General features: G+C 40.5%; 4 protein-coding genes and 1 non-coding gene across 12 annotated transcripts; 1 reads left to right on the forward strand and 4 right to left on the reverse strand.

Annotated features, from left to right (window-relative positions):
• Nucleotides 1–3,841: 3,841 nt before the first annotated feature.
• Nucleotides 3,842–13,407, reverse strand: fem1c (fem-1 homolog c). The gene is made up of 6 exons (XM_040155898.1): nt 11,986–13,407; nt 8,025–8,194; nt 7,701–7,889; nt 6,734–7,245; nt 6,182–6,358; nt 3,842–5,900 (listed from the first exon to the last, which is right to left on the reverse strand). Exons 1-6 carry the CDS (start codon nt 12,527–12,529, stop codon nt 5,636–5,638), a joined length of 1,857 nt encoding a protein of 618 aa, XP_040011832.1. The 5' UTR covers nt 12,530–13,407; the 3' UTR covers nt 3,842–5,635.
• A 932-nt stretch (nt 13,408–14,339) lies between these two features.
• tmed7 (transmembrane p24 trafficking protein 7) lies at nt 14,340–18,586 on the reverse strand. Of its 3 annotated transcripts, none has more exons than XM_040156227.1 (4): nt 18,506–18,586; nt 17,989–18,195; nt 16,948–17,193; nt 14,340–16,057 (listed from the first exon to the last, which is right to left on the reverse strand). In XM_040156227.1, exons 2-4 carry the CDS (start codon nt 18,145–18,147, stop codon nt 15,821–15,823), a joined length of 642 nt encoding a protein of 213 aa, XP_040012161.1. In that variant the 5' UTR covers nt 18,148–18,195; nt 18,506–18,586; the 3' UTR covers nt 14,340–15,820. The 3 variants fall into 3 exon arrangements, with proteins under 3 accessions (XP_040012161.1, XP_040012162.1, XP_040012160.1); XM_040156228.1 differs by lacking the exon at nt 18,506–18,586 and adding an exon at nt 18,408–18,502; XM_040156226.1 differs by lacking the exon at nt 18,506–18,586 and adding an exon at nt 18,408–18,500 and having other exon boundaries at nt 17,989–18,155.
• A 1,980-nt stretch (nt 18,587–20,566) lies between these two features.
• On the forward strand, nt 20,567–30,622 carry LOC120805596 (RNA-binding protein MEX3B-like). Its single transcript, XM_040155968.1, has 5 exons — nt 20,567–21,438; nt 22,634–22,872; nt 23,056–23,101; nt 27,585–28,318; nt 28,749–30,622. Exons 1-5 carry the CDS (start codon nt 20,775–20,777, stop codon nt 29,160–29,162), a joined length of 2,097 nt encoding a protein of 698 aa, XP_040011902.1. The 5' UTR covers nt 20,567–20,774; the 3' UTR covers nt 29,163–30,622.
• A 4,271-nt stretch (nt 30,623–34,893) lies between these two features.
• LOC120805209 (mothers against decapentaplegic homolog 4) lies at nt 34,894–46,808 on the reverse strand. Of its 6 annotated transcripts, none has more exons than XM_040155211.1 (10): nt 46,707–46,808; nt 43,612–44,022; nt 42,569–42,743; nt 41,856–42,110; nt 41,435–41,542; nt 41,262–41,312; nt 40,484–40,667; nt 39,751–39,919; nt 39,198–39,336; nt 34,894–38,418 (listed from the first exon to the last, which is right to left on the reverse strand). In XM_040155211.1, exons 2-10 carry the CDS (start codon nt 43,849–43,851, stop codon nt 38,207–38,209), a joined length of 1,533 nt encoding a protein of 510 aa, XP_040011145.1. In that variant the 5' UTR covers nt 43,852–44,022; nt 46,707–46,808; the 3' UTR covers nt 34,894–38,206. The 6 variants fall into 6 exon arrangements, with proteins under 6 accessions (XP_040011145.1, XP_040011148.1, XP_040011143.1 ...); XM_040155214.1 differs by having other exon boundaries at nt 46,714–46,753; XM_040155209.1 differs by having other exon boundaries at nt 46,532–46,750.
• An 8,314-nt stretch (nt 46,809–55,122) lies between these two features.
• Nucleotides 55,123–55,194, reverse strand: trnad-guc. The gene has a single exon. It is a non-coding gene; the product is annotated as a tRNA-Asp (tRNA).
• Between the last annotated feature and the right edge of the window lie 15,906 nt (nt 55,195–71,100).

Below are 71,100 nucleotides of genomic sequence, written 5' to 3' on the forward strand. Positions count from 1 at the left end.
CTACTTTGTCACTTCTCTTGGGAATGTGCTCCAGCTTTATTCGATCTGTCATGTTAGTAAAACCTCACTGGAGGGGACTGAAAGTGACAAATAGAGAGGCACGGGGAAAGGAGAGGCGTCTGGTGTCTGAGGTGAGTTCACCTGTAGGTATTCAGAGAAGGAGGAGCTCGCTTAATGTAGGGCATCTTTCCAACAGGGCATTATTCAGCCCTAAATATAGACAGCCCAGAAGTAGGCTAGGCCGACAGCACTGCCAAAAGGCCACAAAAATAAGCCATGATGTGAAGCCCTGTGTACAGTGAGTCAAGGCTGTGTCAAACACGTTTTCATATTTTCTAGTGACTCAGGTTTAAGGTGTTCACTCAGAATTGTAACACTCATGTTTTGCTGAATTTACCTGTTCAATTTTTATGCATATAACCATTTATCCTCTAAGTATTTTTTTCTTTTTCTGACCTTATTAAAACCCAATATGTAGAAAAGGCACTGAAGTGGTAAGTCTTCCTTTTGCCACAAATTGAGCTTGCACACACAAAAAAGACCATGAAACATTGCTATTGCACCAAATAAATAAATATTTCATATAGTATATGCACAAACAAATATACAGGCTATCCCTTTTGGCATTCACAGACAAAAGGGATGTTCTGTATGTCATCCCACACAGTGACTTTACTCATGTTTGGACCTCAGAGAGGTCTAAACTCCCTATACAAAAAAAGTTATAAAAGCCAAACACGTTTATTTGGGATTTGGGGATGGTACTGCTGCTTTAAAAGTACTATCAACACAAATCACAGATATATAAAGGGTATGAAAAATGCACTGTATTTAACCATGTGTTACAGCTAGAGTCTCTGAGAAACAACGTGTTACTTTCTGTAGTGGACTCTCGAAATATGTCATCTGCTCAAAACCCTTTTTAGTCTGTATCTCGCTCAAAGACATCTCATTGGACTTCATGACTCGAACTTCATGGGCAACCCTCTGACTCACAAATTCCTCACACAAGGAATTTGTGTTTGTAGGAAGACAAACCCCCCTCATTTCCGCTATACTCCTTTCTCTCTCTGCAATCCTTTTAATCTCTCCCCCCGTTATGTCAACGTCTAGTTCGACACAGAGCAGACGGCACCGTGAACCTCCTGTGCCAGTTGAAGTGGAGCTGCGCCACAAAAAATGCTCACATTTTACACTGTGCTGTGACAAGCCTCGGCTTGTTCCAGGTACTGAGACCCAGAAACGCCTATGCTATAAACTTCCCAATTACCATCATTGAGATGTTAACATTCCTGCTAGAGGAGATGTAGGTTCACTCTAGGATGGGTTAATCTTACAGTAACACATCTGAGATATTAATGTTTTAAGAAAGAAGAGCTATAGAGATTTGGCTGAAGTCAGATTCATTTTCCGAATGATGTAGTTCCCAGTGGTATGTCAGTCCTCACACTAGGTAAAAATCAATAACCTCTTTCACTTCATCATATCTGTGCTATTTTTGACAGGTAATCCTGGGTGTAGTTATGGTAAAACAAAACAGCACCGTTCAATGACACTCCTCAGAGTGACCCTGCCAGTAAACCACATGAAGTTCCCTCTTGTGAAAAACACACCCAAAAGCATCATGTTTACACCTCTATCTCTTTCCAACCAAGTCCCCAGAGCTAGCAAACTAATTTATAGATCACAAAATGGACTGTGGATTGTTCTGTTACGACACACAGATGGTGAAAAATCTCTACCAAAACCTGCTCTGTCCTGCCGCTGCGGCCCGCTCCGCGCACGCCTACCTACAGTGATCGTGACTCATTAAGAGTTTTCCATACTCTGCTTTGTCAGAGAAGATTCAGGACAGGTTTGACAATCCTGGGACTGCTGCTGTACATGTGGACGAAACACGTAGCAAGATTCTCACTGTGAGAGAGGAAGGGGGAGGAAAAATGCGAAGTCATCTTTGCATTTGAATTTGTTGATGATCAACACATATTTCCATTGGGAGTTTAATATAATGTAATAAATCTGTAATCAAGACACCGCTGTGCTTCTTAATTCTTTGCATAAGAGAAGCTCCATCATCGAGTTAATAGATGACATTTATTTTATGTCATCCTTTCACAATTTAAAACTGAAATACCAAATGAGTTCACTGCAAACGCTGACAATGAACCAATAGAAATGTTTCTAATTCAACTTTGTCACTAAAAGCCAAAAGCATCAACCTGCAAGTGGCGCTAGAGGAAAAGTCAGGGGTTCACCAAAGGCAGTAGGGTTCATCCTCTGGGCACCATGCATGTTTGTACATAATTTCATCACAATCTGTCAAATAGTTGTTGAGATATTTCAGTCTGGACCAAAGAGGTGGACTCACCGACCGACAGACCATCATTGCTGTCCCTAGAGCTATGTTGCTAGCATGGTCAAAAACCAATGATGTGTTAGTCCATCTCTAAATATTTGCCAACCTCCCTACCCTGTCTGTGACTCCCAGCCCCAAGACCATTTGTTCCTACTAAAAAGGGAAATCTTTAGAAATAGGTCACAGATATATTGTTTCATAGACCATTTCTTGGGGACTATTTTTTGTCATGGATTAATACACATTTGATACACTAGTCAGCATTAGATGTAAATGGGAATCAAAAATAAAATACGTGTTTATGGTTTTGAAGGAACCTGTCACCAGGCGCAGCAGCAGGGCTTGCTGATGTGTTTTAAAAGTTTTTTGGACAACAATGGAGCTCAGTGGCAAGGAGGAATAAGCCACTGTTATCAGGCTTTAAATACACAGACAATATTAGTCGGTAGGTTCAACTCATTGCTGGTTTTGGTCTTTTAATGGGATTTGTTGACAAAGAAAATTACGGAATATCCCCAGCCTTATCCATGAACCATTCTATCTCAATGTGTGAAAAAACCAGATATAACAAGAACATATCGATTATGTATCAGCTACTGTACCATATAGAAACAGTTCATGTGATTTCTGTGCTCAAAGCTGGGCTATCTTTTTCATTTCTTGTAAGATGGCCAAAAGCAAACACATTTGGTTGGTTCCTATGAATGGGTAAATAATGTCAATTCAACTGTCATCAAGGCACAGCAGTCGAAGTTCTCTGCAGGGCACCCAGTCGGCCACTGTTGTTTTTTTGTTTTTTTTAAATTGCTTTAGGCAACAATTATTGAACTCTTTTATTGAAGCTCTGAATCAGCAGTCTTTAATTTGGGGGCAGTTCTCAGAAGCAACTGGATGCACAACATGAGCAAGGCCCCCTGCAATGTCAAAGGTTTCTCTGGAGACATTCCAGTCCGGAGGGGGTCCTCAGTGCACCCACTCCCAGTTCAAGTATCTGGAATGAGTCCAGCACTCAGTGACTTTGCATTAAAAGTAGCAGGAGCATGGACTTCAGAGAAGCAGCAAAACCAACTCATTGAAAGTTAACATGTGGTAGTAATTGCATTTTTCACCTAAATCTGACAGGACAAAACAACTCACAAATTGACTATATCACCACACTGTTTAACAACTATATTGGCAATGTTCTTTCATAATGCATAACTATTTCTTAATTTCTTCCTACACACTGGTCATTTGGGGGGAAAATCTAATTTTTGGGTCCTTTAAAATTAATTTTAGTCAGGACTGAAAGCAGCCTTTTCCCTCTGAAGATGGGAAGGATACATGTAGTTTGACTGTCTTCCACCCTAATTAGGCCATGTGAAAATAGCACCAATTAAAACTGAAATGTAGACACTTACACAATTTTAAAAGACCTTATATGAAATTCCCAACAGCAAAAGCCCCACAAATAGACAGAATAAGGAAAAACATTTGGACAAGGAGACAAGTGCAACATGGGTTTATTGTCAAACTGGTTATTAAGACATGAACTTGATTAATGCCATATCAAATCTTAAACTCCGCTATAGTAAAGTGCAGATTCAAATCAAGTTGCCCTGGAGTCCTCATACATTTTCTATGTCTGGTTTTGAACTGTCAGGTTAAATAGACTGCAATATGAAATCCTACAAATTCTGATAAGCCCTTTATTCAACCCACACATCTAAAGCTAATGTGCAAACAAGATAATTCACAAAGCTTTACTATTCTGTACGCTGAAACGTCCTCCCACTCATTTGTGTCTTCAGTTCTCATACAATTGGACGACAGTTGTACAAAATGAGCAGAACTATCCTAGTTTTAGTCTGGTTTGGATTCTAGGAGTTCTCATGAAAGGTTTTCTGCAGTGATCGGTTGGTCGATATGCTGCTGCTGCACATGCACAGTGGGCCAATGTCGGTGACCTACCCAGACTTTTCTTTTTGATCGAAGGTTATTAAAGAGTGATGGCATTTAAAAGGTCAGCCATGTATGAACGTTAAGAGGTTACTTCTGTGTACAAGCCTGCACACTCCAGCGGTTGCAGACAGTTAGTTTGGCCACTGTGGTTTCTAGTGGCATTCATGTGCATTATGGAATCTCCATGAGTGCCACTTCACCAAACTCTTGTCCTCAATAATTTGTGTAAGCTCAAAAACACTCTGCATACAAGAAACACATCGTGTGGCACTCACAATCACTTTCACACATACAGACACACAGTCACTCAAATTCATTCACTCTTTTACAACAATTAGTAAAATGGTTTTGTCCCTCTCCCTCCCCCTTCCTTGAGTAGAGTAGGGGGATGCTGAAGGAAACGGCAGCAATGAGGTAAACACAAAAACTCATGAGAGATATTGCACAGACAAGTGCCGGCACAGAATACAACAGTCTCTTTCCAACAGCCTAGCCTGTGCATAGGAAGAATAAAGCACTTATGGTGTTCACACACACATTAAACCCTTCTCGTAAAGCTTTGTTATACACTCAAGTGGGGACGACAAATGAGTACAGAATCCACACCACTTGGCGGATATCTAGATTTGCATGACAATAACTAAATGTATTGTAAAAGTACAAAAAAAAAAAAAAAAAATTTTAACCTAATGTTGACTGAGGAAGGGTCCATGACTGTTGGCAACAGTGATGGGACAAACATAAAAATAACCTGAAGTCCCAGCATATGTAGAAATGCCTCAATCCTTGCTTTGACAAGAGAGAAGCAGGCAAAGTTGAGGCTGGGTTGGAGCCAGCATGGAGAAAAATCTCTCAAGTTTCATTCAATAAATAGCATTGTGAAATATGCAAAAAAAAAATCCATGTTTTCTAAAGCAAAAATACGTAAACCCTTTGCTCAGTTCATCCAGGGATACAACTGTGCTTGTCCATGTTGCAGTCCACTCCTAATACATCCCCCACAGATCAGGCTGTGACCAGCCAGAGCTGTTGCTCCATGAAATAGCAAACAGAGGAAGAAAATGGTCACTCATTCCTCCCTTTACTCCAATCCTTTTTCAGCACATCCTAGTTGAATGAGGACATTTTTGTGCACACAGATCTTCAAGTTCATGCTCTCCAAATAGTTTGTATTTGCAAACCTAACCCACAAAATAGTGTCTTTCAGCTCCTCAAACACCTTGCGGGTCAGGCGCCGATCCGTAATGCTTCTCTAGTCTGTCCATTCCACTCGATGTAATCACACCCCCCCCCACCCCTCTTTTCATCCATCCATTCCCCTGTACTCCTTCACGATCATTATCTGTGGAGCAGGACGAAGGCCTCTAGTTTCTCAGGGATGTTTCCCCGGTAGTCGAGGCCGTGCTTGATGATAGCCCTGGCGGCTAGGCACTGCAGCGTGGTGTGGTTTATGGGCTGGATGACATTCCTGGCCAACTCCTTCTCATCCAGGAGGTCACAGGCCGTTTGTTGGAAGGCGTTGGTGCTGTCAAAGTGAGTCCCGCAAGAAATCAGCAGGTTCATGATGTCAGGGTGACCATTGGATGCAGCTATGTGGAGGGGGCTGGAGGGGGCAGAAATAATAGATGCTTATACTGCACAGCATATCCTGTATATGTCATCATAGACTGGTCTGGTCTGGCCTGACATTTTCATTATGCAGGCATCTTATTTTTATTTACCTTTTCAGTATACAGACAGGACAAATATAATGATTATTCAACCACTTTCTCCTATGTTGTGTCTTTATTATTTATGATTAATGCAGTTAAAAACTAAAACCCGGACAGTGAAAGGAACAGTGTGCAGGTGAAAAATGAGCAGGATAAAACAAAACCAACAGACCTGTTGTCATCCTCATCTCGGCTGTTTACATCTGCACCACACTCAAGAAGGATGGACGCGACTATGAGGGAGGGGAACTTGCAGACAGGATAGCGGCCCACACAGGTGGTGTTGCGGTCGACTGCCAGGTGTAGTGGACTGTAGCCGTTCTTGCCGCACGGCTGGAGCTTCAGGAACCTGAAGATGTGAAAAAATGTCAACTTTTCAGTAAAGAAATAGCAACAAGGTGACAATAAATGACAAAAATCATGGTAACAGTTCAGTGAGTACAAGGCAGTTTCCCAACAGACACTGAGGACTTTAGGTTTGATTGAACTATGACACTGTATATGAGACAGTTGTCTTTATGTACAGGATTAAATCAACAAATTCACAAAAGGCCTGTGGCAGAGTTGGAATGTACTGTTTAATTCAACTGACACCCTCTTCTTTGCTGAAAAGAGGGTTGTAAATGTAAGACCCTGACTGGTACAAGTTCAAATTTTACCAAAGCAAACACCACTTACTGAAGACAAACTGTTGGCAATATAAGTACTTTACACAGAAACCCACCTATAGATGGTTTCCTTCTTAAAGTGGTCCTGTTCTGCAGTACACGGCACCTTCTCTAAAAGACAAATGAGGTGCAGGATGATTGACAGGGCCTTGCTGAGCTGGGCAGGGTCAGGAGGCATCGGCCCATTTTGTTTCACCGCCCGCTCAATCTCCAACACGCTCTTGGACAGGATCCCCATCAAGTCCTCAAATGACACTGATGTCCCCAGGAGCCCCTTGGCCCGGTCCTGCAGCATGAAGGAGAAGAGCTCAGCGAACGACAGCAGGCTGGAGGCTGTCATAGGGCTGAGGGGGTCCAGGTTGCTCTGCTGCATGTCCAGTGCATACTTCCACAGATTGATGCAGCGCTCAAAGTTCCCAGAGTCAGCATAAACAGCACCGCGGTAACGGATGTAGTAAGATGTATCTGGATGTTGTGGGCCGAGGATTCTCTCACGGATGAGCAAAGCCTGCATGCGCATCTCATCTGGGTCAGATATCAGCCCATCCAGCTCTTCTCCATTTGTTACCTAGTAATGAGATTAAAGGGTGGAGATGTTGGGGGAGATTTTCCACATACATGCAATGAAGTAATTTTTCAGAAGCCAACAACACAAAGATATGAACTGGGGCTGCTGCAGTGACCGCTCTGTGTATCATGCTCAATTTTCATCGGTCAGTTTTTTCTTTTTCCTCAGTGCCTGAAAAACATTTTTGCAAAGCAAACGTGGTCCTAAATTCACAGTTTTCTTTGTTCTCTCTCTTCACAGCAAATGCACAAAATTGCAGACTGTGTCTCCGATATTCAATAGTGCACCTTCCAAAGTCTTTCCTGCAAAGTGAATTTAGACACAGTCACCTTGCTAAAGTCTGTGCTTCCTTTACCGAATCTGACCATGTCAGCAATAATAAAACCTGTTTCACGTGCATTAAAATACAGGGCGGAACCACTTCCGGATGGTGCTAGATGAAAAGACAGACTCACCTCCCTGGCGTAGTCGTATGCCATGATAAGCTGCTTGGGTTCAGGTTTATGGACAATGTTGTTACTGTCCATGTACCTGAGGTCCATGGCTCTCTTCCAGTATTTTAAAGCTCCAAGCAGATCCCTCTTTTTGTCCACAAACGTGGCTCCCAAGAGCTCAAGGGCATCGATGCGTTCCATGTGGCTTGTCTGCAGAGTAAAGATCATTATTTTTTCATATTTCTCCGAGATAAACATTCATTAGATTCAAAACAATGTCGCCATAGCTTCACACACATCTATTAAGAAAAAAAAGTCTCATTTGTATGTGACAGATAGCCTGACCTGCTGGTGCGTTGTCAGGTAGTCTACAATGTTAGTGTGGCCTGTGACGCTGGCAGAAAGAAGGGGTGTCATGCCGTAGCCATCCTGCTCCATGGAAGCTCCATACTGAAGCAACATCCGCATGATCTCCAGACTGCCCGACTCTGCACAGTCATGAAGCGCCGTGTTGCCTGCGAACAGAGAGAAAAACACATCTTATAATAAAAATAATAGTAATAATAATAGTTTAAAAAAAAAAAAAAAAGGTACAGATTATATTATTTTTATTTCATGAGAAAGCAGACAAAAGCAGAGTTTCCACCCAGATGTTTCACCAGAATTCAGCGGCAGGTGTATTCATACGATGCTACGGTTTGTCTATCTTTGATATTATTTTGATGAAATTTACTTTAAGTTAATATAAGTAAACTCTTGACAATTTTTGGCAGCCTTTGTGCTACAAGTGTAGCCAGCAGAAACAAGTAGAGATGTGTAAAGAAGACCCTGAGAGACCCGCAGATAAATTTAATTAACATTTGTATATCCACGTTGCCAGAGAAAGAGGTTGTTGTGGACTTTACTGTTATACAACCACTGGAAAACCCCAGCTGAGCCACAGCAATTTTTTGATAAAGTGGAAGTTGTTTTTTGTTTTTGTTTTTTTAAATAGATGTACTGGCTGGTGTGCAGGTGCATTGACGGATTCTCCACACAAAACTTGTCAGTGTAATTAGAAGATACTGTTTTGAGTTTTTAAAATATTAACCAACGTTTCTTAATTTTTTCTAAATAGAGCTGTAGGCAGAGTTACACAAGAGCAACAAGTGCAACTATTCACCCTGCACACTGCCCTCTTACTTTGATCAATTTCAAAATGCAGATCAGCTGACACCAGGATTACTGTGGATGCTGCCACTGAGCCACTTGTCTGTTGGTCTCTTTCCCACCCAATGATTAGCCATTCGGGTGAGATGCGGCATGGTCACAGTATGCGCATGTATTTCCCAACACCACTCTCATTCAGACAGAAAATGTTAGGTCATGCTGCCTATAGCTCTATCATAACTTTATGTGTAAACCTGCTGAAAAGGGGCTCTCCAGTGGGAGATGTCAGATCAACTACTGCTAACCGGGACCCATGTATGTGAAAAAAGCTTTAGATTAATGATATATAAATTGAAAAATCTGTTTCCTTCCCACACAGTCTGTGAATTGTTTGCTTTCACTTCGTGGGTGAGTCACATCAGAAGTGATACCTGGCGAGGCTGTGATTTAAGACAACGTGCTAATCTTAAGGAGCACATTTTATATTGAAAATTGTATTCGTGTTCTAATAATTCCTGACTGAGAATGCATAAAATGCCAATTTAAATTTCTATATTTCCACTTAGTTCTGATGATGAATGCAATCCTTGTCTGAGTGGAAAGACTTAAGGAATATTTTTTCGGGGAGCCAATATTCAGTATTACTGTATTTTCCCAAGAGGGAAACTGTCTAAATCTGGTAAGTTTTTTTTTTTTAATTTACATTTAAATACAGCAACTTTAAACTTAATTCAAAACGCTAGATTCCTGTAATAGTGTTCCTTTCACTGTGTGCACACGTGTTGCCGACTGACATCTTTTCAGAGTTAAAGCAGCAAGACCTTAAGCATCCAGACAAAGCACTGTGAATAAAACTTAAGTATATGGTTTTATGACAAGTAGCTGAAGGACATATGGAACTGTAAAGTATGTTGTATATCATTTGTTAAATGAATGCAAAACTCTGTAGGTAAAATACTTTTAAGGCAAAGCTTGTCTTGCCTATTCTTGTCCTGCAAACTTCTCTTTCAAATAGGTCACCCAACCCTGGAAGCCGGGGTCAATTATCAACAAAAGCACTGTTAAAAAGTTCCCACAGCTAGTTCTTCCTGAGTTAAACATGGGTAGACAGTGTTCTGGGAGAGCACTTACTGACTCCATCAAATTAAAAAAAAAAAAACATTAAAAAACATTTATATGCCTTCATGTATATCAATTCAACACGTAATAACACACATTCATAATACTTCATGTCCACCCTTACCCACCTATCTTTTCAATGTAACGCTTCAGTGTGACGCTGCTTTGCATTCGCTTCCCGCTAGTCTGACAATTCATTGTACATGGATGCTAATCCACATTCAAGCAGACTAGACCAAACAGGGTCAGGGATGAACTATTATTTATAATCATTCTCTCTAAAAAGAATCTACTAGTTCATCACCACGTTGCAATTAATTAGCCGTGGTTCCTCTTTTGGGCATTCCTCAAAACGAGTTGCCATCAGACTTGAAAATTTTACTGGGAGGTGGTGGGGGGGGTCCAGATTAATAGTTTTGCGTGGTGTAGTAAGTGTGTTTACCTTGGATAGTTGGATGATAACTCCACTAACAAAAATAAAAAAAAGTTAATCCAGGAATTTAGAAATCCTTTCCAGAACCAGGGATTAGTCTAAATACTCATTATGTGCCTCGAAACAGAATTTAGGCTACCTTAAACTCAAGAGAGGAAGGCACCTCACTAGTAGGTATCGTACTGAAGGAATTTACTAAACTGACAAGTGCTGGTTCGTCTGGCGAGGGGGAGAGCGGACCCCAGCTTTTTTTAAACTGTTCAATCAGCTGTGATTGTGGAGTCCAGACTTGTTTGCCTTCCTCCATCAAAACGATGTACCTTGTTTTTGGAAATTTGCCATTTCATATCTAATATTACACATCCACTCCTTCCTGTTGGTTCAGCGGTTATGCGAAAGGCAGTAGTTTAAAGAATTGGCTGGAAAAAAGTGCTTTTCCCCTAAATTATGACACATTATGCTGCCAAGCTTGCTCGCGGGCGCATGCATTGGTTTGTGCACAATAGCACATCTGCCTCCTGCTCCTCTACTGCTCAGGAGAACTAAGTGTCTCGACTTTAGTGTTTTGGATGTTGATGAAGTGAATGAATTTAGTCTAAGGTCGGTTCAAATGTGTGCAAACCAATACACATGCCTGCTTGCAATTTTGACAGAGTCATGCATGAAGATTAACGTAAAAGCCATGTATATAGCCATGTTTTCAGTGTATTATCATTGTAACACACTGTACATACAGATAGTCAGAGAAGAAGTGGACTCAGGTGCAGGAGTGATTTGAGACATTTCTCATAGGAGATTTGGATAATTTTTTCCTACCATGAAAACTGGTCATTTTTGAATCCATTGTATCAAACATGAATTGAAGTTAACCAAAACTGCTGCTGTCCACGAAAGAAGGAACAAAACAAATGTTCCAGCCTTCTTACACATCCACAGTGTTCAACTGTTTGATACAGAAAAATATTGATTTGCAGGATGTGACTTAAAAGCATTTCTTTTCAAGCAATTCTGTGGTCTGGCAAGAAAAAACCCTAAAAAACTAATGGACACTATGGACACTGCTTTTAATGTATTTATAAAATACCATTTAAGGAGAAAGAGTGATCTTTCAAACACACCCACAGACATATCCAACTTGACATAGTTCAGCTTCACAGCTTTCCATTGTGAAACCAGAGGTTCAAGTTATTCTGATGAGTCATTTCAGATGGAAATATGCTATTGATTGAGTCATTATTTCATAATGGAGTTCCCTTCTTGTTAAAGCCAAGTGTACATTTAGATCTCCATATGGAAATCGCCTGTGATATATGAAGGTAGTTTAACTGTTTACAATATAATCCTCATTTATTCTTTGATTTTCCCAAAAAAAAAAAAATTGCTGCTATGGGATCTATTGAATACCTTTATGATCTATTCACATATCATTTGTCTCACAACACTACTATGTTAATGTAGAACGGGGAATTCAAACCATATTAAAAAACTTTGAAATGTACAAATCTACAGAATCATTCATCTCATGGTCAGACATCATGTGAATAAAAGAGGCCACTGGGTGACATATGGTTGTTGCTGATAGCTGCGAGTATGCTACCCACTCACCTTTTACACTTTTCCTGTTGACATCTGCACCTTTCTCCAACAAGTACTGCGCTATCTCCTTGTGTCCCTTGTAGCAGGAAATCATGAGACACGTGTGGCCGTGTCTGTTGGCCACCTCCAGATCAGCTTTGTGCTCCACCAGGTATTTCACAATGTCCAAGTGACCGTCAAAGCAGGCGGCCCTCAGAGGTGTTGAGTTGGTCAGGGTCGTGCTGTTGACAGAAGCTCCGTGGCCCAGCAAAGACTGGACCACCTTCAGGTGACCCGCCGCCGAGGCGGCCCACAGAGGGGGCGCTCCCTCGATGGTCTCTCCGTCAAAATTCACTGATCCACCGACCTCGACAGGAGCACTGCAGCACTCCAGCAGATACTCTACCAGGTCCAGGTGGCCGTACCGGGAGGCCATCAGGAGCGGCGTGGCCCCGTTTGTCTTCTCGCCCATCAACTTGGTCACCTCGTGTCCATCTTTGTTCTCCAACAGTTTCTGAAGCAGCCGTAGCTTACCGTCCCTGGCTGCGTTAAATACCGCCGTCTTTAAATCCATTTCTGGGAGTTTGTTTCACTGAAATAAAAGGGCAGCGATGTCCGTGAAACAATCGGTGAACGATAATTCGAGGTGTAACGTTGCCGTGGACAGGTGGAGCTCAGGACCCTTTGTTTACAATAAGCTCCGACTTTCTAGCTAAAAGGTAGCGTTTTGGGTAAGAGCCCACGGCAATACACGACTTTCTAAATTTCAGCTTTCAAAAAAAAAAAAAAAAAGGCATCACCAGCCTGTTGTGTCAATATCGCACTCTTAATAATTCAGGCATTTGAGACGACCCTTGGTCCAGTAATACATTAGTCGCCGAGCTAGCAAGGTGGCTAGTCAACTTCCTTGATCAATTTAGCTAACCGACTAGCTCTGCTTATCTTACCCACTTTACACCTCTTTATTGCCCTTTCAACCGATACTCATCCATCGACATTTCTTCCCCTCCAATAAGCTCTCCTCCATTACACCTGCTTCCTGCGCCTGTCATTGTTCAACAACATACTCCCGAGACGTTATTTATATTCGCTTTCCGAGGGCCGAAATGTAGAAATCCACCCCCACCCGTTGCGCCGTGCTGCTGCTAGCTTAGCCTAGGAAAACGACGGTCGGTCTCTCGTTCAGGGGATATCCCCGATATTCAGGGTTTTTTTTTTCCTTCACACACACGTCAAGAAACATACGACAGACGTTACCCCCGAACACAACGAATAAAAGTCGTCCATGTAGCCACTCAGCGAGCTGGCACGACAATAATCTCAGCGAAGGGGAAGGTAAATAGGGAAGGCTATCCACCCACGGTTCGACCGGATGATCACGACTCAGTTTCTGTCAAATAACAAGAGAACATAGTCTTTTTTTTCTTGGCCGTAGCAAATGATTGACGTGTGAACGACCAATCACAGAGCTGGTAGACTATTGCGTAGCCAATTGAACAACAGAAACATGTAACAGGTCTTGCTCAAGCGCCTGGGACTTTTCTTTATGGAAAAATGACCTACCGTGGAAAGAGATACCCACGACACAAGCAAGCTTGTAATTTCCGCCCTCTGCATCAGACGGATTAACATTTATCTGAAATAATGTATAGCTACAGAGCTGACTGCGGTGGCCTTGATTATATCACTCCCTACAGGTTAAAAGGTGGAAAAGCATGACCAGAGGATGTATCCATAAATTTCATCCCTCACTGAAAACAAAGTGTTTATTAATGATGGTTAAATAAATGCATACCCCGACATTTTAACATAAAGTTTATTCAGCTATTCCATCGACTGAGAAAGTTCCCAGAATGCCCCGGAGCTGAATTTGCTTCCAAACATGACCCCCCCCCCCCCCAAAAAAAGTGCACAAACATAAAGGGAAAAGCCAACACTGCACCAGCCACCAAAACTGTCAATGAACATGTAACAACATGCGGGGGTAAACAAGGGAAGCGAAGCCAAACCAGAAATGATAAATGGAAAAAAAATAATAAAAATTTGAGTTGTTTTTAAATTACTTAACACAGTCTCTTACACAGCGCAACAGGACTGCACTATAAAAACAAACAAAGTATTGAGTTTTTGGTATCTTTCACTGGATTAGGGGTATAAGCCTGTCAGCTATATTTATGACAAAAATCTCACATTACAACAGTGACATATCTAGCTTTGCCAGGAGGTTATCGGATCTAATTTACATTCATTAATTTGGTGTACTGTGAAAATACTAAAGGTGAACTTCAAAATAGCTACATTAAACTCATGTTTCAGTCATGCCTGTGTCTAACACCTAAATATCAGCGAATTGTCAGACAGAATGATACCACCAGGCTGAACTAAGTTTGCAACTACCACATGTTGCCCTTCCTGCAGGCTTAAATGTTTAATGAAAATCTTAAGAAACTTGAAACATGCATCTTCAGAATTTTTCTAATATTGCTAATTGAATCAGATGAAAAACTAACAAATAACAGTGTTAATAATTACATTTACTCTGTTCAAGTCTTTCTCCCCGTTTCTTTTTGGAAAAGAATTGTGTAGTTGGTGAGGGGAAATTATTTCTGATTAAAACTACAACTCAAAATTACTACAATTATATTATATTTAAGAAGTATTTTTCAAAATAAGATGAATTTTACAACAGTACTTTATAAAATGAAGAGGAAGATATCAGCCCGCAAGATAAATAAGTTGTTGCACTTAAAACAGCAAAGACAGCACTAGATATAACATTGTGAGGGAACCGGTGGAAGACAAAGTTTTTATAACAGGTTGGTGCACTTAAACCTGTTGGTGTTGCCACTTAACACACAAAATGTAATGTAATTTCCAAACAAGAATAATATTAGGGTTTCCCCCCACAGTGAGTCACATAGAATTTAATAAAGAAATTCCTACCAGTAATTATAACATGTTTAGGTATTCACCTAGGTGTGGTCAAACTGAAGCATTACTTTAGACTGATGTGTAAAAAAATTGTTTTTTAAGAGTTGGGGACCGCAGTCACTAAAGGGAGACCATCAATCGCTCAACCCAAATACAAACTTTTGTTCGACTGTTTCAAGCTGATATTAAATTAAAGGATGGCTTACTTTATGTACAGCATGTCCCTTCAAATAGCTCATCTAAAATAAAAAAGCTGATAAAAGCAAACACAATATCTAGTCTCTCTCACTAAATACAGTGAGTTTTAATAACAAACAAAAAAATTAAACAGATTTTTTTCATAACCAAATGCAACCTTTGCCTTGCTAGTGTGGTTATAGAGACACAATGCTCTGCAGATAAGAAAAGAAATCCACAGAAACCTTACATTATGAGACCGACCATCGAGTACATTTAGTTACAACTTCCACTCCCTTGGTTATTTCAGTGCACAGTTTTGGCTGAAAAATGGAACAGTTCATGGGGAGAGGGGTATGGGATGATGGGGCAGAAAAGGATACAAATAATATAACAACACATTAAGAAATTATTTCAAATATTCAAAGTTTGTAAGATTTGCTTAAAGTACGTGACCAGCTGCTTGAACTGCCTCAAATACAGATAGTTACAAGCAACACAACCTAGGCTTTCTTCAGGTTTTTTCTTAAACCCCTAAAAAACATTTTAAACACCTAATCTTTTTTGCTCCAGTCTCACATGCATAAAGTTTCTAAGAACAGCAGTGCTGAATGTGGATGACATGTCAGATTGTATGACCCGGCAGTGTGATATGATCCAATTTCAGATCGGCACTGCTGTTCTAACCAACTCTAAGCACACAAGCCCATGTAAAGATAAAGAAAGTGATGAATCAGATCCCACATTTCAGAGACTGTTATGATCCGACACGAGTCGTAGTGGTCTTCTTGTCAGAGAAGAAGCTTCTCAGCAGGACCACCTGGCTGATGCTGACCACCAGAAGAATAATGGCTTCTCCGATGGACCAGAACGCAACACGGGTGTTGAGGTCCTCTGCCCGACTGCGTCCCTGAGCCTCACGGAGGCGGAAATGTGTTTGGTAGTCGATGACTGACTTAAGGGCCTCATGGATGGACACGCAGGCTGATTCCATCTGGAAATGGTTATATGAAAGAAAAAAAAAAAAAAAAAAAAAGAAGCCAAGACCAGTGTTAGATATTTAGACTGTTGCTGGAAATTAATGGCTGACCAACTAATAACAAGACAATTTTAGAGACTACTTTGATTCATAAACTAGAGGGCACTCAGAGAGCAATAGAACTCCAATGTTAAAACATCCTACAACTTGTAAAATTAAGAGACATACATTTAAGTTTGGAATCGAGTGTGTAGTTAGTTTTTGGATCAAAAACATTAAATTTATTGGTTGCTTCATCTATTGTTCTACCAACAGCAAAGATACTTTGGTCCAAACGTAATGTGCATAATAAAAGATTATAGATTGTGATGATAGTAATAAAATCTGTAACAACCGCAGGTAATAAAATATTGACAGATGTGGACTCGACATGACACTGTGGGTGCTAAATAAAATCATGTCCATCCTGGTTAAAACTCTGGATGCTAGTATATACAATGACAGAAGATTACTAACTAGTGCCAAGCACACCCAGACAGGTGTCTCAGTCCTTGAGACAGGTTAAACCTCTTTAAAGTCAAAGTTGGGTGGAGCTAATGTTGGGAATTGCATCGGTTCACAAAAAAACATGGACCGACTGAAAACAAAAATATTTACGTTGTCCTGCCCTAACAGGTGCCATGAAAGCAAATGAGTGAGAGATGTGGAAAAGTTAATCATGGCGCACCACATGCTGTCTGGAAAATGAGTCTGTAGTTTCTCCATTAGGTAAAATAAAAAAAAATGTCAGAGACAGAGTCAGTGTTACGTAAAGTGTTACATTCCCTCCCTCACACACAAACATGTAAACATATAGTGTGCATGTCTAGACACACGGGCACACGCACACGCAAACTCAAACTCACCTGGGTGAGAGCAGTGACTCTGTTCTCATTGGGAAAGAGTGGAGGATCATCGCCAACCTGGAAGTCAAAATAAACAGTCTTGTGCGTGAAGGTGGAGAACTCATTACTGAAGCAAAACTTATAGGTGCCATTCCTGGATGCTGTGAAGGTAAAGCTGTCATATTGCTTCTTCATCTCCTTATAGAGTGTATTGCCCTCTGGGTCCTCCAAACGACAGTCCACATCATAATGGCCACCAGTCACCACCTGGAAAACGACAGAACTACCATTTATTCTGTATCATAATGACGATATTTTTACATTATACACTCTGTCAAGCAGTAAACTGACAAAGAAGAGGGCTAGAAAATATGGACGAAACTCATACCATGACTACATCCAAAAAAGTGAAATGTAACATGTCAAATATTTTACTAGAACACAAATCATATCACTTTCTAAAAATATATGTTCTTGAGTATTTAATATCTCAAGCTGTGACAGATTTTGGTCATATTTAGACATGGAAACTGGATAATGATATATCAATATAATTATGTCACAATACAATTTATGACGAGACTATAAACATTATAATTAATAATGAATTATCACTCAGCGATAGGACAACACAGTGGCCTGTGGCCGTCTGCTACTATCTAGTTTAAATAAAGACAAATCTAAGGAAAGCTTAAGGCTCAGCCAATTTTAATATTTGCCTCAAAATGTACTAGTACTAGTGCAACATTCAGATCTAGATGATGTTACCCATAGAGACAGAAATTTCATTTGTGTGGACAAAATCTCCCTGTGTAGGCTAACAACAGTTTATGCATTGAGCATCCGGATACCTAATGCATAAACTAGTTGTAGTAGCAGTAGTAGTAGTAGTATTTATGCCAGATGTACTTAATGTGACCAACAATAAATACTGTGGGAAAAACAGACAACAAGTCATGCGTGTGTAAAAGATATTAAGTTGTTCCTAGGCTTAGGGCGTTAATCTTTGAAGCCTGATATTGTTCTTTCAAGACGATTAGTAAGAAAAGAAGACCTACGCACCTGAAACTCCAGTGTACACTTAGTGCCGATGATGATGTCCTCGTAGAAACACTGCTTAGCGTTGTCTGGCAGCTCAAATGTTAGCTCGGAGCCAAGCACCCACCCCCAGAGCAGCTGGGCCCACAGCACCTGCAGCAGCGTCCGAAAGGATCCGTACATCCTGAAGACTAAGAGCCAACAGCTTCAAAATAAAAAACCTGAGCGGACCTGTCGAAATAAACATGATCATACATAAAATTGAAATCGAAACTAAGGATGGTTAAAAGATAAAAATGGTGACAAAGCAAACTCGGATATTGCTATCCGCGACAAGTTGTTAGCTAAAGCTAACTAGCTAGCTGGCTATCCTATCGCTATATTTTAAAGACAAAAAGCCCCTTGGTATTTGTAACATTTTCCTATAGCTAGTGTATTCGTACATTCTGTGTGCATTCGTGGTCATACAAGTTACCAAGTAAATTCAAATATTAAAATTTCTTAATTCATTATTTTGTCTCAGTCAGCATTAGCTACTAACCTCAAACGCTCACCCGGATGCGACTACTTCTAAGTAACGTATCACAAGCGTGTCACGGCATTGGCTGTCATCTGTAAAAGCCCGCCCCCTGCTCGCTCTCTCATTGGTCAAATATAAAAGAGGAGGGGTATTTTTAGATCACGTGGGCCACGTCCACATAGTTGGGAAGCGTATGTCTCTCTTTGCAATATACTCCAACGTGGCTGATACATGAGGTGTAATACTACACCTGAAAATTATTTTTGTTTTAGGCAGTTTAAGCGACACCATACGCTTAAATATAAGGCGGGTATTTTGGAAACCCATTTGAATCAACAAAATGATCATAGTTCTGACTGTTGCAGAAGTCCAGAATAATAGTCACCATCATTCATTATATAGCCTCGGGTTATGACGCAATGTCTTGGAAATGTAAGGACCACTGTTTGTATTGGATTTATGACATCTATATAAAGGCATGTACTCCAAAGAACTGATGGTTCAATTGGAGACATGAGATGTTTGTGGCTATGAGAAAGAAAGGGTCTTCGTGTAGTTTCTATATTCTAACGAAATCTGTTTGCAAGATACTGAGGATAATGGCCACAGGACGTCTGTAGTACAATTAGTGGTGTAGCACAACAATTTGGGCCTGTACATATACAGCTCCATTGGGGCCTCGTCCCCCCATTAATACATCAAATTTCACACTTGAACGAATAACTGAATTAACAAGTAAACACATGCATATGTAGTGAAAGTCTGAAAAATCTGAAATCTCAGCATATTTCAGGGACGGAGAACCAGCTTACTGTAGCTCCTACCCTGAGAAAGGATTCCTGTATTTCATTTTTTTTTTAAAAGACAATATTAAACCATTCTGAAACGCTGCTGACATGTTGTGTTCAAAAAATTATTTCTTTCAGAACAAATTTGTCAACAACTGCTTTCCCTATTGTTTTTTTTTTTCTCGCTCCTAACTTTTTTTTCCCCCTTTTTGTTGCCTGATACCGCAGAAGTGGACTAAATCATTGTATGAGATGTACAGAGGTACGGGAAAAGGTCTGTCAAACAATTTATCCAAAAAAACAGTGATAGTTTACTCATAATGCTAATAAAATACAATTTCACAGTTGCAGATAAAAACAAACTTTTACTTCCAGGCTATTGAGGCCTCTCCCCTGGGTACTTCGTGCTACTATTCCTCTATCTGCTGCATCCCTGGGTACAGTGGCAAAATATCCAACGTTAACCCTTATTAAGTGACTGACTCACTGTGTGCTCTGGGATTATAGTGGACAACTGAGAACAGTGCCTCCCAGAAGCAGCGGCACAAGACCTGCAGTAGTGGGCAAAACATAATTTTCTATCTCAACTCTTCCATGGAATCTATCAAACACCCAAGGATAGAGCTGATTTACTGTGCAGATACTGGTGTATTCCAGCCTCTTTCCGTTTGTGTAAAGTTATGGCGTTACTCAGTTGCTAGTTGTTTTCAAATTAGTTTCTTGTTGGAATTAGAGGACCAGCATCTTTGGACGCTCCCTATGGCCTAACCATACAACCGTGGTAGTTGGCAAGAGGTCAAACTAATATATGCCCCCAATCTTAAGTGACTTCTTCTAGTGTAAATGTCACAATAGCTCTGTTCTTAGGCGTCAATGAATTTACTCCCCCAGTGCATTGGGGTTTGTAACGCATGATACCTCCAGATGTATTAATATGCTATAATAAATTATTCTCATGGCACTCCGTCCCTGCACGATGCGCTCTGAGTGTGTATTGTTGACGCTTTTAAATACACGCCTGATCCCAAAACACAAGCTCCTTAGAAACAGAAAAGACCCGTCTTTATGCCGGCTTTTTTTTGTTTACATTGAACCAAACAAAGCCGCCACAGTGCCACCCCAGTGTGTACTTTCAGATACTGTATCGGCATGACGGCGTCGGCTCGCCCTCTTCCACAGAAGTCGAGTCGGCTCTGATTCGGCCCACTCACCGCACCCTCTTCCGTGTTCGTTCGTTTTATACAGGACGGCGAGGCGGCATAAAGGCGCAACATTCCCGCCGTGAACAGGCTGTATAAAACCGGCTAAAGTCTCGCGTGAAAAAGCAATGCGAGATCACAGTATAGGGAGGGCTACATGGGGAGCTGGAAAGGCAAAACAAAAGCCACACATTTAAACCAAGAGGCGCTGGTCGCTTTTTATTTTTTTGTAAACCAAAACAAATTTGATTCGTTATTACCATCGATTTCTGTTTAACGGCAATATTATAAAACTTCTGCATCATGCCCAGTAGCACGTCTTTGCTGGAGGCCGACGAGGGAGAGTCCGAGGTCCCACCGCCGCTAGTGCACGCTTTCGCCGGTATGGGCCTTGAAGAGCACCAAGGCACCCAGAGCCAGACCCCCGAACAAGGAGATGAATGCCTCTCCTTCCACCACCACCACCACCACCACCACCACCTCCACCAGCTCCCCCCGGTTTCTCACTTCAGCCTCCTTGGTACGGTGCTAGACTTGAAGCCCCTGCCTCTGCATCGGCCGCCCTCTGGCGATGAAGTCAACACAACGTTGCCGCTCGAGGACGAAGAGCCGGAGGTTGGAGCTGCCGTCGACTCCTCGGTTTGCACCGGTGGCTCGTTGCTAGCGCAGGCCCACCGCCACCAACACCTCCCGTCGGGGCCTGGTGGCTCCGTGATGCCGTCCCGCATGGAGCAGCCGCACGTCGAGACGGTTTTGTTGTACAACGGAGACGAGCAGGATGATACCGGGGTCAGCGGCAGCGCCCTACCCCCGGCTAGCAGCATGGCGATGCTGCCGTCCGGCGTGTACGCGGAGTCGAGCTACGAGGCCGAACCTTCACTCTTAACTCGGCGAAAGAGCGTAAACACGACCGAGTGTGTGGCCGTGCCGAGCTCCGAGCACGTAGCGGAGATTGTGGGCAGGCAGGGTAAGACGTTATTTTGTGTCGCATGATTTTGTTTGGATACATTAGCTAAAGTTGCAAATGGAGTTGGGACGAAACTTGGTGGGAAGACAGCTCAGACCGCAGTAAAGTATGCAAAGTAAGATCTAAAAGAGAGTAAAAGCGGGGCAGAAATTTATTAAACAAATTAAATGATTACGAGATAATGTTAGAATATTAAGAAAAGGAAAAGTTACGACAAAACATGTTGCTAAATTGGAGCTTATTTTGTGAGAACTAACGTTAGCTAACTGGTAACTTATTGTTGTCACTCGCAGGAGCATTAACGAGTGCCCGCTATTTTACATATTCGTTTTAATAAGTTAAAATATTTTCATATAGGACATCTGGCGGGTTTGTTTAATGACAGATCGTTTTTCATTACTTAACTATGCTCAAACTATCATTTAGCATTTTCAGCTACAACAGTTAACGTTAGCATGAAACCAGCTAGCTTAGCGTTCCTCCTAACTGGGTCAACACCACCCTCGCCCAACACCCCTCAACAAAAGTTTACATCGCAAGTTTTATATCAACCAGCGGGCCCCTCTGGTGGTTCCTCTCGCTTTGACAGCTCGTCTATAGTACAGATGTTTTGTCTGTGCTTCGCTGACAGTGAGCCTGTCCTCATCCGTGCCTTGTCGTGCTAAACCAGACTTGGCTTTGTGTCTGAGGGGAACGTGAAGAGCAGTGTGGTGGTCACCATTGCTTTGCCACATCAGCTGTAGCAGCTGACATACTCAAGACGTCTGAGTTCAACTAAACACGACTGGCCTTTCTTAGATATCCAACGCCTTTATCTGGTCTTGGACATGAACTTCACATAATTCAATGGTGTAGAATTGGGAGAGTGTTATAATGTCGTGTTTCAGAGCAGTTGGGGGAGGGTGCACAGCCTGCAATGTTGACAACAACAGGAAATGGCTCTGGTAATGATGTTGGACTCTCAACCACAGCTGAATGGAATATTTAATTTATAAGCTATGCAACTTTCGAAATGGCATTAGTGACTGGAAATTTGAATTTAAATTGCATTGGCAATGATCTTTTATTAATTCAATTTGGAGGTATTGAGTATCAAAGTTTCATATTATGTGTATGTGATGTGGTAAATTTTAAACTGGAAATAATACAACTTTCCCCTGTGTTTCTTTGTATCTCTTTAACTTGCCTCTGACAGGATGTAAGATTAAGGCTCTTCGAGCCAAGACCAACACCTACATCAAGACACCAGTGAGAGGCGAGCAGCCTGTCTTTGTTGTGACAGGGCGCAAAGAAGATGTGGCCATGGCTAAGAGGGAGATCCTATCTGCAGCTGAGCACTTCTCCCTCATCAGAGCCTCTCGAAACAAGACAGGCCCTCTGTCTGCTGTTACCGGTCCAGGGACCCCCATTCTACCTGGACAGACGACCATTCAGGTCAGCAAGCAAGTGATTTTGAGTCAAAATGTTGTTCAGTGTTAAAGGCATGACCGACATTCTTATAAAGTGAATCACATTAAGTGTTGTGTATGTTACCATCCAAGCACAGTGCGTTTTATGTTTTTGGTTGTGCTTATCATTTAAAGTGTGTATAGTTACTGTGTCATTTCAACCCTACAGGTGCGGGTACCGTATCGTGTTGTTGGGCTGGTTGTGGGTCCCAAAGGTGGGTCTTTAGTTCATTCTGTGTTTAGATAAACGTTGTTTGCTCCAGTTGCCGGACGTCCTGTTATACAGAGCGATCATAAGATTTCTGCTTTGGAATGTGTTTTAATAGTGATTTTTTTTTTTTTTTTTTTTTTTTTTTTTTAAAGTAAATGGGAAAACAAGAAGTTTGAACAATACTAGCAAGCACAAGTATGGATAGGTGTGCCCCATCATAACCCTAAGACGAATTGTAATATAAGACAAATTATCTGTTTCATAAGTCTCACAACTTCATTAATCTGATTAAGGTGCTGGTGAAATCAGGCTCAACATGCACAGCAAAACTGTATTTGGAAGTTGTATTAAGTTTTTAGATTTGTTTTACACAATGTAAGGAACGGTATGAGTATTTACAATATGGCAATATATTTAAAGTGAGTTTAAATTTAAGGTTTGGGGAATAGAAAAAGTCCACTCCCATTTGTTGATATTTCATTTTTATTGTGAATGCAATGCTCTTTTGTTTCTCTTTTGATCCACAATACTGTAATACGCCATACATAAGCGCTTTTTTGTTTCTTTCTGAGCATGTAAAGGAAATTTTGAGCTGTCTATTGGATTGCCTAGTGTGTCTAAAGTTGCTAACAGCTTCTGAAAGAATTTTAATATGCTCATCTCTACCCGAGAAGGTTATATTTTGCTCTCAGTCTTTAACCCATTGCCCTGTTGACATTACCACCTCAGTGTCAGTAAACCCTCGGATTGATTTGTTAATTGCACTGCATTGGTTCTCAACCATGTGCCATTAGACTTGAGGGGGTGAGGTAACAACAACACACACACACACACACACACACACACACACACACACACACACACAATCAAGAGGCATTGTGGAATTTTAATATTCAGTATTCAGTGTTTGCAAGCATTGAAATACAGTGTCTGTTACTTGCCTGTTAATTGTGGCATATTAATTTTGCGAATGGACTGTAAGATTTGTTTTTATGTTTTGTTTTTTTTTTTTTTTTTTTTTTTTTTAATGGAAGCCTTATGTATAAAGGAAATGTAACACATCCATTCTTCTACAAACATACAAGGTGGCGCTCCAGTGTGTGCGACATCTTGCAATAGATGAGTGCTCATGTTAAGTATGATCAGGCGACTTCTAAACAACTAGGGGAACAGGGTCACAGAGGATAGTGTGCTTGACTAATTCACGTAGCTTCGTTGCCATGCTGGAGTGATGGTGAGCCTGGCCGCAAAAGGGGGCTTTCCTGGCAACCAGAGGCCGTCACAGGACCGTTGCAGGCAAGGAGGTGCCTAGCGGAGACTCTGGCTGACTCCTGGTTAGCAGAGATAGGCTAACCCTCCCGGTCATACTTTCTGCCAACGTCCGGTCTCTTGATAGAAAAATGGATGACCTTTTCAGTCGGATAGTTACACAAAGGTAAATTCAGGACTGTTCTGTGCTATGTTTAGGCCCCCCCCCCCACAGACAGATCCCATGGGGGAAGCAATACTTGTCAAACAGTCCTGGTGTACCGATAAAGGTGTAATATCCCAGTCCTGTTCTGAGGATGTGGAATAAGTTATTTTAAAGTGTAGACCTTGTTTTTTTTTTTTTTTTACCAAGAGAACAGCAGTGCATTATACTTAGTGCTGTGTACTGTGCGTTCACAAGTACATATAGACTGACTGTACTTGTATTAACTGGTACACTTCCATCTGTCCCCCTTCTGGAGCGGTTTGTGGTTTTCCCAATCAAAAGCCGTGGATCAGCGTGGATATATGTGTGAATATCAGGAAACAGTTCGAAGCTTTCAAGTCAGGGGACATTATAGAGTATAATGGGGACCCGATATGAGCTACAGAACTCCATCAGAGCTGCAAAAAGGGCATATTCCCAAAAACTTAAGCGCTGCTGCTTGGATAACATGTAGTATGTGGCAGGGAATCCAATCTCTCACTAACTACAGGAGAAACACCAACAGGAACGAGACCCGAGACACCATCCTACCAGACAACATCAACTGCTTCTATGCCAGATTTGACAGACTGAACAGAGGCACCTTCTCAAAATTCCCCTTTAACCTTGAGGAAATTGTACTCCAGGTGACACACATGCACGCACATGTTCTCAGGGCTCTGAAGCAGGTAACCCCAAGCAAAGCAGTAGGACCTGATGCAGTGTCAGAGTCCTGAAGACCTGTGCTGAACACAGACATCTTTAATGCCCCTCTTACACAGGCTGCAGTCCCACGGCCCTTCAAGTCCTCCGCTATAGTACCGATCCCTTTTTATTAAAAAAAAAACCCACACATGTACAATGACTTTAGGCCGATGGCACTCGTATTGGTTGCCATGAAGTGCCTAGAAAAGCTGTTTCTCCAATCCATCATCTGTGGTTCCAGATACGGTGGATCCCCTACAGTTTGCCTACCGCCCAAACAGATCAGTGGACAAGACAGTGGCCATGGCACTTTACTCTACACTGGAAGAATTGGACACTAACAGAACATATGCATGCATGCTCTTTCTGGATTACAGCTCTGCCTCCAACACCATCCAACCAATGAAGATGATTGTGAAGCTGGCAGACCTTTGAGTGCCAGCACCCACCTGTAGCTGGATTTTGGATTTACTTAGACACAGACCGCAGGTGGTGAGGATGGGAAATAAGGTCACTGCTGAGCTCACAATCAGCAAAGGGGAACCACTACTGCAGCTGTCTGCCTTGCAAGTTCTCATGCAGGCCTGGGCCGTTGCACTGAATGGGCTACATAACTGACAGGGGTCGCACAACGTCACTTTCACTGATTGAAAATGAATTATAGGTCAAGCTGACATGAGTGAATAATTCAACAACTGTGTGGTAATAATGGCAGAGAGTTCACAAGCCAACTCGGCCACAGGGAAGATTTTGACTCTGAGCAATCTAAAAAGCCCCATTTGGAAATTTTTGTCAGACAGCAAAATTGTGGAACCTCGAGATAAAGTTGTATGTAGGCTACAGTTAGCCTACCATTCCAGCACTAGTAACCCGAGGGCACATCTCGAAAGTTTGCACCCAAGTAGTTATGTTTTTTGTTGCATTTGCCCTGTTTTTAGACATAAAGCACAAAAATAGATATTCAAATGGTTCAAACTTATTTTATTTTATTTTTTTTTTTGGAAGGAATGATTGAAAGTCATTTTTAGCCAATTTTGACAGCGCTAGGCCAAAAACACTGTCCACAGTGAAGAAAGCACATCAACAGCTTACTTCATCAGACTGCTGAAGAAGGCTTGACTCAGCCGTCAGCACCTAACCCAGGCCTACAAAGGACTCATTGAGAGCAGTTTCACCAGCGGCATGACTGTGTGGTTTGTCAACACCACCCAGGCTGAGAGAGAATCAAGGGGTCATCAAGACTGCAGAAAGAATCATTGGCTATGACCTTCCCTTCGTGGACACTACACACAACGCTGCAGGACAAAAGCGCAGAGTATCCTCAATGACTCACATCATGAAGTTCTCTCTCTATTCAGGTGGAAGAAATCAGGAAACTTGAGACGCCACAGACCAGAAAGCATCACTACTCACGAGGCATGCGTCTACAATCGTTTTTCCAGCCACTGTCAGATTTACTAAGGACTTTAGGGCTGGAAGGAAATACCAAATCCCCTACTTTATCCACACCATGGACAAACGCACACCCTACAGACCGTATTTTTGTATTTAAATACCCCACCCCCCTCTCTTTCTCTCCTGGCTTACCTTTATCTATGTTATACAGAGGTTTTCCCCAGCCCTTTATTTACAGGCAGGAATTTTATCTATCTTCCTTCTTGTGTGAAGTAATTTTTAAAAAATTTATTAAACTCAATTTGTATGTATGTATAGTGTGTATTTGTCTTGTGCAGTAATTTTAATTTGGTTTTAAACTTGTGTGTAGTGTGGATTTTTTTTAATTTATTTTTTTTAACAAAGCTGACTGAGACACGCATAACTACTCCAATGTATGTACCTGCACTGTCCTTTAGCTGTGCAAATGGCAAATAAATCTAATCTGAAATATTCTAACACACATGTAGTATTGACCTTTTTTAAAAAGATTCCTACAGTAGACAGTGTTGTGGTTGGGTGGTACATCTTATAGTCAGCAGAGTTGCCAGCACATCCTGCATGATAGTGCTATAATTATTGCGCAGATTTTGTTAGAAAAAACAACTACTTTGTAATCTTGTTGACAAAATGGCCCAACCTGTAATTTTTTTATTTATTTTATTTTTATTTTTGACACTTAACTATTTTCTCTTCTGTGTGTGTGTTTTTTTTTTTTTTTTAAATGGTCAGATGTATATTTTTCAGGAATGGTCACTCATTTCATGTGTCAAATTAATGTTAATGTTGCACTTGTGACATTGATGTAGCTGTGTGACAAGAGCAGCTTTATAAACTTAATGTTCAACTGACAATCGTTTAAGTATAAGGATCTCGGTCTGGTCATATCTTTCAGGGGCAACCATCAAACGGATTCAGCAACAGACCCACACCTACATCGTGACGCCGAGTCGAGACAAAGAGCCTGTGTTTGAGGTCACTGGGATGCCAGAGAACGTGGATCGGGCGAGGGAAGAGATAGAGGCACACATTGCCCTCCGCACTGGAACGTGTGGGGGTATCGAGGCTCCAGGTGTCGACAACAATGACTTTCAATTCAATGGGACAGACGTCAGCTTTGAGAGTTCTGCAACACCAGTTGGGTTGGGGGAGGCTGGCTGGCTTCATGCAGCTGCATCATCACCGGGTCGTGGTGGTGGCATGCTGCCAATGAGCATCAACGGTACTCAGCGAATCAATAGCAATATTAACAGTGGTGTCAGGATGTCTTCCAACTACTGCAACGACAGCTCCAGTTCCCTGGGCAGTGGCTCCAGCTCAGCTGATTCTTTCTACGGCAGCGGGAATGGTAACCGAATGGCAGATTTCAACCCAACCTCTCCGTTTAATGCCAATGCCAACAACAACAATAACAGTAATGCTGGCAGTACAACTTTATGGTTTGGCGAGAGCCTTCTTCCTGTGGGGTCTGAGGAGCTGGTCAGCCTGGGGGGTGGAGGCTCCTCCTCAGGATTTGACCCGTTAACCATCTCCACTGCCCAAGCCTCGCACCCTGCTGCACAGCCACACATCTGGAGCTCCTTTGTTGACCACCAACCCCACCAGGCCTTCGATGTTCTTCAGTCTCAGGTAGGTGAAATTCAACGGGAGCATACAGGTTATGGCCTCCTGTGCAGACATTAAAGAAACATCCCACAATTGAAAACAATTCAGGTGTGAGCTTTTGCCTGTTTCTCCTTTATTGTAGACAATATGCATTGGGTGTTTGGTATGAAAATTGAAGTAATACAGTCACAATTATGGATACATCAATTGATTGTCTCATGTAAGAGCAATATTTTATTTTTTAATGATAAATTGTGTAATCTGAAAATCAGTAAAAAACAAGTCTACCTGATGCACGTGCTTTTATGTCACATTTAACTGTTATTACTGATACGAAGAAAAAATTAAGGTCCTTTTTTAATATTCATGGTATCAAGAAACATTTGTTTTGAGTGATAAATGGGAAGATATAAAATGCTATATTTCTAATGACTGTTGTCATCAATGTCTCCAGACCAGTCAGCCTGGGACACCCCGGCTCTCTCCAACCTTCTCTGGGACAGAAGCCTTGGAGCACCCTCAGGCCCAGCGTGTTCTCCGAGGGCCTTTTGGCTCGGCTGGCACCCTTGATGCCCACAGATTGCCCTCTTACAGCTCGGCCTTCTCCTCTTCCGGCGAAAGCACTGCCTCTTCCTCTTCCCCTCCTGAATTCTCTCTCTCCTATCGACCGGGGCTCGGATCAGCAGCAGGGAGAGGACAGGAGATATGTATCCACTGTATGGATAACCAGGTGATCGCTGCCTTGGTTCCCTGCGGCCATAACCTCTTCTGTCTAGATTGTGCAACCCAGATATGCCAGGGTCCAGAAGCTGTGTGCCCTGTGTGCCTGTCCCCGGTCACACAGGCCATTCAGCTCCGCAACATGTGATTTCTAATCCATTTACCTTGATGGCTGATGAGGGATCAGCGTCCCCGACACTTCCAACTCACAATATGTGTGGGGAAATTACAAAACTGAACCCGAATCAGTGTCTAGGTGTGCCCTCAACCCGGTTTTGTCCAAGCTGGTGTTGACAAAGGTGAGGAAAAATAGGTGAATAAGGAATGATCTGTATTTAGGGCATGGGTTAGGGTCTTCAGCCCGTTCATGTGCCTGCTATTGTGAAGTCTTCTTCCTTGATTGATTGATTGATTTTTGATTGATCAATGGGAGGGTCTGAAGCCCTCTATGTAGCATCGGGTGGGGTGGGATATATATATTTTCTCATCATGACTTTTGATTTAAATTTTCTTCTCCCTGAAACTTCTAGTTATCAGTTTCTGTCTACCTATATTTTATTATTATTTTTTTAAATGTTCTTTGAACTCTATTAGAACTCTATTAGATGCATAATGTTGGCTTTTTGGTCAGAGTTTTTCTCGTCTACATCTCAAAAGTTTTTTAAAACTTTTGCTGCTACAGTTGTTTTTATGTGCTGAAATATGGCCCAGCCCCTTTGCCTCTCAATTATTGTGCTCATGGTAGGAAACTGAGGAAAAAAGAAGAGGTGAGCATGTTTACATATAGTGAGTCCCACATATTGATATGTATAGATTAACAGAGTGCTCCTTGTTACCACAGCATTTGAATTCCTACCACAGTATACTGGATATGTACACATGCTACATTATCCTGGCAAATGCCACTGTCCCCGATACTTTGCATAATTATTATCAGGCTAGTAAAGTGTATCTGTACTACTTCAAACAGGATGATGTTTACAAGCTCAAGATCATAAATCAGAATTTTTGATTATCGCTGATATTAGCAGCATATTGATACACATACAAACACACCCAGAGAGGGTTTTTAAATCGAGTGGGTCAAACCCACACCTGCAAAGTTGTCACTCCTCAGTGGCAACCTTCTGTTGCCACTAGTTTTTTTTTTTTGTTTTTTTTTTCTTCCCCCAGACTGGAACCAACAGGTGGGTAACTCCTTTTTGTAGAGTACCAGGATGTTGCACCCACTTCAGTATTGCCACGTTGCTTTCAATTTCTATTTAAAAAAAGAGAAAAAAAAAAAAAAAAAAAAAAAAGGAAAAACAAACTGTTTACGGTAAACTTGTGCCTAATTCTGTTCTGAGTAAACAAAAAGAAACAACTGGTTCAGCGGACACACAGTGTTGCTCTGTCTTAAAACAAACTTGTGGCCTTTTTGGAAAGCCTCTAATTAACCGACAACACTATCTACAAATCCAGATCTTGGCTTGAAACAACACAAGCTGAAAGACTAAAGTCTTAATGTATTTGTTTAGGTTCAATCTCTTAAATGCATCTTGGTGGAACAAATATTAACACGGGGATGTTTTCTTTTGCTTCTTATTTTGTTGAGCCTTTCACAAGTATTTACCACCTACTGCCATATCTTCTTTTTTTTTTTTTTTTTTTTTTTAAACACCCAACACTCCCATTTTCATTTTTTCTTTTCCCCGCTTTTTGTGTTTTTTTTTTTTTTTTTTTTTTTTTTTTTTTGTTTATATCTCAATTACATCCTGGATTGGGAAACCTTATATGGTTTTCAGCCGGAAAGATATGCACAGCTTGTACCTTTGGTAACATTCCTCCTCCCCTGTATTGCAGTTACTTTTGTAGATGGTATAAGTATGGCTATTTAATACTTGATCCTCACCTGTGAGCCAAAAGAGCTGATATTCCATGAAACTATACTATGAAGACAGTTGTAATCTGGAACAAATCCCCGTACTGTACAGACTGGCTGCTGAAGTATCAGCCATCTCAACACTATCCTTTTCTTTCACTTGAATATTCTTTCACTTGGACGGCTCCACCCTGTGACCATCTCGTTACAGACATTTTATGTCTATGTTGGTAAGCAGTCAGCAAAAAAATTCCATTGGGATGCAGAATTGAAATGGCAGCCCCCCCCATATCACTTTACTCTGTTTTTATTTAAGCCCATGTTTTGTCTACCAGGCCTATGCAAAGTCTCAGTATGTTTACTTCTGAAAGAAGCACTTAATAATTTAAACTCCTCTGGTTTTATTTACAGAGCTCAAACAATCTTGGACTTAAACTTGTAGATAGACGTCCCTTCATTTTTTTGTTTTTTTTAAACTACATTTCAGTCGGGGTTAAACTTCATTACCTGCTTTAATGCACTGATGAGATGTTTTAATGGTACACACACTTCTCATGTTTCATCAGCTCCCTTGCTGTTGTCCTGTGCCCAATGAAGCACAGCCTTCCCCATACCTTATCACACTATTGAGAAGTTGGGACACCAAACACATGCAGACTTTTGTTTTGGTTTTTTTGGCCCCACCCTCACCCCCCCCCACCCACCAACGTGTGCATCTGTCCACTCCTCTCCCTGAAAAGTGAAGAAAAGGTAAAAATTGGTGGAAATCATCTCAAATCTTAGCTTTAAACACCAGTGTTTCTCTAGACTTTATTTTACAGGATTGAATGAGTTGATGGACATTTCAAAGGGGAAGCAGCTGGAATGATTTCATTTTGGACTGTGCCGACACTACATAAGGTCAATACTGTTGCTTTACTGTGTGGACTTTGGACCGCAGCCCGTCTAGCATTCCAGCTGTAAACAGTATTTGGGAGTTATTTCATTGCTTAGCTGTTTTTTTTTTGTTTGTTTTTCTTTTTTTCTTAAAAACATCATCATGGATGATTGAGCTCTCTTGGGGAAATGGAACCAAATGAGTCCCAAAAGTGCAAAAAAAAAACCTATCTGCTTCTGCGAGTCTTCTATCCGTCCTTTTATTTTACTTCTCTCAGCTTGAAGGGTCGATCTCTCTCTTTGCTCTCTTTCTCTCTCTGAGGGAATGCAATACACTGTCGGCCCTCAGTTTGACATGAATCTATTGACATTTTTGTGTATTATATATTATTACTGTTAATGACTGATAAATACACAGAACTTATTTTTTGTTACATTTCATATATATATATATATATATATATACATAAATATATCTATATTAAAATGTTTACAATAAGTTTTTTTATTTTATTATTTTTTAAAATTTTCTCTGAGCGATTAAGTGAATGAAGAGTTGGAAACCCAGATCTGTTGCAAGAGAGTGTCAATGCTATCAGCTTGTAGTCTAGTTCTTAGTTTACAGTATTGATGATAATAGTATTGATAGCTGCCGTTTAACCTAATGGAATGTGCAACACGAGCATGTCTTCATAATGTACCGCCAATGTAAAACGTCACACTGCAACTGTAAAAAGGCCAAGGATTCAAGCTGCCTGTCATGTCTGTGCACCACCAAATTAAGAACGATATACTGTAAAATGTATTTTAGATTATCTACATATAAATACATATATTGTTAAGCTGTACCAACAGTTCAAAGTATTTGCTAATTTTACTACACTTTTGTTATGTATATGTGGGGGGAGTCTTATGGCATATAAATTCTTCAAATTGAGTCAGGAGTTTAAAAGCAGACTATATTTTATAACGGCCTTTTAAGTTATTGCGGCCAAAGCACTGATATTATATATTTGCTGTAAAGAGAATTTAAGAGTTTTATTTTTCTGATATTAAAGTTACTTAATAAAGACTGTTTCATTTAAAGCCAAGTCAGACTACTGTGATTCATTATGTAGTGTTTTAATGTCTGTACTTGCACATCTTTCACATTCTGCGGGATCATCATGTTGTGATTTGCAACAGAATCATTTCCTCTCCCTTGTTTTGACAAGTTCAACTAATAGAAATCAGTTCCACACTTATGACCCATGAATGAGTGTGTGAGAGCCCCGCAGGACGTGCAGATTTATCCGCAATTTGCAAATGACAGTCATTTTTTGATGCTGCCTCCATTTCGATCTGCCTGTAAAAACTGGTTGTCAAAAGTCTTTGTGAACCGGGCCCCTGATTCTGATTGTGGTCCTTTTGGTCATAGTTCCTACCACAACAAAAAGTCAGTGTAACCAAAAAGTACCTTTTTTTTTTTTTTTTAAATGGCTGTGAATTATTGGGTTCACATTCGTAGTGCAGAACAATAATAAACTAGGTGCAGTGCTCACCATGTTGTGCGGTTAGGATTGAAATAATCTCACTTCCTGAATGCAGTGGGAAAAGCACAGGTGTTACTATTGAGGGCTCTACTCTATTCAAGTGTCCAAGTGAGCCAGGACTGTACCACGACCCTGAAACTGGAGCAGCTCCGTGGAATTTAGCCATCATCAATTCTATTTACACCTGAATGTTTCCTACTGTGACAGGTCAGGATGTCATTCTAATTATTTCAAAATAATTTAAATCACCTGTGTCGGTTTACCACGAGTGTGTAGCGCCTTTTGAGTGTTCGACAGAGCGGTAGCTTTTCGCAATCAGTAAGGCATTCCCATGTGTTTGTGGTTTAAATTGAGGGAAAATGTCTGAACCTCACACGAACGGCCTGAGATCAGTGCTGACTTCTAACAGTCTTTACCTGTGGTGGAATGTAATTAAGTCCATTGACTCAAGTACTGTAGTTTACTTGAATATTTTGCCTTTATTCAACTTTATGCTCTTACTCAACGAGATCTCATAAAATATTTTAACCCCTCGCTTGGATTGGCTGCATTGTCAAAGCTTAAAAACGGCGGGGGGGTTTGTTTTAAGGTTATAAAAAGTTGACTTTTTAGAGATACTGTACATGGTTCTCATGGGACAGCGACGCTACAAACACGACTAGGTTATAAACTGAGTACTTTTACTTTTGATGCTTTAATTAAATTTTGCTGAAAATACTTGCATACTTTTACTTGAGTAAGGTTTTGAATGCATGACTTGTATAGGAGTATTTTAAGTACTTCTTCCAGCACTGGTCTTTACTTGTTTTTGATCCCATGTGATACCATTAAAACTAGGGGGTGTTTGGACCAGCTCGGACGGACTGACATTTACCCACACACCCAGGTGATTTCTATTTGGTGCCCTGTCAGACCTCTTGTCAGGCCAGTGTGAGCGTGTACACACAGTGCTTGCCACGCCCCTGCTGTACTTGTTGAGGCGACAACTTAACACCCTTATCATTCCTATAGACCTTTTTCACGGCAGCCATTTTAACAGGTCATGGCAGGAAAAGCAGATGTATTTGTATTTAACAACATTAATGATGGCTCAGTTCCCAGTCGGCCAGCAGCATAATCTGGGTTTCTGCACTGTTCACCAGGTTAAATCTAAGACTTTTAACGACTGTTTTTAATACCACATAAAATAAAAGTTAATACCGGTTCCAAGGTCATACTGGTCAAAGAATTACAAAAAACAAGTCGGGACAATGAGGCCTGCAATTATTTAAACAGACGAATTCATTGAGATTCATATCACATTTTTGTTACTACTCCCAAGCTGTATGAAACAAAAATTCCTACAATCAATCAGTATGACCTTGAACTAGATAAGTGGCAGAAAACTGATGGATGGATTAAGCAAATAAAATCTGCCGTAATCGCAATGCAGCCATTGCTAATGTTATTAAATACACCTGTGCTTTTCCTGCGGTGACATAAACACATCCACTGTGGAAAAGGCCAATTTTTGCCTTAAAGTTTAAAATATTTATATTACAAAACAGCATTTAAGTTCCACTAATGTCATCCTTTTAAACATGTCACCCTGTTAAGAAAATGAACACTACTTAGAGAATATCAGGCCATGTTTAATTATAGACTCTCACATAAGAAACTGGGTAAAATTTATATCTGCAATGTGTCATAGTAGTCAACATCAACTCATCTGAGCTGTGTCTTTAAGTTCCTATAATAACTGCAAGTATTATAAAAACATCTGTCCACCTTAAGCACAACAGAATATAACATATTATTTCTCCATACAGAATTCAGCATCAGTTCTTTCAGTAACATATCAGCAGAAAATATCCTTTTTCCTGCCATTCGATCAATTGGATGCATAATTATGTTAATAAATTCTAACGTTTGACTCCTTTATTCCCCGATGTAGGACAAACCTTTTTAACAATGCTTTTCAAATTAAAGTGAAATGATCAAATGATTGGGCTGAGAGAGACAAAGCAACCCTCTGCTCAGTTTTGCTTGGTCATCTAGAAACCAAAGTGGATATTTTCCTGCGACAAACAGACCTCGAATTTCCACTTAACCTTAAAAAAATCCAATTAGTGTTTTCCCATTTCAACTATAACCCACTAAAACAGTGTTATTAAAAAAAAAAAAGAACACACCTGTGTAGGGACTAAAACAAAAATTGTTAAAAAAAATCCTCGTCATATAGCTTTGTCGCCAGATGATCAGAAAGAACATTCTGTATGGTCGTTCGGTGTGAAAAATAATGAGCATGAACAGATGTTTGTGAGTCTCAACATGAGGAGAATAAATGAAATTTATATTCCTAAATCAACGTGTGTAATCTATAAGAAAAACCACCTTCACCCGTTTAAACTCCGGAGAAAGAGAAAATATCCCGTTTGTACTTATTTCACTTTCAAAGAGAGGCTGCACACTAACTGAAGGAGGAGGTGGTGCTGTATTTATACAAAATTAGGTTTTGGGAGACAAACTGCATTTTTAAGGAGCTTGTCTGCTAAAAAGTTGAGTTTATATAATTAAATGTAATCCTTCACATCAATTACTTACTAAATACCATGTAGCTTCCCTCTGTGCCTTCAGTGCTGTTCTCATAAAGCCGCAACACACAACACACCAGTATACAGCAGGTGCTGGCTTCTACTCTCCTCATAGTCCAGTTTCCCCGTGTAATGCAGGGAAAGTGAAGTACTCTAATTCAAATAAGGGTTAGGGATAAAGGGTCTATTTGCCATTAAAATTCATGCAAACATTGACATGCATTTCAAAAACAAAGTTATTTACATGGATTAAAAAGAAAAAAACTACAACTCAAAGAGAAAGAGACAACCCAGGACAGCCAAAGGAATCCCCACAGATGTGTGTAAATGTATGGATTGAAAGGGCAAAAAAGATTTTTAACAAGGTGTCTTAGTGTTAGACGTTTTCAAAACAAATGCATCACAATGTTGCCTCTGCTCACAATCCTACATAAAATATACACCAACCTATTCACTCCCTTATTATTCATATCGCAGAACAACCACCTCAAAATAAGGGTTATTTGATTAAAATCAAGAAAAAATTAAAGTGCTAAAAATATAATACGATTAATAAAAGTAACAAAAATAAAAGCAAGAAAATATATCAATATTGCTGGGAAACTGTCTTAAATTCTCTCATCATTATCATTAAACTATACACAAGACACCTGGATCAAGCAGTATGTAAGTGGGCTGTAAGTCATAAGATTTTTAAGTACAGTGATTCTCAGCTAGTGTGCAGAGACTGTCAGCTTTACTTGGAGATTAAAACTCAATAAAATGAAATGAATACAAATAAAAATAAATACCATTAAAATTCAATTAAAGGAACCTCCATATAAACGTAGCTGAGGCAAAGCCCAGCAGCTGAGTAGACTTCTTGCTCCCATGATCATACTAAATTTAAAGTATGTTTTTGGTTTGCCAAAACACCGATACACCCTGTCCCTTGTACTGTCATTACATCTCAGACATCTAAGATCAACTGTCTGTCTCTTCTCTGCTTTCTTACTTCAAGCTTATTGAACCAGAAGCATCCCAGCGGTTTTCTTTTCTGCTCTCGGCAGGAAAGTGGGAAAAGGCAAGAAGGAATTCAGAGAGAGTGTATGAGATTCATCCTTTGTGGCAGCATGAAAGAGGGCGTTCTCCAAAACAGTAACCATGCCTAAAACAGATGGTGGAAAGTGACCAATGATGAATGATTGCTTCAATGAGCATCTTTTCATCACTCATGGTTTTTTTTTTGAGTGAGAAATGATAAAATCACAGTAAGTCAGACAGTAAGAGAGATATATTGTATCACCAATGGGTAATTTAACTTTGTATGTCACGATGTTATAGCACCCCAAAAAACCTGCATTAGTTTAGCTATGACAGTAGACAAGGAAATTCTCAACCGAGTGTTTTGCTCCACATCTTATCCAATAGAGAAGGGGGGGGGGGATTTGTCAATGGACACCCACCTGGCACAGACTATCAACTATCTTTTAAATTCCAAACCCGTAGTTTGACAATATCTGACCCAGAAAAGTCCCTAGACTTGACGCGTTTCAGTTCAGGGGCGGCTTTAGGCACGGTGCATGTCATTTCGTTCTCTGTAATATTCCTGGATGGCTGTGAATGTCTGGTATGACCTGATCCAGATGGGCAGTCCTCAACACTGTCCAGCGGCTGAGAGGCAGCGATCAGCATGATGTCAAGCAGTTATCCTTGCAGTCCAGAGTGCTGCTCCTTTTCTATTTAGCCTGACAGTCGACTGAACTGCCTTGTCATCCCACGTGTAAAGCAGTCTGTAACAGCTTCAAAGAAAACTGGCAACAGAAAACCAGCAGTACTCTGGTGCCCAGACAGTAGATGTGAGAGCCTCTGTGCACGTCATCTCATACCACAGCTGCACAGCACTCAGATGTTCTTGTATTGTTCAGTAATGCCTGTCAGTAGTTGGTGGTTGTGGACTTCTGGGACGCTGAGTAGTTGGTGTACATTCCAGTTTCAAGGGATCTGCAGGTCATCTATGTGCATGTTGTGGTGCTTTATAATTGTAGTTACTTATATTTTTCTAGTCTTACAGTACACCATTCCAGTCAACACAAATCAAAGCCATCTATCAAAAATATAGATAAGCATATTTTTAATATATGGCTTTGTTGTTAGTGGATTTAGTTTTACTCTTGCTTAAAAAGCACAAGTAGGGGCCACAGTGCACAAAGGTGCTTCAAACACACCTGAAAGTATTTTTTCATGTGGAGCAGCTTCAGTGTCACAGCTTCACAGCTCTGTCACTGGTTTCTCCACCCAAAACAGTTCACTTAGGAAGACTATCCGTTGCCACTGTATGTTGCGGTGTGATGCTGCAATTACAAAGATCTCAGTCCAGGGGTTGTGGGTCTGCTATAGGCATAGTGTGCAGAACCTCGTCCAGTAACTGAAGAGCTCTGTGCAGGTGGATCTCGATCCAGCACGGGGTCTCTTTGATGCTCTGGCGAGGGTAGTCGGGCCCCCATCCCTTAACAAAACTCATCCTGAGGATACACAGCCTCCGGAGGTCGTCTACCCCGATACCGGCTGCTGCCGACAGACCTGGGAGGACGGGAGGAAAGGTAGTCACAATCAGGTCAGCGTGATGCTGCATGTTTGTGACAAACTGAACACCAGGGAATATTCAAGTAAATTATATCAACCCAAGTTTTAAACACCAAATTAAGTGTAATTTCAAATGATTTCTACTAACTTGAATTCAAACGATTAGTAGATGATTTGATTAGTCAATCAATCGGCAGTTAATTGGCAACAATCTTTTTGATATCTTATTAATCGTTTAAATCAATTTTTAGGCAAAAAATTCACTGGTTCCAGCACCTGAAATGTACATAATTGCCAGTTTCCTTAAGGCCAATACACACCACCACCAAATGGTGCACATCAAAACAGCAGCTCCTATTATTTTCTATGTACCACCCCAACACCAGCACGCCACAGTCCTATTTCCAGCCTGGCTGCCCCTGAAAAAACACTTTTTTTTTCCCAGGGAAAGGGCTGTTTTGTACTTCCCGGCCCCTGTAGCAGCTCAACTTCCCTCTCCTCATCAAAATGATTGATCAAGAAAATTACTGGCAGATTAACTGATAATGGAAATAGCCCTGCTATTAACCTACCAGAGCATATTGGTTTCATTTCGTATTTGAATGCAAATTAGGTTGAACATTTGTCTCAACAGTTCACTGTTCATTACACTCACTGCTAATTGGCAGTAAAATTTACATCATACTTGCATCATAAGCCTTACTGACAGCTAGAACCTCTGCCACACTGTCTCTCTGTGTGAATATGCATCTGTATTTGCAGTTACTGTGTCTTACTAATAGCTGGAGCAATCCCTCCTACTGATCCAGGTCCAGGTATATTTCCAGCCACAGCTGCTGCTTGGGCTGCTGCTGCTGCTTGAGCTGTGGCAGCCTGCTGTTGCATCTGTCTGTGGCACTGACGAAGGTCAAACACCTGGCAGGAGAGAACAGACTTTAAAAACTGTGCATTCAGCGGCAGTTAGCCCCCTGCACAGGAGAAATGTAAATACCACCACAGGCTGCCAATCAGGGTGGAAGTCAGCTAGAGCACGGCAGCGTGAGGATGTATGAACATTATTTGTCCTAATGAGAGACATGAGCGGTAAAGATGGCAGGATGGGAAAAATATTTTGGGTGAAACATACAACTAAAGTAAAAGTATAACGTCAAGATGGGGCAGAATGCCTGAAGGGATGGGATGGAAATGGATGTCCACAGCTTGCACCCCCTAGCTTCCCAAGACACAAACAAAGATTTGATGAAATGTCCACCTAGAGCGATGTCAGCTTTTTACAGTGAGTTCATTAAAGAATGAAAATTTTACGTGGAGTGAAACCCACATCTATACCTTGATGTAAGCACTGGGGTAGATTTTGTGAACAGCGTCTCCGGGGGCTCGGCCCGCTTCTCTGTCCAGATAGTAACTCTGGACAAACACTGCGTGGTCACTGAGGCATCGCACCCACACATCTCCCTCACCTTTACACTCCAGCTGGACTCCTTTACCAATGTGAAGCCTGGGAGGGAGGAAAGAGAAAAGTAAGGAATAAAGGAGACAGTGAAAAAGCATAAGTGATTAAAGTTGCCCTAAATGTTTTGTTTTTTTTAGATCTTCCCTGTCCTTATTGTGTGCATGTCAACTCTTTGTGAACAGAACTACTGAGAGAATAAGAGATACAAACAATATGGGAGGGAGAGGTACTCATGAACCATTGCTCTATGGCTCCACTAGTGCAACCAAGATAACATCGAAAAGTGCATCTTTAACTAAACAGGAAGGAATAAAAGCAACTGAGTGTTAAGATGATGTGGTTGTGTGATTCTTATGAGCTTTCTACTTATGACTTAATGGGACTAATATTGTGGTTCAGCTGCCAGGTCTCAAATATCAAATGATGGACTCCAAGCAAAACAGATGGACAGAGTAAAGGCGGTGGTGTACTGTAAGGTAATATTACTTGGATTTGACTACAAGCATCGCCTAAAAAAGTCAAGTGTTTCTACACAGAATATGTTGGCAGTAGGGCCTATTTTGCTCTAAATTTCAATTAATTCCTTAAGTTGTTGCTTGCGTCACCTACCTTGCTTTCTCGATAGCCTCAGTACGATGTACGTTACTGAGCTGGCCCAGACAGAACCTGTCTCCTCCTGAGGGGTCGACATAGCCATCCACTGTCACGATGGGGCAAGAAGAGGGCACTTTAAACGTCTCCCCGACTTGAACGTCCATCTCAAAATAGGCAATGGAACACCAGTAGTCAGGAGCTGAAACGGGGGGCAACCTAATGTCAGTGGTTTTAAGTCATAAATGTAAACAAACAGCAGTGCTGCTCAACGCTTCTTATCAAGGTAGTATTAAACTTTTTTGGCTTTTGTTTTAAAGTTGTATACATGAAATAAAGAAAACCAAGCAACATTTCAATGTTTGATATTTTCGATTGATAATTGACCACATTAATCAACAATGATATTTTGAATCAATTTGTTTAAGTAATTTCATCGAGAAAACTAAAGTACTAAAGACTACGGTATTATCTGATTTACTGAGAAGCTGTTTCAACACTACATGCCATAACATAAAGGTTACTTGTAAATTTGCCATTATGCCAATCAAAAGCTGACTAAGAAGCAATCAAAGTGACCATATTTAACGTGGCTTTACATCTAAACCTTATCCCAAACTTTTAGCTAGGACGAATGACACCTAACAAGGGCAGTACTTTGTGAATAATCTAAGAGTGGATAAAAACGTGCAAAGCGAGAGTGACGTTTGTCAAATTTATTCACAAGTTTTGTAATATAGCAGGCCTGAACATTGTGTCCAGGGTTTATGTATCTGTGTGGGTTGTGTGTTCTCACCTGGATGATTGGATATAGGAGGCTGAAAGGCGAGCTCATTATGCACCGGCCCTGAGAGAGAGAGAGAGAGAGAGAGAGAGAGTTATGGCAGTGATCACTGGTTCGGCAATGAAGTAAGTATGTGATTTTTCTATGTGGATTAATTTACAGCTGTGGTAACAGATTGTACTTACAGTAGTGTGTCGGATGTGGCATAGGAGGGTGGTGCTGTAGATGACCGTTGGTGTGGTGGGGTATGTTGGGGGTGAAACTGCTGTTCCTGGACCAGGTGGAGCTGGCACCTGAGTAGAAAAGGAGAACAGAAGTCAGAGCTCAACAGATGTATGATTAAAGTTTAGAAACTCACAAATATACTGCTGATGCCTTCACAAACACTCACACCCACAATTCACAAAGACAGAAGCAGAAAATGCCTTAAATATTAATGATTTCAAGTGAACATAACAGAAACTATTCTCTTTATGAACTCAAAAATGTAAAATGACACAATAAATCTTTAATTGTCAATTAAAGACACATATTGCACGTACAAACATACACAGACATACAGACAAACAAACACACACAAAGGAATATTTTACAACTGTATCTTACTGCCTGATCCAGCAGCAATGGCAGGGAAGGACGACGTTGATGCAGAGGTGGAGGCCTCAGCAGGTGGGAGCAGGTTTGGGGTTGCAAATGATTCAGAGGGGGCTGGGCGGCTGCCAGATGGGGGGTGTTGGATGGTCTGAATGGAGTGCCCTCCCTCAATGGTAGGCAGACTCTGCTGTCCATCAAAATCGTACTCATCTTTAACCATCAGTGCTGAGCTGGATCCAGAACTAGTCAGGGTCAGCCCTGATAAGTCTGTGGGCCGAGGAAATAAAGGCGCGCAACAGGTTACTGACAATCCAAACTTCTTATCTGCACTGCTAATGCATATCCCAGGTGGGTTGAACAAATGTGACAAAAGCATCTAGAATAAGAGGAACAATTCAGCAGGCACATACACAATGAGTGCCACTTTGACTTCAAGGAAAACTACTGCAAGTTCCAGTTACAAGTTCACGTGACATTAGCTGTATAACTCTTCATTAACTCTGCACGTTTTAGCCCTTAAACTACAAACTGTGTTGCCGAAAATTTGCTAAAACACAGGTCTCAGTTCACTTCAGTCAGTATGACAAACAGTGAACTGAAACTGAAATTTTAGAGTTATTTATAATTATGTTCAGTTTCAGTGGATTATATCGAAACACCCCCCCCCCCCCGCACACATTTTAACAAATTTAAAAAACTGACTGAAAAACTCCCCGTTTCCTCACCTATGCCAGGAGAAACCACTCTCTCATAGTGATAGGGGTTGACACACACACTGTCACACTTGAGGTCAAAGGCAAACTGGCAGTATTTGACGTGCTTTAGTTCATTCTTGTGCAGGTCAGGCCACCGCCACAGCCGGGCATAAATTACATGAGGGAACCCTTTACGTCCTGCCACCTGGGAACAACAACACAGATAAACAGATACAGGGAAACACAGTTATTTCATTTGTAAACTCACTGCCCTTACAGCTGAGGTCAAATGTAGTGTTAAGTCAATTACTGGAAGACAGAGGATACAGCTTGTTTTCCGTTGAGGTGAATGGCATGTTCTGACAAATACAAACTGGAACAAAATACTTTTAAAAGTGGCTACAGCACAACTACAGTCCTTTCCCATAACTTATTCAAGTTAATTCTTGTGTAAATCAATGACTACTCAATTTCGTTATCAAAGCTTGCAATGTTTATATTGGCAGGTTTCTCATCTCACATGTTGGATGTTGTCAGAGCTGAAACAAAAAGGCAGAAAAGGATTTTGATCATAAATTGTTTCTGTGGTTTTGCAACCAAAAATGCCAAACATTTATTGATTTCAGCTCCTCAAATGTGAAGATTTGATGCTTTGCTTTGCCATATGTGACAGTATCTTTGGGTTTCGGACTGTTAGTCAGACAAATCTAGCTATATTAACACGTCTCCATGGGGTCTAGGAAATTATGAGGGGGCATTTCTCACATTTTTTTTGACATTTTAGTCCCTATTGAAAACAATCATTGGTTGCAGGCCTAGATGTTGTATTGAATAACTGATATTCATGGGTTTTGTTATAATTCATGAAACAAAAACATTTCTAGTGAAGCTAAATGGTACTTAATGTTTTGTTTAAATGTAACTTAATTGATAAGTAATTGAATTTGATGGACAGTTTACTCCAGGTGAAAAAGATCGGAAAATAATCTCCAGGCATTAACAGATGTAAACTAATCAGTACTAATGTACCTGTTTGTGTTAAATAAATAATCCATACAGTTGTACCATCCTACCTGCAGGCGTCCATCAAGTGTCCTCTGAATGGTCACACACTTGCTGGGATGGGCCCCGTTTGTGGTGATAGCTGTGATGAGGGAGTCAAGCTCATCTTTTTTCTCCTTCAGCTTTTTCACCAGGCTCTCGATGGCCCGCTTGGCAAACGTCTCGCTCTCACCACCCTGTCTGTGACACATCAGGCTGTGCACAATGCTCAGGCAGGCATCATTGCTGGTAGGTGTGTTGGTGATAGACATCCTGATTTTCGTCTCCTACTGCACTTTCTGATAATATGTATGTTGTTGACACAGATTCACATCATCAGGAAGCTGGAGTGGAGGTGATTTTCACAAGGTAGACCGAAAGCAATTCAGCTGTACTTCAGGCAGATCAAAAAACCTCTCAGCATCAAAGGGAACCGACGAGTTCTGAAAGGAGAGCATAACGTGCAAGCTTTTGATGAAACTGTTTTAGAGAGGTGTTGTAGTATTATACTGAGAGGTCTTTCTAATATTCTGTTCACCGCCACAAACTAATGACCACAAAGTTGAATCAACATCCCTCTAAAACATTAATTTACAAAATATCACAACCTACATGAAAGATCGCAAGGATTTAGGTCTTTATTGCAGGGCTGTTGTATAAGATGACATAAGTTGTAGATCGGTATATCTAAAAAGCTTTGTGAGAAGAGCTGACCAAACAAGTTCATTCAAAAACAGGCTGTATACTTTTGGGTAGAGGCTGTTGGTTACTGTCATGTTAGTATTGTGCTGTAATGTTGAGCATATCCAGGTGACTGACTAGCTTTCCGCAGTGGTGAAAAGCAACTAAACACATTCACTCAAGTACAAATTTGAGGTACTTGTACTTTTACTAAGGGATCTGAACACTTCGTCCACCACTGTTTTGAGTGTAGCTTGGCAGACGGCATGAACCACAAATTGTAACGTTTTAACGAAGTTTTTAGCTGTTTAATGATAACGGTAGCTTACCAACGACCTAATGACACGACGGAGCAGCATTTTCTACATTTGCAGCTGAGTTGAGAAAAAAACACAGAGCTGTTTATAATAGAGTAAAAATAAAGTCGAGGATTTCGTCTCTCCCTCCCTAGCTAGCGGCGCCACTCTGGCTGCCGTTAGTTCAGGAATCTGCAAGAAGTTACTACAAGGGGACAAAACTAACCGGAAGGGAGCACTAATTTCCTTCATAATAAAAGTGAAATTTGGCAAAAGGGCAAAACCCTAGCAAAGTATGTTACGAATATGAACCTCAGCTGTGAAAAAACTGATGTTTAAGACTTCTAATGCGAAATGTAAGGTTCAGGAAGGGTTATCGTGATTATGTGATATCAGCAAATTTGCAAGCCTGCAATAGATAGTGAGGACAGCTGAGAGGATAATCCGGGGACTCTCCCTCATCCATCATGGACCTCTCAAACATCCACCGTACAACCACCACTGTTGCAGATTCTTCCTCGCATGGGCTGAAATTACCAGACTCTGTAACAGCTGTCCTCCGAAGCAGTCAGGCTCATCATCATCGCACCCCAACCCCCCACGCACACACACAGACACTTCCCCTTCTCCCGAAACACCTGAACAATGATTGATCCCCCACTCAAATACACATACCCACTTTACCTCTAGAGACCATGCCTACATTTTTGCACTCTTTAAACTGTTTTGGTTTCTGTCTAGATCATTTATGTTGAGTGTCTTGTTTTGCACTGCTTAAATGTTAATTGTACAGGCCCCTGAGAAATTAAATTCATCCGTACTGTGTCCTTGTATATGGAAGAATTGACAATGAAGTTCTCTTGAGTCTTCTTAAACCAAACAAGTTGCATAATGGGCCCTTCTTCGATACTGTATTTTAAAACCTGTCCAAGATCTCAGAGACTAACATAAGAACACTTCAGCATCAGATCATTTGTGCGAATGTTTACTGCCTTTGGAAAGTAATTTTAGTTTGAGATAGTGAATTCATGAACTTGTTATTAAGCACCTATACAGCTACTTAAAGCTGCAACAATTATCTGATTAATAATCTCCAGAAAATTAAATGGCAAATATTTTGATGATTGATTAAATGTTTCAGTCATTTTTTAAGGAAAACCATCAAATATTTTATGGTTCCACTGCAGTTCTCAAATACGAGCATTTGATCCCTTACTATGTTACGCATTATAAAAAACTGAGTACCTTTCGAGTTTTAACTGTTGGTTGGAGAAAACGGGACATATGAAGGAATAACAAGCATTTTTCACAATTTTGTGTTTTTCACAATTTTTCTCAGAGCCAAGTCCAAAAGTCCAGCTCCACCTCTCTGACTAGTCTCAATTTTCTGACATTTCCTAGACAAAACGTTTAACATAGAAAATAATTGGCAGATTAGTCGATAATGAAAATAATCATTAGTTGCAGCCCTACATCTAACTACTTCTATATTTAACATGTAATGTATTTTGAGACATATTTTCCTTTTACTGCTCTATCGGGTGCTGTGAGCTGCAACTGAATGCATTACTGCTCGCGTAGGGTTTTATTTTGAAGAGCCTAAACGGAAATCCCCAGTAGTATTGGAGTAACTTGACACCGGAATGGTTCGCTACCTGCTACTAAAAACATTAGCTAGCACCGATTACTGTTGATAGCAAACTTGCTAATGTAGCATGCTACTATGGGTTAGCAGGTTGTTTATTTATTATGGCCAGTTCCGCAGCACAACGATGTGTTAACCACTTTCTTTGATAGCTAGCTGGAAAACAAATTAAAAAAACTGTACAACTATTTAAAACACTGGTTGGTAAGTGTTCCCTATTTAGTTTAAAATTGCAGACAAATTAAAGCTATGTAAATAGTTAGCACTTTACGCTATCTGGAGTTAGCTGGTGTGGCAGCTAGCGAGAGAGCCCTGCCTGTCCCAAATTACCGTGCCAGCGGTGGGGCTGTGGAGATCCTGTGTACCTCCCGGATTATCCTCTGAAATCTCACCAGCTGTACACAAATTCTGGTTTAAAAAGTCCTTGTCCGCAAACTGTACCCTCACATCCTCAGAAATAAAACGATGATGAAGCCAGAGTCAAATCTCGACCCACTTCACTCACTTCTCACCGTTTCCTTCAATGGCGCGTTGCGCATGCGTAACACAGGGTTTGTAGTGTTCATACAGGTTAGGATGTTGCTTTCTGTTTCACTATGGAGAGGCCAGCTCAGGTATGCAATGGCTTGTCACTGCAGCTCATTTGATTCAGATGTCTGTTTTGTCCATGTTTGCATGACAGTTGGTCTAGACTTTGTTCCAATGACAGAACAAACACATCCATCCTGTGTGTTTTCAAACATTGAAAAAATTAACTTCTCTTCTCTCAAGGAAGGTAATTCCCAAACAGAAAAAGTGGAGTGCTGAGCAAACTACAGGGCCAAAGAGGGTGAAGGTAGAAGTCAAATCTAAACAAACATTAGTAACTCAGTGTTTGACAGATGGTGTGTCCAGTGTAGCATATGAATTTATGGTCAAAGGTAAGTAGGATTCCTTATTCGGTGCACGATTTATCACAAAATGGTGGAGTCTGCCTCAAACAATTTAATTTGGTCTGGATTTTAAACCTCCACTGTAAAGGTAGAAACGCCTCCTACCACCTGAAATCAGTCAACTCTGAACCTTAACAGCTTAATGTTTTTTCTGAATGCTTTAGTCAGTGATTATAGTGCTGTAGGTTTTAAGGTGCATTATTTTGAACAGATTACATTAATCTACTAAACTCTCATTGTGTTTGCCCATTGTGTCATGGTTCTGCTTTTGTTTACCTTATTGAGCTTGGTGTCCACCATACCTGGTTTGATTTCAAGCTTTACGGCATACATTTGCACATTAGTAGACTTTCTTGAGCTATGTTCCTTAATTCTTTACTCCAGAGTTAATGTCACATGTTCAGATATACAGGGGGTGGACACGAGCATGTGTACCACTGTAAATTAGTAAACTTGAACTACTACACTGAGTGACCTCTCTTGGCACTTGGTACGGACTGCTGTCATTCATCGTCCATCACGGTCTCAACAAGGGACTTCCTCCCTATTTGCGAACACGCTAACTTTCTTGGGTGTTTTTTCCTTCACCCCCAGGTGTCTGTCTCTGACAGGCTCGTATGATAAGGTTTGCCCTCTTGAAGGTCGGCAACCAATCAATAGGAAAATGACAACCATGTAACAATAACACGTGATTTTTCCTACTCAAGTTAAAATGTCTGCTGGGAAAAGGCCTAATGAGGCAGTTGTGCTCCAAATGATGATGCTACATTCACAGCAAAATATGGCCTACCTAAATCTCTATTTTTGTGCAATGTTATGGCACAGTTGTGTACATAAAGCTTATATAAAATAAACATCACTTTCTTAAAATAAAAGATCTTATGACTTCTTTTAAGTTTGCTGTAAATGGTTTTTAGGCATGGGAATTTAGTAACTTAGTGAAATGTTGACTAGGGTAGATTGGTTAAAACATTTTTGCACCTGCTGAATCAGTTCCTTGGTTTCAGCAACTCCATCCTGTCTATAAGGCTGCTTGATGCCAGGGTGTAGAAGCTGGGTGTGTTGATGCAAAAAGGTACGGAGCACCCAGCAACTTCTGCTTTTAGGAAACAAACCTGACAGATGCAATCAGATCCTGTTAGGAAAAAAAAAAAAAAAAAAAAACATGCACTGAGCTGCTGGAATTGTTACCATGGTTTGGGATGACTGTTTTCTTCGTGTTTTTACATGTTTGGGTTCATTCTTGAACAGACTACTGCTTTGGTCACATTAAATATCCTGCTGACAAGGCACAGAGTCTATGGAGCCCTGAAACTGGCAAAAAAGGGTTATGGCACTAGTCAAAAATAAAACTCGATACGTCAGTAAATAGGACTGATTAAATTAAACAAATTGAGTTTAAAAGAAATAAATCTTTATACACTTATACTTCAGTTACCTGATTTTAAAAAAGCACAGCTTTATTTGATGTCCTTCACTATCAGTCGTTTAAGAAATTAGAAATTAATATTTAAACTTATTTTTCTGCTGTTTTTAAAACCATTCGGAATCATGTATACCAACAATTACTGGGAATAAAAATTGAAAACTGAACTAAAAATCTACCACGCCTTAATTTAAGTCAGCATAATTGAAGTCAGCATAATTTTTTAAGACCTTATCCTCATTGGAAAGTTGAACAGCTCCAAGGTGAATGAGAATCCTTTGATGCAGTGCTAAACCTTAACCACTGGAGGACATTTTATTCCCTCTGTATGAAAGGCATCAGATGAAGTAAAGCCTACAGACTCAGGAACCACTGCATGTTGGGTTTTTAAGATTAATCTTTTTTTGAGTTATTTTTTATTGAAAATCTGAACAGTACACCTGCACATCTTTGGAGTGTGGGAGGAAACCGGAGCACTCGGTGAAAACCCATGCAGACACAGTGGAACATGCAAGCTCCCAGAAAGAAGAAGTTGCTGGTTTAGCAGCTTGTTTTTTCTGAGAGTTTGCAGTCCTGATCATTGGGCCACCATGTTGGCCTGGACTGGGGGGACGGGATAAAGGGGAAGATGGGCAGTGGAGAGTTAGGAGAGAAGATTGGTGCAAGGGGGTCAAGGAGGGTGGTGGAGGGAGGGAGAGGAAGAGTGGATGGAAAGGGGGCAGGGGATACAGTGACTCAATACATAAAGTGGAATATGCACAACAGCCTATTACATAATATCCAGAAAAACTCAAGCCATAGAAACGCAGCAATTCAAAGAGTTTGTTTCCCGTTGCACGTCCCCATTCACAGTATTCACATTAGAGCAACCGTAATGTAAAACACAAAATATTAAAACAAATCCTGTTTATAATATTATGATACTAAATGGTAATTCAGTCTAAATATCAAGCTGATAATGTGAAAATGTATCCCCTCTTAATAAAATTATTTCAAATAGTTACGTGTCGAAAGTTCAGACAGAAGATAAATAACATAAAACATTAAGTAGACTGGCCTAGATACCAAGTGTTATGCTGAAAAAATTTTTGCTGAAACGTGTGTGCTTCTGAGAAAATCTCACCGTGTTTCTTGAGCTGTCACTTGTCTCCATGTTGTCCAAACGAGAACGTTGTAACAGTGCTGGATAACCGACTTGGTGTATTGTCGACGTAGTACTGAACGTTTTGTAGAAGTTGCGTTGTGGTTTGACAAGGTGTTGGTCTGTTCCCAGTAAGAGGTGTTTCTCTATTGGCCCAGTTTGAACTGTTCAGGTTAATTCCAACAGAACTTTCTGTCATCAAAAATAATTGTCCTTGGAGATGGCTTGCCTTGCTGTTGTAACCTGCTATACAAATAACCTCGCCTTGTCATTTTCACCACATTGATCATTACTAAAATTATCACCTAAGAAATAGTTACCTTGATTGTGACGTCCATTGAAATGAAATGGAAAATGATCCGAGTGGATTTGTTTGTAACTACAAATGTAACGTTAAGGATTATGTGGGCTATGAATGGCGTAAATAAAATCTCATGCTTAATCTCATTCTTGGATATCTGCTAAGTCTAACAAAGCACAGCTGGCATTAACAAAAAAATGAAAAACATTGGTCTTGACTGATATCTAAGACATAAGAAATCCACCATTTGTAATTTTAACTATGCAAAAATAAACTTTATCGCACCTTTTGATGAGCAGAGGAAATACTGCTAACCACAATGGAGAAGAGTAGTATGCAACCACCATCCACATTTCAATTTCAGCCAACGTGTGCCAAGTTATCCTTTAAAGCAGTCCCTAAATAATTAAATGTGCACATTTTGCCAGCTTGTACTTTAGGAATTAAACCGTCAACAAATCAATTTATAACAACTGCAAGTTGGTAAAAAGAAAAAAATACAGACACTGAATGAGTGGGATAGTTACATTCTTTACCAAAATACTGTAATGCTATTCACATCACTAAAGAAATAAATTTAACTGCTATTAAAAATGTGGACTGTATGAATATGCAGTTAGCCAAAACTGATAATCTCATTTCTAATGCAAAAACAACAACAAAAACATATATTAAACAGTATTTATACAAAGATTATAGTTAATATGTTGTAGAAAACAACTGACTCTGTACAAGTCATGACAATAATTATGGCGAAGCTCCTCATCAGCTGAATCACAGCGCTACCACCGCCCTGACGCTTTCTACAGCCTGCAGAAAGACAGAAAGAAACTGATCTCTGAGGAGGGTACTTGTCAAGTACATAGAAGATACAAGAACAGGATTGTTGAATGCTTGAATGTAGCACTCCACTGCCTGAAGACAACACACATAAACACTCATATATGGCTTGCAGGATCTGCCGAGGCAAACCGAAATGGCGGAAATGGTACACCTAATCCCTCTATGTAGCACTGCTCACACTGGTCCTGAAATAGCCGTGTGATGCTCCAGAAGAGAGGTAGTCGGTACTTACAGCTTGTACTTGCAGCTTGTTTACAGTGGTTGACTTTGGTGAGAAGATCCCTTTTGGAGCAGGTAAGTTGTTGGATACATGGGGACATAAAAATGAAAATCTTACAGTGTTTTTTGGTATTTGATACCTGAAAATGAGTTGTGCTCTTCTTTTTTTTGTGTGGGCATTTTTCAGTCTAATCTCAGTAAAAACCAAAGATGACAAAACTAATCTATACTATATAACTTCCTCTCTAATTCAAGATTTATCTTATTTTCCATTACGTATTGTAATGATGCAAAAAGCAATCTGAACACTCAACACTTCAAGCAGTTCTAAAGATTAGTTTAGTTTGAAAAAAACTATTTTACAGATAATTCCATTCTATGCAGGTAGAGATTTTTTGTTGTGCAGGACTGGTACTGACCATCAGCAGCAGATGTAATTGCTCCCGGTCTGTCCACACTGATCTCTGCGAGCTCCTCCAACCGCTGAGTCTGTCCGGACGGTTGAAGAGCAGACTGCGACGCCGCCTCACGCACCCACACCCACTAGTCAAGGACTGCCATCAGATGAAGAATCAAAGGTATGTTAAGCCATATTTGTGGGTCTATGGATTGTGCTGTTTGACATCTAAGTTCTGGTTTCCATTGGTGAGCAGCAGGGCTCTTCTAGCCACACTGTTGTCTGTCCTGGTTTCTTCTGCCAGGGCTTTGCTCAGGTGTCCTAGGGCTTCAGTGGCAGCAGCATCGCACTGAAAAAAAATCATGTGTATTATGATCATAGAGTTTTCAGTCCTGTGCTGCCCTGATTTATGCAGATTTTTGTGTTCCATCAAACATTTAATATATTGCTTAAAATGATATATTTAGCCTGAGGTGGGGGGTTTTTTTCTAGTGAAATGAGCTGCGGTTCTGTTTTGTAAGAATAAAACCCTTCATACTCTTGTGTTATGATTGCATATAACTAAAAACCAATGCTTCAATAAATGATTAGCAGGTTATTAATTGACCGCTTCAGGATCAAAAGCTCAGGAATCCTATCTCTGCTCTTACAGAGTTTTTTGGTATGCGGTACCTCAACAATAGACTTTTATTTTCCATTTCAATAACTGTACCAGGGCGATTTGGCCAGGGCCTTTCTGTGCTGAGTCTGCACGTTCACTCTGTGCCTGCGTGGGTTCCCTCCGGGTGCTCCGGCTTCCTCCCACAGTCCAAAGACATGTAGGTTAGGGTAACTGGCCACTCTAAATTTCCCATAGGTGTGAATGTGAGCGTGACTGTTTGTTTGTGTCTATATGTTATCCCCGTGACAGACTGGTGACCAGTCCAGGGTGTACCCTGCACCTCGCCCAGTTTCGACTGGGACTGGCTCCAGCCCCCCTGCAACGGATGGATAGCTAATGGTTAGATGGATGGAAAACATTTGTAAATGAAATGCCACAAAATAAAAGCCCCATGTGCAGTGGAGGGTCTGTTGATACTACAAGGTGTTTTTGTTTTTACATCCTTTTTGCACCAAACGTAAAGGTTGTTATTCACTGGAGTCTTTTGGAATAGAGTTTGTTCTCAATGAGGGCTCCACTATTTTTTCAGATTGATACACAAATGTGATTAAGGACAGAATTGTTTCATATGATTTAATTGAAAAGCAGAGCAGCTGTGTCTGGTTTTCTCCTACCTTCGAAAGAATGGTGCCACTGCCAAGACTGTAGTCAAAACTACAGTTGTTAAAATACAGTATCATACTTATCAGATGCCATGATAATTTCATTGTTTTTCCAAGATATGATTCATGAATTAAATAAAATGATGAATTTTATAAAACATGGTTTTCATCTAGAATAACTCTCTAAAATAAGATAATAGTATCAATATTTGTTTATTTGTGTCAGTCTTTATGCAGATTTGGTTATGGATTTTTATCCATGCTTTGTGTGCCATTATTCTAACCTGTCCAGGGCTTAGCCATTCACCCAGTGTTAGCTGAGACAGACTCCCCCACCCGTGGACCCATACTTACGCTCGTCGTTGGAGGAATAGTTTAAAACGACTTTAAAATTGTTACAAATCGGGTTATTCATCTTCACCTTGTTGTGTGTGTTAATTTACTGTGAGCTTTTGAAGGGCCCAGATAGCTGCAGTAATAAATGTCAAAGAATGAAATGCCTCAACACGCAAATTACTGACACTATTTTCATTGACCAGAAATGATAATATAAACCTATTTAACAAAACATACACATACAAACAACTAATCACTACTGAATCACTACACTATACCACTACACTACTAGAAAACTAGCTAAATCGTCTCAGTGGCTTAGCCTACATCCTGCCTGGGAGCATTTCATTTGACTGAGCTTCTGAAAGAAGAACTCCAAGCCTCATCTCAAGGGGAACTCACTGCCCATGCTTAAAATTGTAATATTTAATTTCTCAAAAAGGGTTCGAGCAGAATTTCTTAATTGAAACAGATTTATTCATATCCTAATCACACGGATTCGCAATGTTTGCACCAGGTTTGATATTCCCCACAGATGTCAGTAATTTGGTACACCGTCGTTCTGTTTAATCACATGCCCATGTTGGGGCTACTATGGGCCACAGTTATTCCACTGAGAGTCATTTTGTAATAGCATGTGACTCTCAGCAGAGGGAGATACTTCAGTTTGAGTTCACTGTATTTTTTCCATCGTACAACGTGACTGCGACACCACAGTTTTCCACCTCGCAGATTATTTTCTCCTATGTGGTTAACGAGGTGTTAATTAGTGAAGTGAAATCAGATGCTGTGATGTTTAGTTGGAATGAAAAGTAGACACTGTTTATCCTCAATGGCACTTTCATTTTACCCTCTCTACATTAATGAGAATACAAAAGCATGCTTACACATACACGCACACACACACACTGAAGTTTAAATGCCCCACTGGTTACCAATTTGTCCCAGTAACAGATGTGAATATTATCCACTGACAAGCTGCACAATGATGATTAATTATCTGCTTTGGTAGCTAATTTGCTTGGCATGCTCCCATAATTTGACATTAATTGTCTATCATCTCCCTTTATCCTTGTTTCCCTTTCTTATCACTGCCTCTTTTACATCTCTTTCTTTCCCTGATTCTTTCTCTCACAGTCTTCCTCTAGCTCACTGCTCTCTATCCACATTTATTGCATGAATATGCTGATATTGGTAATTGTGGGAGATGAAAGATGATAATATAAATCCCTCCTCTCTAGGTGTGTACGCACCCAACAATATTTTCTCACTTGGTTGCATGTAGAATTATTCCCTGTATTGACCAGCAGAGAGCGGTAACCACCAGCCTATAAATAGGCTCAGGAGGGCTGAGGCTGGGGGGGGGGAATTCAGAGTGTATTAATTTTATAATGAGTTTTATGGTTAATTTGGTGAAGAAAAAAAATGAATCAATGTTCTGTCTTCATCAAATTCAGGTCTTGAGTTATTACAGAAGTGAAACAGCCCCTGACGAAGTGCGCTGAATGAATTAAGTATACCCATATGGACTTTCTAGATATTATTACATGACATACAGAGGCAAAAGAAAACAAAAAGACAGGCGGCAAACACATGGCACTGTATCTGTATGTGTTAAAACATAGTACATCACATGCTTTTATGCTTTCTATATCAAACACATAATATGTAGACATGTATCTACATTCGTCTGTCATATCAAAACAGACTTTTGGCAGTCATTTTCAAGGAAAACTTACTTTGAAGGTCATCATGAAATGGACAGTTCATATATAAAATACGTTTCGTTCTCGACCTCATCCAAATCACACAGGTGACACTTTCTGCCCCAGCGTCCACCGAATCAATCTGTCTGTAGACTACCAGCAATATATTGGTAACATTGTTGTAGACTCTGAGCTTACATTTACATTTACTTATATGGCATATGCTTTTGTCCAAAGTGATTTACAAGCGAGGCAGGTATAGACAGAAGGAGCCAGTACTCGAACCGCCAACCTTCCAGTTAGCGTGCAGTCCTGCTGTGCCACCTGAGCCTCCACTCCCCTTTCATAAAGATGTGCCTCCCCGTCGGGGAATCGAACCCCGGTCTCCCGCGTGACAGGCGGGGATACTCACCACTATACTAACGAGGACAGGTATGTTGTCCCGCTGCTTAAAATCATAAAAAATAAAGCCATATACCCTCCATGATGAAATGAGTCAGGTTTATATATTCCTGAAACACTAACTTTGCATGTTGGAATTCACTCATTTTAGTAATTCCCATTTATAGCAGCAGAGACTGACTGATGTCTTTCCTCCAAACTAATACTCAGGTGCTGCACATCAAATAATATTAAGATATCCAGGTAATGTTTTAACGCTGAGGTAGTTTTAGATCCATGTAAAACTAGAATGAATGGCTCAACTTTCTGGTAAGAGCCTTACAAATTGAATTGCACTCATTTTAGCTCTCTGCATGCTTAATGAATGACACTCATAGGAGCAGCCATGACATGCATGCTTCACATTTTGGACAAATTGTAGTCATCAAAGTTGTTGCTAAAATTTATTTAGCGTAAACTGATCGTGAATTGAAATGTGTCTGTTGTCCTCATGACTGCCATTCACTCCGCATTACATGTGGAGGATGTAATTCTGCAGATGTCTGTCTGGCAATAGCCATAGCTTTCATTACCACCCAGGCCATCTGGATATCACATGAAAACGCAGGGAACTACACTTTAAATGTGAAGTTTCTCATACATCACACAGTTGACAGAGATCACTGAGTAAATATCAGCTGTTGCCAGGTTATTCAGACACTTTCCAAGCAGTTTATTGAAGAAGTGCAGTTTAATGATTGGGGAGCAGCTGGCAAGTAATCGATTAGGACTTACCTACAACAGCACATATTTAAGAACACATGGGACAGGGGTTTGCTAAGCGAAACGCTTTTTCACAAACAAGGGAGACAACGTGACATATCTGGGAGAACCGTCCCGGAATGCACACGCAGCACGCTCTCATGCGCGCCCTGAACGGCAGGCACACAGAGAGGACCAGTAAAAGTTAATAGATTTTTTCATGGTCCACCGGCCCATATTATTATGTATGAAACTGCCAATCAGATTTATTTACTTATTAATCGAAGGTGCCCGAACGCCATTTAACCCCTGCTTATTTCCTGTCTGCCTCTTCACTATGGTCTGTCCAATAAAGGCAAAAATGCCTCCCCAAAAAAACCCACTTTTTGTAGTGATTCGGTTTATGACCAAATACCTGCAAGACTAATGACATTCCCATCATCCTCAGCTGCTGTGTGTTTAGTGCTAATTAGCAAATGTTAGCATGCTGACACGTTTGCATTTAGCTCGAAGCACTGCTGTGCCAAAGTACAGCCTCCCAGAGCTACTAGCGTGGCTGTAGACGTATTAAACAGTATGTTTTTACTTTTTATGTTGCAGGAGAAAAGGCTTTTAAGATGAAGACTAACCAATGTGTTTGATCAACATAATGCTACTTTGGGTTACATCTCTATCCATCTATTCACCCTAAAACTTTCCTCACACCTTCTGCTCCTTCTCCTTTCCTCTCCTCCTTTGAACCCCTGAGCCCTTCCTCTGAAGCCTGAGCACATCAGGAGCGGGGGATGTATTAAATCTGAAATCTTTCCACTTCAGTGGGATTCAGGAAATTGTCTACCCCGCGGGAAGTAAATGCAGATGGAGGGATGGAAACAGGGGGAGATGGATAGAGGAGTAAAATGGGTGGAGGGAGAGATGGATTTAGGAAGGGAGGGTTAGAATGAGAGAAGGAAGGTATTTTGGAAGATGGATGGGTTGGTGGTGAGCATAAGAGAGACAGAGAGGGCACGGAGGGATAGGTGGAAAAAGGAGGTGTGGGAGAGGAGATGGGTGAGCTGTCTGTTTGAAGATAAATCAGAGAGGCAGTGTAGTGAGGAGGTCTATATCCATGAACACACACACACACACACACACACAAACAGATGTGTGTGCGCACTCACGCTTGAACTCACACACATGCAAACACACACAAACACAAATACAGTCACTTACTCACTTGTGCACCCTCTGCCCCACGGCGACTTGGTAAAAGGCCACGGCTGATTGGGTGCTGCAGGCTGATTTTGTCCCCGAGTGGCAGAGCAGTGCATGTTGGGATGTTTGGATACAAATGCAGTCATCCATGAAGGCATGAGGTAGGTCACTCCTCTACTCTCTGTCTCCCTCATCCCTCCTTTTTAACATCTCCTTACTATTTCCTTCCCTACATCATCCTTGTCTGTTTTTTTCTCCTTCTCTGTTGTCTTTCTTGGCTTTAGGTTTATACACTATATATAACTATTTCCCCATAGGGCTTTTCACTAATACACCTCGAAATGCCCTGCCCTTCTCTATGCTCCTATCAATCCATCTTTCATACAGAAAATGTATTCTCTCTGGCTGTTAACAGTAGCTCTCAGTTCTCCTCTCTTTGTCCCTCTCATGCTCTCTTTTGTCTGGCTCGATTCATTTCCATCTGTCCTCCAACTTTCTTTTTATCTTTTTCTAGCTTTACTCTCCCTCCATCTTCCCTCCCTGCCTGCAGCTCTCTTTGCTAACACAGACACACACACACACACACACACACACACACACACACACACACACACACACACACACACACACACACACACACACACACACACACACACACACACACACACACAGCCTGTATCCCTGCAGTGTAGTGTGCTAACAGAATAATTAGTCGTGCTTGATGTCTCTGACAGTTCTAATCCTTCTAAATGGCCACCACATGCCTCCCCTCATCAGCCCAGGGCTAGACACACGCACACACAGATCACACACACTCATGCTCGTATATGCACATGCACACACACACACACACACACACACACACACACACACACACACACACACACACACACACACACACATTTACACGGCTTGAAGACAGGCATAGTTTCAAATGAGATCTTTACATTTGTGTTTAGAGTAATTTTGAAATGCTTGTGTGTTAATGCTTTTATGCCCAAACATTAAAACCAATATAAAAGGTAACTGCTCACATCCTTACCAATCAGGTTTTACTTTATAATACTAAAATAAAAAATACTTATTTTAATTGAAAACAGGTGTTGGAAAGATGGCTAAATTGCAGGTAAGACTGTCTTACAGTAAGTGGCACAATGACAGTGCTATGTGGAATAATAGTAATCCTTGGTGTTACATAAAAATGCTGCAAACAAAGAACCATGCCAGTAAAGGTCATCTTAATTGCTCAATAAAAAGATTTGGAGATTTTTGTAAATGGATTGAGAATTTGTTAAAAATTTCTGTTTTTGTCACTCTCCATTGGTAGTATTAAAAACAACACTATAGCCAGGGACACAGAGATTAATGGTCTGAAAGCAACACATAAGCCTCTGATATACTTGCTTGGCTCGCTTGTGTATCCTAAATTCCTTCTGAACATTGGTTGTATAAACCCATGGACAGTGGGTGCAGTATATCAGGACGGGAGGTAAGGTCAGCGGCATAATATGAATAAATAACAAAAACCTCAGAGAATTTGGTGGCGAAACTAAACCATGATAACACCGCTCCTGCTTTTTCTGCTGTAAACTCAACATTAACAGTAACAGTAACAGTAAGTAAGCTAGCCCTTATACTTTTTAATCTTACAGGTGCACACAAAGTGCACAGTATGTGAACGATTGATCCCTCATTAAGCGCTGCCTCTTTGTCATTAGCCGCTGCTAGTTTGTCAAGCTGTCAGCGTCCACACTGTCACTAACTGCGTTCCCTGAAGATATATTGTCAAATTTTTGGAAAAAACGAAAAATAAGTTTCAGAGAGAAATAGTAAGAAGGGTCTACAGTAGGCGAAACTGTCTCAGCAGCAAAAACATGTCAAAAAGTTAAAGATAGAAGCTAAAGCCTATCACAATGTAAACATGAACCACCACATCAACTGGCAATGGAGACAGAAGACTGTGAAATAAGGGCGCAACACTGTTCCTGTAGAGCAGGGTAGGTCTTTAGTCACTGTTAAAATCATTAAAAAGCAAAAGCAGGATGTGTATACCTTCAGTATACCGTCAGCAGCTAGCGTAGCATAGAAGTACGATCTAATGATTGATGTGCTGTACTCTGCTATTGTTAGCTCCACAGGGTTTTTGCGCCTAACGGATTGGACTTACTTTGTCAGTATCACTGTTAGACATGCCCCAGGCACAACATTTAACCGTGACTAGCTCGAAATCCACAAAATCAATCTGAAAATTACGAAAATCCGAAACGGTTGCATGAGAGTTTATGGAGCACATCTGTACAATTGTTGGACCCTGGTCAGACCTGGCCGATGCTACGCTATGATTGGCCAGTCTGCCTTTGAGGGGTCACTTAGTGAAGGGTCAATTCTGATTGCGTTGCAGCAGCTCCTTGTCTATGCAAATAGTTTGTTAAAAAAAGCAAGACAAGCCATAAATTGCACCAATTTTCACTGGGTCTGTCTCATTTTTCTACAAACAGACTGCCATCAGAATCCTTGAAAGATGCCTTAATCACATGATAATTCTAAACATAGGGACTTGTTAACTTGTACGAGCGTCCTTGCTGAAAGTAGAAATTTAACTCTGAAATAGGTACAGAATGTCAGAACCTCATCTGCTCTGAGCAGATTTACCTGCATGTGGATTGAAGCCCTCTGGATTTAACTCAGGACTGTGAGAGCTTTATGCCTGAACAAAGATACTTACTGTATGTGTGTGTTTGTTTGTTGGTTTGAACATGTGTGTCGGTTGGGTCATCTAATTTCCCATATCTATTTTGTGTCTATGAGTGTATGTTTTTGTATATCTGTATTTGGTTTTGACTCTGTGTGAATGTGTGTGTATGTGTGTGTGTGTGTGTGTGTGTGTGTGTGTGTGTGTGTGTGTGTGTGTGTGTGTGTGTGTGTGTGTGTGTGTGTGTGTGACTAAGCTCATTTTTCCCAGTGGAACATGACAAGCATCATTACAGTGTTGCTCAGAGTCAACATGGAATAAATACAAACAGATAGATGTGTTCTCTCTGTTTCGCTCTATTACACACACACAAACACGCTATTGTGATGTAAGCCTTTGATACAATGTGTTTGTATGTATGTGTGTTTGTGTGTATGTGTGTGTGTGTGTATGTGTGTGTCTGTCTGTGTGTGTGTGTGTGTGTGTGTGTGTGTGAGTGTGTGTGCGTGTGTGTGTTTGTGTGTGTTATCTGTGTCTTTGTGTGTTTGCATGTTTGCATGGTTGTGTACTGTATTGTGTGCTCTCTGTGCACATTGAATCCTGTAAGACCGTGATAGGAAACAGAAACAGAGTCATTGGGGGTTTACAGCTTTGTACTGCTCCTCTTCGAGATTTCCTCTGAGAAAAGACTATCAGCACAAGAGAACCACCGGTGAGAAGCACAGAGAAAACATAAGAAGGAGGCGAGAGCGGGAGAGAGACCCGGAGTGAGCGATATCTCAGGGGAGAGAGAAACAGGAATGGAAAAACTCCAAGAAGGGGCAGCCAGGTAGATTGTAAAGGAGAGAAAAAGAAAAAGGCTCGAGGAGGGTGTGGTTAGTTTAGCTTAGCATAAAGCCTGGAGGCTTTCAAAATGAAAAAAAAAAAATACTCCTACCAACACCTCTAACCCCAGATGTTCACTGGATGTGGTTGAGTTGATTAATTTCAGATCCATCACATCTTCATCCCAATGTCCACTGGAAGCGTTTCAGAAGAGGAGCCTTTTCTCGGAGTCTGTTCTTCAGCAGCCACATTTCAGTAATATTTAGAGCCGTTTAGCCAACATTTTTATATGTTTACAAGACTATTGAATACATGTTTGCATCTCATTTGTGACTGATGTTACTGTGGTACTGTAATTTCTGTACATACTTTCTGTCTAAATCTTTACTTTGTATTTCTGTTTCCTGACTAGTGTATATTAGCAGAAACACAGCTATAGCATTCCTTCAGCTCAACAAGTAATGGAGGGATTATTAAATATTAAATTGATGTCAACTATCAATCAGTATAAACATTTACAATATAGCACACGTTGCGAGGTGCAGTCAGTCAGCACATTTTGGACTTTGTACAGGGATGACGGTAGCAAATCTGGCAACCTCAGCGCAATGACAAGACTGTGTGATGCTGTGCACAGTCACTGCATCCAGCTTTTGTTCAAAAATTTGTTGCAGCATGCAAATCCCAAGCCCCCAGGAGCAGTTTTGGGCTATGAGGGGATTTTGTCATAGTGGACATGCTGGGTATTGCAGCATCCATGTATAACATGTAACGCACACTATCCCAAAAAACATTTTTGTGGGCACAAACATCCCGAAACAATTCTTAGTAGTATCAGACTTTGATCCATTTGGTCCATTTGGAACATTTGATGCACAGTACTGCACGAAACATTTTTCCAGACACAAATAGGATGAGATATTTGACACTTTACATTTCCCTGTCTCAGCAGTGAGCGCACACAACTACGGTAAGCCCCGAGGGGAAAATGTGTCAGTAGGTCACCACCTGCAAAATGCTTAAAGCTAAACTTTGTCACACAGCACTCAAACAAGTTTGTAACACCATTTAAGGATGTTATGCTTCCGTTTACAGTACAGCGCAGGCAGTTAGTTTGGTAACATATAAAAGCCATCATTTTGTCATATTGGACTATAGAGTGCGAGCATATGACTATCTCTTGGGAGCAGTACGTAGCAGATCCAGTATGTATCAAACTTGCAAAACTGTCAATAGAAAAGATTAGTTTGTTTATTTTTGGCCAGCACAACTCACAAATAAACAGAAGAAGAGAGAAGGTTGAGCACATGGTTCACAGCCATCTTCAAATACATGTATTTTGTTTAGGACACACAGAGACAGTCGCATGTCTCTGGTCCGAGTATGCTGTCTACTGCACATTTTCTTTCTTATTCTCCTGTTTGTTATATCATTCTATAGATGAACATGTTAATTTATTTTTAACTGAACTTATTATGTTATTTGTATTAATTATAAGCTATTAATTAATGAGAATTTAAGAGAATTTTACATTCAAGAATTTTTATAATTACTAAACAAAGATTTTTTAAAATTTATATTTAGTTGTACAGTGAAGGGAATTGAAGAGAAGTATACTATGCACATTTCTGGGCTAAAATGTGCAAAAAGAACTGTATGATCATTTGAGTTAATTCATTTTCCATGCTAGCAATTCAACTGCAGGCAAATGTCCCTGGATTGGCAGTTGTGTAGTACTTTGCTCAAAGATATTGTGTGTCTCTGTGTGTGATTGTGTGTGTGACCATTAACCCATCACATGTGTAAAGTGAATGTGTGACCACACACACCGTGAGCCCCTCTGTGACTCAGAAAGCTTGCAGAGATCAAACACTGGTGCCGTCATATGGTTTGAATTAGGGTCAGTCTTCATGTTTCATCATAAAACTTCAATAAAGCAAGACTCTTACAATACGCACACTCTCACACACAAACACACACACACACACACAAACACACACACAGACACACACAAACACACACACACATGCGCACGCTCACCCTGTCAGGGTGTTTAGTTTATGTTGGCAATGTTTGTTATGATGTGTGTCACACGATCAGGGTGTTTTTTCAGTGTGTGTGTCTGTATATATAGTTTGGCATGATGGTGTGGTATGTGTTTCGTGGTTAGTCAGTGCGTGAGTTTGTGTGTGTGTGTGTGTGTGTGTGTGTGTGTGTGTGTGTGTGTGTGTGTGTGTGTGTGTGTGTGTATGTGGTTGTGGTTCGGAACATTTTTTCCTAAACCACTGACCCATAAGCTATGAGAGGTTGTGGGCTAATGGGCCCACCCTCAATCAGGAAACATATACACACACAGACACAGACGCACCTGCACGAACATACGCAACCGATGTTGTTTTTGTAGAAAACTTCCAAAGAGATGTTATTTAGTTAGTAATGGACAAGCAGTGAGAATCATCACCCTGGTTTTTGTTTCTTCGTAGCTATGCTTTAGTGTTAAATAAGAAACATTTCGGTCTCTACAATAAGAAAAACTGATGTCAAAGACAATCAAATACCTGGATAAAGAAGGATAGAAAACCACTGTATTATTAATTACAAAATGATCATGCTCTATTTAAAGTTTCAACTTAACTCGGTAATGCCCATATTATAAAATACTAATTTTTGCCACATTCTTTTGTGTTGAATTCTGTCTCACTTCAGTCCCAAGCTAGATAAAACCATCAGGCCCCCCTTGGCCTCTAATCTCATCCCTTTCTATAATTTTTGTCATAAGACTCATGACATGAATAGTTTTCACAATATACAGTATATATGTGTTGTCAAGTGGCTGTGACTTGAGCAACATTGTTGCATATTTACCTGTGTACTTTGTGTGTATGTGGTGGATAAAAAAGTATACCTTGGGCCGAATAATCCCAGACCAATATATATATTAACAAATGCTAATTTTGCACAACGTTAACACTAACTAAACTAACTAAACATGGCAGCACTTAATGTTACTAACTTCATCACTCTCTTACTCACTCACTGACGCACTCACTCAGTCACTCACTCACCCACGGGCATTCGCGTTTACAGGGCTGGCCCCGCTGTTGTAGTCCAGTGCTTTCCTTATGAAAAGAGAGGCTTAGAGGTAGAGGTCATCATCAATATTATCAACAGTGTTTCTGAAGGCTGAAAGTTGCCTTTAGCAGCACCTAAAAAAAGAAAGCAATTTGCCTCTTGCTTTCCACCTAACTTGGATAAATGTGTTTAATTTTTGTTGAGAATGTTGTTATTAGAAGCTCTAATGTCAAATACAAGATTACCTTGATTTATACTTTGCAAGGGGGGGTTATCGATGAATAAAATAAATGCTAGTTTTTCGGCACATAAACTTATATGCAAAAACCACTTCCCTTTTTTGTGGCCATTTGCTTATAGTTGCCTGAATGTAAAATGTGCCTGTATCTTTTTTTTCAATAGCTAACTTCAGTTTGAATGTGAAAGTTCATTCTATTCTCCCTCTAACTCTTCCATCCAGCCACGTTTTGAATATGAGGGTTACATGAGTGCCAACATCCGCTAAGCTAGAATATCTCTGTTTGCTTTGGGCCCTGTTACAGCATAAAAAGTGTAACTGTATGAGTGTTTTGATAGTATTTTGCTTTGAAAGTACAACTGGGATGTAGGCCTTGTTGAGTTATAAAGACAGATTTCACTATAAAATTTTTGCCAGCTAGGATGTCAAAATGTTGATTCTCAATACTCCAGAGGAGCACCTCGAAATTTATGATTTTAAGCTCACAATTTGTCAGTGTTAGGATGGGGATTTCTGTCATGCTTGGACATTTGGTTGTCTGAGCAACAACTTTCTTTTTGGAACGCTTTTGGTTGTGGAAAAGCAATTTCACTGATGTGGAGTTTAAACTCGGCACGGCTGGTGTCACATGCATCATTGCTAACCACTCGACCATCCAACCCTTCTAAAGTGCTTTCAGCTATCAAATTGTGGGCTTAGAATTGTGGGTTTTACTCCTCACAGTTTTATTGGGGATTTTACAAAACAAGATTGGCTTCTTAGTTATTTCTTCTGTGAAGTTCATATGTTCATGTGAGTTCAGGATAAAGTTAAAAAAGAAATATGCATTATAAGGGTAACAAAAGTCATTAGCACGTTGTCACGCTACCTCACAGTCTGCCTTTAGTCTGTCTGCCTTTCATTAGACCCTAATTCCCCCAGGAGTGTTTAACACACACACACACACACACACACACACACACACACACACACACACACACACACACACACACACACACACACACAAAGCCCCACTTAATACGTCAGCAGTGTTTGCCGCTGTTCTCTCGGCCACTGTACTGCTTTGTTCTCAACATGGAAAATCTCCTTTTAACTACCGCAAGTGCAACGGTCTCTCTCCCTTTCTCTCTCTCTCTCTCACACTCACACACACACACACACACACACACACACACACACACACACACACACACACACACACACACACACACACACACACACACACACACACACACTCAGCCACACACACCACTGTACAGCTACAGCTGCTGCTTCATAGGATGATTAGGCAGCAGGGCACAAATAAGGCTGCAAAAAGAAAAGTATGATATGCACATATGCTGCCTGCATGCCTTTCAGTGCACATGCCTTTTATTAAACTTATGACACTCATTTTGCTTCGAATAATTCCCTAACCAGTAACTCTGACCAACAAAGGCATATCACTAACTGTGATATGACCAACCAACCCTTCCTCCAAAGCTGCGATGTGAAAACTTTCCTTAAATTTCTGTAATTTGACTTTTGTATTGTATTAGTTTTCACTACGTATTGAAGCAATTACATATACAGCACTTATATAAGGATTATGTGCATTCAGTTCCACCATTACAAACATATGGTGGGCAGGCAAACATTGTTTGAGTACATTGCAATTCATTTGATAAGTCCAAAAATATGCAAAAATACCAAGTATATGAACATAAGATTAATTTACTGAATTACAAAAAATTATGTACACATCTAGATTTTTCTACCTGTGCATCTTTCTCTACAGTTTCACATGCAAACACGTTCCACCAGTTGGAGAGGTTGCATTTCAGACCTGCAAATCTGGACATGATGATTTCACCACCTACAGGCAAAGAAAGTAATAGCTGCTGAAATTTCAGTAATTGTTCAACATGGACCCATCAATCTACACTCAAAAACTGAAATATTTTATTTACTTTTGTATATAAGATATTTCAGGTTTTATTATTTCTTATTTAAATTTACAAAATTTAAATTTGAAAAAACAAAAAACATCTAAAAACATCTGTTTTCTCTTTGTCATTATGGGTTATTGAGTGTAGATTGATGGGCAAAAATAACAAAGTAATCCATTCAAAATTAAATCCACAACACAATAAAGTGTGTAAGAAGTGAAGAGGTGTGAATACTTTCCAAAGCCACTGTAAATCTGTTTTATGATGTGACAATGCTATGGTTAAGGTTTGGTTAGGTTTAGGCACAAAAACAACTTAGGTAGGGTTAGGGAAACATTTCAGTTTAGATTAAAATGACTACTATGCTAAGGTTAGGGGAGCCTTGTTGTTATGTTTACAGTAACAACCGTGTTGTTAAGGTGAGGGAGTGATCCTGGTCTTGGTTAAAAGAAACCAACACTGGCTGTTGGCTGGAAATGAGACAACAAACAGTGGTCTCCTATGTTAAAGGCTGTTGTTTTGCTGACTCATCCATCCACCCCAACCTCCTCCCTACAAGCACTTCGTTGCTCTATAACAACATCCCCTGACTTCCTCCTTCGTTCCCATCACAATAGCTATTTCTGCTAGAGGGCTTTGTCACTTGAATGTATACATATGTCATTTTGGGGCATTTGCTGAAACGACTGATTGTTCGTCATTCTTCGCTGGAAGGACAATCTCGTTTCTACACATCTTGTTAAGCAGTAATAGCTGGCTGAGGTTTTGTTTTTATTAAGATTCTATTCCAGGCTGCGAGAAACAATGATCGCTTTCTTTTTATTGTGGGCATTGTGTGATTTAATATTTATATTTTTTTGAGTAAAGTTAAGTGCTCCAAACCATACGGATATTACTGTATTGACTCACAAACACACACTGACTGCACAGATACAGCTTCTTATCTTAAATACAAAGTCAACTCTCAAAGCATATGTCTAAGATCTGTTTCCATGTGCTTGTGCTAATGTCGTTGTTGAGCACTGGACAGTATGGATGTAACAGTTCAACAAACTGCCACTCCTTCACACTGCCTTCAGGAGACTTGATGGAGGGTGAAATTCACCACAGAGATCCTTGCTTTGAGTCTTTGTTCCCTGTGTTGATCCTCAGAAATAAAACTTGTGCTTTCCTTTAAGTTATGAACTGAATCTGGGAGCCAAATCAAACTGCTTTGACACGCCATTTAAAAGCTGTACTTTGCCTTCAGCCACTGAGAACAACGACTGTGTTTGTTGGTGCTAGCATCTGATGCTCTTCTACGTCCACGACCTTAAAAATGGATATTTCCAGTATTACTGGCAGCAGAAAATACCAAGTCATCAGTAAATGATCGGTAACAGCAGCACCCTTTGTATTCTTGTAATGTCATGCTGATAACACAGCGTAAATAATCACTGTTAGGCATTAATAATCATCTTTTTCCACTTCCACAAGTCCTTTCCCTCATTTTTCTTCGAAGTGTTTCAGTCTTGCTTTCAAATGACAACATGCATGATAAATATCAGGTCAGGGGGATATTTTATAAAGCAAGATTCAGTGCAAGCTCATGAATGCGTATAACAAATCGTATTTATTAGATTTAGTAATACATTTGAGCCGTAGATATCGGCAACAATTCTTTTCAAGTTTGAAGTTTTCTGTTAGAAGCTAATAAGGAGAATTTACAAGTAATTTAAAAGGTTTAAGTTATCTGAATAACTTGCTCATCCTGTTCTGTAAAGTACCTCCCAGGTTTCAGGAGCTGTAAATGAGTCTCTGTCCTCCTCAACCCGCTGCATTGCAACTGTGTCTTTTCCGTATCCCCTGAAGCTTGGTCACACTTAATGATTTTTATGCTGATTGTGAGGCTGATTCAACCATTTCAGCCTGTCAATTAGGTTGTGTAGCGTGAAAGAGCTCAACATTTGACATACGTATTTGCATTGTCAGACTTCAGGATTATACGTCCGGAAGTCTTACAGTGCATTTGGGGTGGACATAAAACATTACATTAGATTACCTTCATTTGACATTTCATGTTTTTTGACCAAAGTGATCAACATTTTTCAAACACAAATACACTGAGATGTTTGACACTTTACATTTCCCTGTACAACCTGTGGTGTGGTAGTGTGACAAATAAAATAAAAAATGCTTGAATCCTTTTGTGGTTTAGTGTCCTGCCAAAGGAACAGGTAGGCATCAAACCACTGACCTTGTGACACTGACGATAAAACAATAAATCCTCAATAAGAAGCACATTTGGTATGCGAGACAACGTAAAATTCAGGCAGAAATCAGTTTACACTAATTTGCTGATTTTACCATCTTCGTTTAGTATTTGCTGATTTTGCAGGTACTTAGTCATAAATCAAAGTACTCCACAAAGTGAAATTTTGACCCAATGATGGTGCTAGATGGTACCAAATGTCTTGGCAATTCACCCAATATTTCACTCAAAACCAGTAATGTCAACTTCTAACCAAACTGATTAGGATACATCCTTTGGGAACCATGAATATCTGTACCAAATTTTCTGCAGATCCATCTTGTAGACGTTAGAGATATTTTACTGGATAATTGAAAACTCTGACCTGCTGGTGGCACTACAGGAAAAGTTGGGGTTCACCAAAGTCATTAGGATTCATCCATCTGCCCCAAATGTTATGGCAATCCATCAAATAACTGTTGGAGCTATTTAGTCAGGATCAAAGAGGTGGAACTGCCGACACTCCTATCCCTAGAGCCATGCTGCAAGTCTGGCTAAAAACATTGACTTAACCAAAACCTTCCACCCACGTTGTTTAAACTCATAAGAAAGCCTCTTTTTCCTTTTCAAACTCTCCCTGTGGCTGTTACTGTAAATACAAATGTGCTGTCAGTTAACTGCTCTTGTTAAAAAAGGGCTGAAAATTTGGACTGTGGTTTTCCATTCGAAAACTACTCCGCTGCTTAAGTCTTTCCTTCATCTCTTTTCTTCCCCTTGCGTCTCTTCTTCCCTGTCCATCTCCCCTTCCCCCACATTAAAGACATGCTGCTAATTCAGAAAAGGTTTGACTTCTGCTTTTAAGTCATACAGCTCGATATCCCATTTTAGTGAGAAGATGGCCAGGAAAGCAGTTGTTTAGAGGAGCTTGTGTGAGTGAAAAGAAGAATTTCTCATCATACTGATTCTGAGTGTGTGTGTTTACCATTTTTGACCTACATGACATGCTTATCAGCCTGCCAATTTGACTCCTCTCACCTCCTTTATGTGCCTTTGTCATATGACCTTATCCAGGCCTCATAATTGGCCCGCATGTGCTGACCTTGTTAAAGCTACCTCGGTTTTATAATAGCTTTCAGTGCTGGCCATGGCGGGTCTAAAGCCAATAGTGGTATTAGCACTACTCTGTATTTACACCTGAGATCCCAACAGATACAGGGCTAGCCATTACACACTGCCTAAATGCTAATCTGTTCTAATAGATTTACCATTGATCTGCGAGGCTGTAAAGCGGTTAGCAAGGCTCATAAAGGTCAAAGAAAGGGAATACTATAGTGAAAAGGTGGTTAACTGAGGTCATTGTATTACTGATAAGCATGACCTCATCCTATACATATGGTCTGTGGATACCGGTGGCATAATGTGCTTTCATAAGAACAGACTGAAAAATTCCCCATTGTCTGGAATTTTTGCTCATTTCTTGTATCCTTTTTGGTCACATTATGGTCAGGTTATGTCACTAAGTATTTGTTGTTTAATCCCCTCTCTTGGTCCTTTGTGTTGTGGTGCTGAATGAAGAGCTCTGCTAAAGTGAATTTAAATACACAGTGAATCTTTCAGTTTGCTGCAATGTGCTTTCATGCTACCGCCAAAGTTTTTTCAGTGTTAATGAAGGCGGACCAAAGTTGTCCAATCACTTGCTGTTTTTCTCTTTGCCTCTAACTGTTTTCAACCTTGTATTACCAGGAGTTTGTGTGTTTGATAAAACAGAACCACAAATTTTACATACTACACACAAACACCTTTAAATACATATTACACTAACACAAACATGTAATTTTTAGAAGGGCTGCTCATCTTACTGGTGTAAAGCATTGGTGTGGCCCTTAAGTAAATGTGGACAAACACAATTTCTCTGTTTAATGTCTCGAATGCTTCAAAATCATTAGAGGAAATATAAATCAAAAGAAATTACCATGGATGTAGTAAAACAGTGAAATTCCCATCAAATTTCTTCATACAACTAATGCTACATGATATAAGCTTTGTTGGCACTATATTTTGCTGTACATCCATTAATTATCATGCCATATAATCCATTTTCAGACATGGAATATGCAGCATCTGTTTGCTAAAGTAATTACTTTTTGTCATTCAGACATAGTTTTCAATTGTATATTAGTTCATTAAGGCCTTTTGTAAAACATGGCTAGAGTAATATGAATAGACCACTACTGGAGAAGAGTAGCTAAATAAAATAATATGATGGCATTCAATTCAGACCTGTGCCTGTTGGAGTATAAGAAGTGACCTAACATAAATGTGAGTGTGACATGTAAAGTTTCCATCGCATTTACGTAACGAGGAGCATGAAAGGGGCTACTGTATGGCTGTAACTGTCTGCTGATATCACAGGAGAACAACATAAACTCACTGAGGCGGACCTAATCATCTTTCAGTTCCCCATTCACTGGTTCGCTGTTCCTGAAGTCATGAAGGGCTGGATTGATTAGGTGCACACACAAGGCTTTGCCTACACACAAGAGAAGCGAGACAGCCAGGGAATCTTCAAGGACAAGAAAGCCATGCTCTCCTTCATCATTGGTTCTCATGAGTCCAGTGTTCAGTGACAGATTAATGTAATGTTGACTGTGTATTTCACATGACTAGCATAGAGATGATTAGATAATGATGGAACAGTCTGTGCATCATCCCTCCTAGCCTTTCTGGCTGTATAATTTTAATGAGAAATTAGTATGTTTGTGAAAATTTTAGATGCCTGCAGATAAATGTGAGATGTACTGCAGAGGTAGAAAACCAGGAGCAATCATGTGTTTATGTGTTTGTTTATGTGATTGGTGTGTGCCGGTGGGGGAGCAATGCTGGAATCATAAGCTTCTTTAACATCAGTGTTGAACAACTCAGTTACTGTAAATCTTCTTAGCCTCCTCTTACCGGCTGCCTCCATCCGTCTTTATCACTGTCTTCTCCTCTCTCACACCGTCCATCCCTCATT

Source organism: Xiphias gladius, chromosome 19, assembly GCF_016859285.1.
Source record: "Xiphias gladius isolate SHS-SW01 ecotype Sanya breed wild chromosome 19, ASM1685928v1, whole genome shotgun sequence".
Lineage (NCBI taxonomy): Eukaryota > Metazoa > Chordata > Actinopteri > Istiophoriformes > Xiphiidae > Xiphias > Xiphias gladius.

What these genes read in the sequence shown, in the direction of transcription:
- fem1c (XM_040155898.1), bottom strand. Translation starts at nt 12,529, where the DNA reads ATGGATTTAAAGACGGCGGTATTTAACGCAGCCAGGGACGGTAAGCTA. An exon ending in ACCTGACAACGCACCAGCAG is followed by an intron (nt 7,890 to 8,024) that starts GTCAGGCTATCT and finishes TTTACTCTGCAG; the next exon opens with ACAAGCCACATGGAACGCAT. An exon ending in CATACGACTACGCCAGGGAG is followed by an intron (nt 7,246 to 7,700) that starts GTGAGTCTGTCT and finishes TCTCATTACTAG; the next exon opens with GTAACAAATGGAGAAGAGCT.
- LOC120805209 (XM_040155211.1), bottom strand. Translation starts at nt 43,851, where the DNA reads ATGTCTATCACCAACACACCTACCAGCAATGATGCCTGCCTGAGCATT. An exon ending in AGTGGTTTCTCCTGGCATAG is followed by an intron (nt 42,111 to 42,568) that starts GTGAGGAAACGG and finishes CTCGGCCCACAG; the next exon opens with ACTTATCAGGGCTGACCCTG. An exon ending in TCCTATATCCAATCATCCAG is followed by an intron (nt 40,668 to 41,261) that starts GTGAGAACACAC and finishes CCCCCGTTTCAG; the next exon opens with CTCCTGACTACTGGTGTTCC.
- LOC120805596 (XM_040155968.1), top strand. Translation starts at nt 20,775, where the DNA reads ATGCCCAGTAGCACGTCTTTGCTGGAGGCCGACGAGGGAGAGTCCGAG. An exon ending in GGAGATTGTGGGCAGGCAGG is followed by an intron (nt 21,439 to 22,633) that starts GTAAGACGTTAT and finishes TGCCTCTGACAG; the next exon opens with GATGTAAGATTAAGGCTCTT. An exon ending in CTGGACAGACGACCATTCAG is followed by an intron (nt 22,873 to 23,055) that starts GTCAGCAAGCAA and finishes TCAACCCTACAG; the next exon opens with GTGCGGGTACCGTATCGTGT.
- tmed7 (XM_040156226.1), bottom strand. An exon ending in AGTGTACACTGGAGTTTCAG is followed by an intron (nt 17,194 to 17,988) that starts GTGCGTAGGTCT and finishes GTCGTTTTCCAG; the next exon opens with GTGGTGACTGGTGGCCATTA. An exon ending in GAGTCACTGCTCTCACCCAG is followed by an intron (nt 16,058 to 16,947) that starts GTGAGTTTGAGT and finishes AACCATTTCCAG; the next exon opens with ATGGAATCAGCCTGCGTGTC.